This window comes from Coregonus lavaretus (genome assembly GCF_964263955.1).
Source record: "Coregonus lavaretus genome assembly, chromosome: 12".
Lineage (NCBI taxonomy): Eukaryota > Metazoa > Chordata > Actinopteri > Salmoniformes > Salmonidae > Coregonus > Coregonus lavaretus.
The window spans coordinates 801,403-873,491 of record NC_139999.1 but is presented as its reverse complement, the minus strand read 5'-3'; the positions used below and the strand labels follow the sequence as shown (position 1 = coordinate 873,491).

General features: G+C 44.8%; 1 protein-coding gene across 1 annotated transcript; it reads left to right on the top strand.

Moving 5' to 3' along the window:
- Positions 1 to 16,791: 16,791 nt before the first annotated feature.
- On the top strand, positions 16,792 to 59,243 carry nuf2 (UF2 component of NDC80 kinetochore complex). Its single transcript, XM_084172781.1, has 13 exons — positions 16,792 to 16,867; positions 17,170 to 17,297; positions 17,816 to 17,890; positions 23,050 to 23,126; positions 26,188 to 26,249; positions 32,152 to 32,249; positions 42,797 to 42,870; positions 43,012 to 43,105; positions 43,226 to 43,288; positions 43,381 to 43,659; positions 47,358 to 47,533; positions 48,679 to 48,814; positions 57,917 to 59,243. The coding sequence occupies exons 2-13, from the start codon at positions 17,175 to 17,177 to the stop codon at positions 58,022 to 58,024; spliced, it is 1,365 nt and encodes a 454-aa protein (XP_084028907.1). The 5' UTR covers positions 16,792 to 16,867; positions 17,170 to 17,174; the 3' UTR covers positions 58,025 to 59,243.
- Positions 59,244 to 72,089: the final 12,846 nt, after the last annotated feature.

Sequence of the window (72,089 nt, the reverse complement as noted above, 5' to 3'; positions counted from 1 at the left end):
CCCTTGTCAACAGTGTGGTACCAACCCAGCTGCCGTGTGCTGTAGAGACTGCCTTCCATATCCCTTGTCAACAGTGTGGTACCAACCCAGCTGCCGTGTGCTGTAGAGACTGCCTTCCATATCCCTTGTCAACGGTGTGGTACCAACCCAGCTGCCGTGTGCTGTAGAGACTGCCTTCCATGTCCCTTGTCAACAGTGTGGTACCAACCCAGCTGCCGTGTGCTGTAGAGACTGCCTTCCATATCCCTTGTCAACGGTGTGGTACCAACCCAGCTGCCGTGTGCTGTAGAGACTGCCTTCCATATCTCTTGTCAACGGTGTGGTACCAACCCAGCTGCCGTGTGCTGTAGAGACTGCCTTCCATATCCCTTGTCAACGGTGTGGTACCAACCTAGCTGCCGTGTGCTGTAGAGACTGCCTTCCATGTCCCTTGTCAACGGTGTGGTACCAACCCAGCTGCCGTGTGCTGTAGAGACTGCCTTCCATATCTCTTGTCAACGGTGTGGTACCAACCCAGCTGCCGTGTGCTGTAGAGACTGCCTTCCATATCCCTTGTCAACGGTGTGGTACCAACCCAGCTGCCGTGTGCTGTAGAGACTGCCTTCCATATCCCTTGTCAACGGTGTGGTACCAACCCAGCTGCCGTGTGCTGTAGAGACTGCCTTCCATATCTCTTGTCAACGGTGTGGTACCAACCCAGCTGCCGTGTGCTGTAGAGACTGCCTTCCATGTCCCTTGTCAACAGTGTGGTACCAACCCAGCTGCCGTGTGCTGTAGAGACTGCCTTCCATATCCCTTGTCAACGGTGTGGTACCAACCCAGCTGCCGTGTGCTGTAGAGACTGCCTTCCATGTCCCTTGTCAACAGTGTGGTACCAACCCAGCTGCTGTGTGCTGTAGAGACTGCCTTCCATATCCCTTGTCAACGGTGTGGTACCAACCCAGCTGCCGTGTGCTGTAGAGACTGCCTTCCATATCCCTTGTCAACAGTGTGGTACCAACCCAGCTGCCGTGTGCTGTAGAGACTGCCTTCCATATCCCTTGTCAACAGTGTGGTACCAACCCAGCTGGATAAGGTATTGGTGTTGAACAGCAGAGTGTAAGAGGAGGGGAAACTACCAGGCAGTTGGAAGGAGGCAGTAGTGGTACAATCCGGAAGCCCGGGAAGGATCCAACGAAGCCAACACGCTATCGGCCAATAGCTTTAACATCACATGTATGTAAGATTATGGAACGCATGATTACGGAGAGGCTAACTCACTTCCTGGAGAGCAGAGGGCTAGTAACGCCACATCAGAGTGGGTTCAGGAAGGGTAGGGGAACTATGGATCCAGTGCTCTGCTTAGAAGCAGCGGTCAGGAAGGGTAGGGGAACTATGGATCCAGTGCTCTGCTTAGAAGCAGCGGTCAGGAAGGGTAGGGGAACTATGGATCCAGTGCTCTGCTTAGAAGCAGCGGTCAGGAAGGGTAGGGGAACAAGGAGACTGTTGTAGCTGTCTTTTTTGATGTGGAGAAGGCGTATGATATGATGTGGAAGGAGGGGTTAATCAAGCTTGATATTATGGGGGTAGGAGGAAGAACGTACAACTGGATAAAGGACTTCCTGTTTGGAAGGTCTATCCAGGTGAGGGTGGGGAAGTCTTTATCAGGCAGCTACTTGGTGGATAATGGAACACCGCAGGGGAGCGTGATTAGTCCTCTGTTGTTCGCAATCATGATCAATGATGTTTACTCTCAGGTACGGCCGTATATAGGGAGGTGGTTATTTGCAGATGATGGGGCCTTATGGAAGAGGGGAAGAAATGTGCCATACATAGTCAGGAAGGTACAGGAAGCAATTGATGAGGTAGAGCGGTGGGCATTAATGTGGGGATTCAGGTTCTCTGTAGAGAAAACTCAAACAGTGTTCTTTACCAGGAGGAAGGTGGGAGATGAGGTATGCTTTTAGGGAGATTTTTTAGTGGACTATGAGATAAAACTGTGTTAATCACGAACATATAGTTAGAATTCTTTGTTGCTAGGCAAGAACTTAATTGGGTCATTTCACTGTGTGTGTGGGTGAAGTGGGAATCTGATCTAGGGTCGAATTGCTCGCTCTTACTTAAATCCATGGCTGTCCTACCTTTTCAGAGACTGAAACCAGACTGTGGCCTAATGCATCTCTCCTCAAACAAAGGTTCTGAGAGCGGAGCCAAAGTTGAACAGCATTTAGACTAGCCATGAGTAATTACAGTATGGTGGGAGGGGAAGAGGAGTAGGTTTGGGTGTGTTTGAAAGATTAAGTGTGAACCTGTCATGTCCAACAATCAATCTTCAGGTCAAGCTCAGGAGAGCTGGGGTTGAACAGAGTTTAAACTAAACATGAGTGTTTTTAAAGATAAGGGATTGATTGTAGGTAGAAAACTATATGTTTTACAGCCCTCTAACCAATTTTACTATTATGTGTGTTTTTCCGCGTTATTTGTAATTTATTTTGTACATAATGTTTCTGCCATCGTCTCTTATAACCAAAAAGAGCTTCTGGATATCAGGACAGCGATTACTCACCTCGTATTGGACGAAGATTTTTTCTTCAACGAGGCGGCCGCGAAGGATATCCTACAGACACCCAACAAAGCCCAAATCCCCGTCATTCTCATGAGGAAGAGACGGAGATATCGTGGACGTAGGTCGGGGTGCCTTGTAAGGATCCGACGGCGAGCGAGTAAACTGCCTCTTCCATCAATCCTATTAGCCAATGTTCAATCATTGGAGAACAAATTGGATGACCTAAGATTACGGTTATCCTACCAACGGGACATTAAAAACTGTAATATCTTATGTTTCACCGAGTCGCGGCTGAACGACGACATGGATAACATACAGCTAGCGGGCTATACGCTACATCGGCAGGATAGAACGGCTGACTCCGGTAAGACAAGGGGTGGCGGTCTGTGTATATTTGTAAACAACAGCTGGTGCACAAAATCAAATACTAAGGAAGTCTCGAGGTTTTGCTCGCCTGAGGTAGAGTATCTTATGATAAGCTGTAGACCACACTATTTACCAAGAGAGTTTTCATCTATATTTTTCATAGCTGTCTATTTACCACCACAAAACAATGCTGGCATTAAGAATGCACTGAATGAGCTGTATAAGGCCATAAGTCAACAGGAAAACGCTCATCCAGATGCAGCGCTCCTAGTGGCCGGGGACTTTAATGCAGGGAAACTTAAATCCGTTCTACCTAATTTCTACCAGCATGTTAAATGTGCAACCAGAGGAAAAAAAACTCTAGACCACCTTTACTTCACACACAGAGACGCATACAAAGCTCTCCCTCGCCCTCCATTTGGCAAATCTGACCATAATTATATCCTCCTGATTCCTGCTTATAAGCAAAAACTGAAGCAGGAAGCACCAGTGACTCGGTTAATAAAAAAGTGGTCAGATGACGCAGATGCTAAGCTACAGGACTGTTTTGCTAGCACAGACTGGAACATGTTCCAGGATTCTTCAGATAGCATTGAGGAGTACACCACATCAGTCACTGGCTTCATCAATAAGTGCATCGATGATGTCGTCCCCACAGTGACTGTACGTACATACCCCAACCAGAAGCCATGGATTACAGGAAACATGCGCACTCTAACCCGGACGCTTATAAGAAATCCCGCTATACCCTCCGACGAACCATCAAACAGGCAAAGAGTCAATACAGGACTAAGATTGAATCGTACTACACTGGCTCTGACGCTCGTCGGATGTGGCAGGGCTTGAAAACTATTACAGACTACAAAGGGAAGCACAGCCGCGAGCTGCCCAGTGACACAAGACTTCCAGACGAGCTAAACCACTTCTATGCTCGCTTCGAGGCAAGCAACACTGAAGCATGCATGAGAGCACCAGCTGTTCCGGATGACTATGTGATCACGCTCTCCGTAGCCGATGTGAGTAAGACCTTTAAACAGGTCAACATTCACAAGGCCGCAGGGCCAGACGGATTACCAGAACGTGTACTCAGAGCATGTGCTGACCAACTGGCAAGTGTCTTCACTGACATTTTCAACATGCCCCTGACTGAGTCTGTAATACCAACATGTTTCAAGCAGACCACCATAGTCACCGTGGCCAAGGACTCTAAGATAACCTGCCTAAATGACTACCGGCCCGTAGCACTGACGTCTGTAGCCATGAAGTGCTTTGAAAGGCTGGTCATGGCTCACATCAACAGTATTATCCCAGAAACCCTAGACCCACTCCAATTTGCATACCGCCCCAACAGATCCACAGATGATGCAATCTCTATTGCACTCCACACTGCCCTTTCCCACCTGGACAAGAGGTGCAGCTGCACCATCGAGAGCATCCTGACTGGTTGCATCACCGCCTGGTATGGCAACTGCTTGGCCTCCGACCACAAGGCACTACAGAGGGTAGTGCGTACGGCCCAGTACATCACTGGGGCCAAGCTTCCTGCCATCCAGGACCTCTATACCAGGCGGTGTCAGAGGAAGGCCCTCAACATTGTCAAAGACTCCAGCCACCCTAGTCATAGACCAGGGGTATTCAACAAAATTTAAAAAAGGTCCAGTTAGAGAAAATGTTTTGAAGCAAAGGTCCAGAAGATCATAATGTCTAACAATTTAGTGGTATATATATTTAAGTAGCCTAGTAGTTCTGAATGTAATCAATAACTGACCGTCTAATCAAATTAATTCAGTACAATTCAAAAACTTGTTGACAATATTTATTATCACGAAACATAGAACTGAACATTAGGGTTGTCCTCGACTAAAGAAATTCTTAGTCGACTAACACTTATATGAGTTTGTCGACTAATCGATTAGTTGATTTAATCGACAGAGCTGTGCAAGACTAGAAAAGCGCAATATAAATGTAGTTAATTAACCATCTGTAAAACTGAGTTTCTCCGAAATTAATCCTGCAAAAGCACCACTTTAAATCTCGTGTTCACCAGAAATGTTCTCATAAGTTACTTGGAAATGAGTAATTAAGCATGAATAAGCATAAAAAATGACTTATCGACTAAAGAAATCTTAGTCGACTAAGACCAAAATGACCGATTAGTCGACTAATCGACTAAGAGGGGCAGCCCTACTGAACATATATGTATGACTGTAGATATGTACAATGTGCTCTCATTAATTAACTAAATAAAACTAGGGCTGCATGTCAAAATAAGAGAAAATAAATAAAATGTGAAAATTGTGCATTTTCAAAAAAAGTGCTTAACTTCAGAAAAATAATATAAAGGGAGGAAAAGTTTGAATTTCCCCTTTTCTGTTTCACATCTTGACTCAACAGTCTCAACCAATTTTACAAATAATAAATCTCAACAGATCTTAACAATTGAACAGTTTTAGAGTATCACTTTCTTCCCCTCATATCCCACTCCACCATGTTTTTGCTCAGTGAGAGAATTGAGCTTTAGCCTGTCTTGCCAGAATTTTAAACCTGGGCTTGAATGGAGTCAGGGCCATTCTCATACACATGTGAAGGTGCTCATTGGTGAGCCTGGAACGATATTTAGTTTTAATTATGTTCATTGTGGAGAAAGCTGCCTCGCAGTTGTATGTGGAGCCAAACATGGTCAAGATGTATGGGGCTACTTTCCTCAGACCCGGGAAAGCAGTCTCAGGGACCATTTGGAACCAGAAAGTGGAAGGGTCAGTTCTTACAAACTGCTCTTTCAGGGCCACATCTGCTTGGAGATCAACCAATTGCATCTGGAGAGACCCAGCATTTACCCATTTAAAGTGCTGTGTGACTTCCTTTGAGAACCCCCTGACATCTGTGATCAGAAATGGGTTCTGAATGAACATGGTGAGCTGCTCTCCAAAGCTGAAGCTGTCAAAACGGTTGCTGAAGTTTACAATCAGCTTATCAATAAAATCAACAAAAGAAGACAAATCTCTCTGTCCCTGAACCTGTTCCTGCACTGCTGGGAAGTGTACACAGTCTCCCTGCAGGTCTTCCTTGAACACTTCAAGTTTCCTCTGAAAGGAGCGAACAGCTGTCATCAGTTCACAAATTGAATTGTCCTTGCCCTGTAGCCTCAAATTCAGTTCATTCAGATGTGACGTGATGTCAACCAAAAAGGCCACATTATCCATCCATTTCTCATTTTCTAAAAAGAGAGAAAACTGTGTTGCCTTCTGACTGCTTAGCTCTGCCAAAAAAGATGCTAATTCCCTCCTGATGGACCAAAAGCGCTCTAGCACCCTGCCTTTGCTGAGCCATCTCACATTGTTGTGCAGCAAAAGATCATCAGCATTGGCATCAACTTCTCTGAGGAATTCCCTAAGCATGCGATGCTGGTAGGAAGAGGATGCCCTGAGAAAATTTATCATTTTCATCATTGTATTCATCACCTCAGCATGCTCATCTGACAGGGAGGCACAGAGGACAGATTGATGAATGATGCAATGGTAAGATAAAAGCTCAGGATTGTCCCCTTTCAGTCTTGCTACAGCTCCTTTTTCTTTCCCTATCATAGAAGGGGCTCCATCTGTGGTTATTGAAACCACTTGTTTTGGCTCTATTCCTCTTTTTGTTAACATCTCCTTAATGGCCAGGTAGATATCCTCTCCTCTTGTACTGGTCTGAAGGGGAGTGACACCTAACATGTCTTCACAGAATGTTTTCTGGGCTGTGTTGAAAAACCTGGCAAACACTAACAGCTGAGCATTGTCACATATGTCAGTGGACTCATCCACAGCTAAGCCTACACATGGTGCCTTATGCATGGCTTCATCTAGCTGGGTTAGCACATCCTGAGTTAATATTTCACTTTTCTTTGTGGCAGATGATGCTGACATGGGAATTTGCTTTATTTTATCACAAAGCTCATTTTTTTGTTTTCCCTCAAGTAGTGTTTCAGCTACTGCACTCATGCATTCTTTGACAACCCCTCCATCTGTAAATGGCTTTTTGTGTTTACCCAAAATCCAAGAAACTCTGAGGGAACACTCAAGAGCACGTTGTTGGGCAGTGAATGTGTTGCTCAGGATCCTGGTGGACTGGTCATATTGGGCTCTGAGACTACTTACTTTCTGTGATCTCAATTCAGATTTGAGTGGGTACGTTTGTTCAAAACCTTTATGTTTTGTCTCATCATGGCGTTTCACATTGCCACTTTTAATAAGTGCCACGGTTTCTGCACATATGAGACACACTGGTTTAGTGCTCCCATTGGGAAGTATGAACAGAAATGAGTCTGTCCATTCTGGATTAAATGCTCTGTTTTCATTGTCCACTTTTCTTTTTTTGGAGAGTGCCATTTGTTCCTTATTTTCTCTAACTGTTACCCTTTTTCTGCCTCTGTCACGTTCGTCGAGGAGTGAAGGAGACCAAGGCGCAGCGAGTGAAAAGAACATGTTGACTTTATTACTTAAAGCAACCAAAAACAACAAACCAAAGCGACGAATGTGAAGTCCAATAGTGACAATGACTAAACAGGAACAAAAACCCACAAAACCAAGGAGAAACCACACAGTTTAAATATGGCTCCCAATCAGAGATAACGAGCCGACAGCTGACACTCGTTACCTCCGATTGGGAGTCATATGACTAATCAAGAACAATCACCAAACATAGAAATGAACAACTAGAATCCCCAACATAGAAATACACCCAAACAATGAAAATGAACAACCCTGGCTCAATAATCAAAGTCCATGGAGCCAGAGTGTCACAGTACCCCCCCCCTAAAGGTGCGAACTCCGGGCGCACCAGCATACAGTCTAGGGGAGGGTCTGGGTGGGCGTCTGTCCATGGTGGCGGCTCTGGCCCAGGTCGTGGTCCCCACCCAGTGGCGGTTTTACACGGAGGCCGGGGGAGGCCCGTGCCTCCCTGTAAATGTCCCTGGCCACCCCTGTGGCCCCCCCGTGCTGACCAAATAAAAAATTATGAATTTATAACTATTTTACACGCGAGCGCCAAAAGCGGAACTAATGCAACGCTCTACACGGCAACGTTCTACACGGGTAAATTAGAGTGGCGCACCCGAAGGTCGAAGGTAAGCAAAACGATTTAATATCATAAGTGACTTGTTGTTCTTGCACATAGCCTACATGTTCCTTTTGTTCCTCACACATAAATCAAATCAAGTTTTTAAATGTCTGGTCTCGATTTGTTTAGAAATGTAATCATATCTAAGCAAACTCATCGAAGCAGAAGCAAATATCCAAATGTTAGTAGGCTATCCTTGCTAGGTCTACACAATGTTGTGATGTTAACCACGTAACTTCATCCGTCTTGGCTGTTGCATCGCGATAACAAATACATTTTTAGTAAAGTAATCAACAGGTTATCTGCCAGTGTTAAGTAGGGAGGGATGGTTAGGTAACAAAATGTAATGCATGCCCCTACGTTTTTTCTTCTTCTAATAGTTATCATGAAACGAGGAAGGGACATAAAGTCATTTTTTGCCCCAGCAAACAAAAAAGTTAGATAGAGTTTATGATTTTATTCTTTTGAATTATCTCTGCCAAACATCTATGTACTACAAATCTTCAAGCTCCACAGATGTTTTATGGCATCCACTAAACCTCTTTAGATATTTGTAAATTATACAGTGTGATACCTTTCAACGAAAGTTTATTTTATTTTTTACCAACTATGATTTTTCCTTTTGAAAACAAGCAAAGCAAGAAAAAAAAGAAACAAAATCACTCCAATCATTGCACACTTGTGTCGTTCAGACTTTGCAGGTCCAGCTTTGACATGATGATCTAACTAACACTAATATTGTAACTAATATTGTAACTGAAATATGTATGATCCTATGATGAGCGATTGCTTACTTCCCTTTCACTCTTAAAAAATTACTGAAAAAAAATTTGTATAAAAAGGTATATGTAGTATATGTTTGTTTAGTGAGCATTCATGCTGTCATTTTTTCCTAATGTGAACTATGGTGGAAATGTGCTGTCCTAAATGGACTTGCCCATATATGTTGTAAAGCCTTTTTTTGTACACCTGCTCATCAACTGACAGTGAAGTACACAAAGACACAGACACACACACACACACACACAGACACCTGTAATATTCTTGTTTTCATGTTGTTGCTGATATCCATCAGTGTTGTTCATATTGCTACATTGTGTTGACATGATTGTTGCTTTTAAACGAATGTTAACTTAATGTTTATTGTCTGCATCCTATTGGACTACTGGATGTTAATGTGTAACACGTTTCCCTGTTTATGTGCTTTAGCAATACTGTATGTCAATATGGTCATGCTAGTAAAGCCTCTTTGAATTGAATTTCTTTTCTGATTTGGTTTATTTTACCTAAATGGATACAGGGTAGTGTGTTTTGTTTATAAATCACTCAGAAAGTTTTCTTTCTTAAAACAAAATGTGGAATCAACTGTCCACAGTAGTGGGGCTTCCATAAATAGGAAATGGCACATTGTTGTACCCTTTGTTGTATCCTGGAGTTTTGTTCACATTGAATATGAACCCTGTATTTGTACCCTGTACTTTTTATTTTATTTATTTTTTTATTTTATTTTTCATTTTTATGGCACTATCTCTCTTGCATCTGCACTCTTGTACAAAATACGTGTTATAATAAATGTCATATGATTGATTTTAAAGTAAAATAAAGTTTATAATCTTTGAATATCATGTGTTGCCAGTTTTTTTATGTGTGCCCCCCTGATTAAACACTGGCCCCTCCTTGGCCCCCCTAGTAAAATGTGTCTAGAACCGCCACTGTCCCCACCCCACCTTAGTCACTATCCGCTTCCGTAGCCCCCTCCACCTGACCACCCCCCAACTAAACCCCACTGGATTAAGGGGCGGCACCGGACTAAGGGACAGTACCTGACTAAGGGGCAGCACCGGCCTGAGGGGCAGCACCGGACTGAATGGCGGATCCTGGCTGGCTGGCTCTGGCGGATCCTGGCTGGACGGCTCTGGCGGATCCTGGCTGGCCGGCTCTGGCGGATCCTGGCTGGCGGAAGGCTCTGGCTGATCCTGTCTGGCAGAAGGCTCTGGCTGATCCTGTCTGGCGGAAGGCTCTGGCTGATCCTGTCTGGCGGAAGGCTCTGGCTGATCCTGTCTGGCGGAAGGCTCTGGCTGCTCCTGTCTGGCGGAAGGCTCTGGCTGATCCTGTCTGGCGGAAGGCTCTGGCTGCTCCTGTCTGGCGGAGAGCTCTAGCGGCTCCGGTCTGGCGGACGGCTCTGAAGGCTCATGGCAGACGGGCGGCTTTGCAGGCTCAGTACAGACGGGCAGTTCCTGCGGCGCTTGGCAGACGGACAGTTCAGACGGCGTTGGGCAGACGGGCAGTTCAGGTGCCGGTGGGCAGACGGGCAGTTCAGACGGCGTTGGGCAGACGGACAGTTCAGGCCCCGTTGGGCAGACGGCAGACTCTGGCCGTCTGAGGCGCATCGTAGGCCTGGTGCGTGGTGCCGGAACAGGAGGTACCGGGCTGAGGACACGCATCTCAGGGCTAGTGCGGGAAGCAGCAACAGGGCATGCTTGGCCCTGGGGACGCACCGTAGGCCTGATGCGTGGTGCCGGAACTGGAGGTACCGGGCTGAGGACACGCATCTCAGGGCTAGTGCGGGGAGAAGCAACAGGGCATGCTGGACCCTGGGGACGCACATAAGGCCTAGTGCGGAGAGCAGCAACAGGGCATGCTGGACCCTGGGGACGCACATAAGGCCTAGTGCGGAGAGCAACAACAGGACGCACAGGACTCTGGGGACACACAGGAGGCTTGGTGCGTGGTGTAGGCACTGGTGGGAAAGGGCTGGCGACGCGCACCGTTTCCCTGGTGCGAGTGGCCGGAACAGGCCGGGCCGGGCTGGCGACGCGCACCGTATCCCTGGTGCGAGTGGCCGGAACAGGCCGGGCCGGGCTGGCGACGCGCACCGTATCCCTGGTGCGAGTGGCTGGAACAGGCCGGGCCGGGCTGGCGACGCGCACCGTATCCCTGGTGCGAGTGGCCGGAACAGGCCGGGCCGGGCTGGAGACGCGCACCGTACACTTGGTGCGAGGGGTCGTAACAGGCCGGACCCTACTGGAGGCACACACCACTGGCTCTACCCCGGGAACTGGAACGGGCCGGACCGGACTGGTAATACACCCCAGTACCACTCGCCGTGCCTCTACATCTCCTTTCCCTACTTTGCCCAGTGACCCCCGTAACCTGGTTGCCCTCTGAATATGCCCCTTCTCTGCCTCCGTCAGCCCTGTGGTAGCCTCCTGCTGCCCAGCCGCCCAAGCCATGTGCCCCCCCCCAAAAACTTTTTGGGGTTGCCTCTCGACCTTCCGACGATGGCCCTGCTGACGCCGTTGCTCCTCTCGCCGTCGCCTCTCCACCGTTTCGCTCCATGGACGGCGATCCATCCCATCCAGGATCTCCTCCCAAGTCCAGGACCCCTTTCCGTCCAAAATCTCCTCCCATGTCCAGGAAGCCTTTGGAGCTGGGTCCTGTTGCCGCTTGACACGCTGCTTGGTCCTTTGATGGTGGGTTTTTCTGTCACGTTCGTCGAGGAGTGAAGGAGACCAAGGCGCAGCGAGTGAAAAGAACATGTTGACTTTATTACTTAAAGCAACCAAAAACAACAAACCAAAGCGACGAATGTGAAGTCCAATAGTGACAATGACTAAACAGGAACAAAAACCCACAAAACCAAGGAGAAACCACACAGTTTAAATATGGCTCCCAATCAGAGATAACGAGCCGACAGCTGACACTCGTTACCTCCGATTGGGAGTCATATGACTAATCAAGAACAATCACCAAACATAGAAATGAACAACTAGAATACCCAACATAGAAATACACCCAAACAATGAAAATGAACAACCCTGGCTCAATAATCAAAGTCCATGGAGCCAGAGTGTCACAGCCTCACTCGTCTGTTTCGCTCCCTTTCTCCGTCTCACTCATATTTTCGTCAACTTTCTCCGTCTCACTCGTATTTTCCTCAGCTTTCTCCGGCACACTCGTCTGTATCTCTCCCTTTCTCCGTCTCATTCGTCTGTTTCTCACTCGTCTGTTTCGTTCCCTTTCTCCGTCTCATTCGTCTGTTTTCGCTCCCTTTGTTTTCTACATATATCGCTATCTTTTTAATCCGACTTTCTTTTCCTTGGTAACTTGCCTCTAAAACTCTCATCTGTCTGCACTGTAGAGTCCCAATGTTTACCGCCAGGAATGCAAAGACTTCATTGGCTGAGTGGTATCACGTGGGATCGCTTAACTCACATGCAATTGGTCGGTGAGTTTCCTCATTCACAAAACGAGTACCGTAAAGACTACAAAAGCTGTGCATATTAAAATAGAAGCGCCCCGTCAGGTTTTAATTCATAATCTTTTGTTTTGGTCCGGGTCCGTATGGGACGGCTTCTGGGTCCGGATCCGGACCGCGGTCCGCCTGTTAGTGACCTATGTCATAGACTGTTCTCTCTGCTACCGCACGGCAAGCGGTACCGGAGTGCCAAGTCTAGGTCCAAAAGACTTCTCAACAGCTTCTACCCCCAAGCCATAAGACTCCTGAACAGCTAATCATGGCTACCCGGACTATTTGCACTGCCCCCCCACCCCATCCTTTTACGCTGCTGCTACTCTGTTAATTATTTATGCATAGTCAGTTTAACTCTACCCACATGTACATATTACTTCAACTACCTCAACTAGCCGGTGCCCCCGCACATTGACTCTGCACCGGTACCCCCCTGTATATATAGCCTCCCTACTGTTATTTTATTTTACTTCTGCTCTTTTTTTCTCAACACTTTTTTTGTTGTTGTTTCATTTTTACTTTTTTGTTAAAAATAAATGCACTGTTGGTTATGGGCTGTAAGTAAGCATTTCACTGTAATGTCTGCACCTGTTGTATTCGGCGCATGTGGCCAATAACATTTGATTTTATTTGATTGTATTACTATTGATTCTGAACTGAATAAAAGTTGAATTTAGCCGCAATCATAGACAAAGGAAGTGGGCGGAGCGATAGAGAGTGGGAAACTGAAGAGGGAGGGATTTTAAGCTAGGATGTGTGTGAATGAGACTATATAGAGGGGGAGCAGAGAGAGAGAAAATGGGCTACTCTGCAGATTAGCCTTGCTTTGTTGAAATTGTAATAAAGTCAAATCTTGATTCTACAAAAACTCTGGAAGAACTTTGATTTTAATAAAGTATAGTGATTATTTTCCACAACAGCTTGAGGTTATATGGGAGAAACTTGGAGAGGGTAGGGGCCTTCAGGTTCCTTGGGGTATAATTTGACACCAGATTGACCTGGGCAGAACACATTGAGAGAGTGGTGGGAAAGTGTAAGAAGGTGCTAAATGTGATGCGCTGTCTGACGGGGAAGGAGTGGGGGGCTGGGCGTTCCTCATTGAAGACCATGTATGTTGCATTGATCTGATCTGTAATAGACTATGGCAGTATAGCATATGGTTCGGCAGCCCGGACCTCACTGGAAAGGCTAGATGTCATACAGGGGCAAGGACTCAGAATATGTAGTGGGACGTTTCGGACTGGAAAGGTGTCACGAGAATTTTGTTATCTCAATGGTTGAAGTCAACTACCTCTTAAATCTTTGAATATTTCCCAAGAGGTTGTAAGTCTCTTAGTTTAAATAAAATAAGCAAAGACCCAATTCTGCAATGGTCAGCCTTTATTCATTGAGAGCTCTCCAATGGTCAGCCTTTATTCATTGAGAGCTCTCCAATGGTCAGCCTTTATTCACTGAGAGCTCTCCAATGGTCAGCCTTTATTCATTGAGAGCTCTCCAATGGTCAGCCTTTATTCATTGAGAGCTCTCCAATGGTCAGCCTTTATTCACTGAGAGCTCTCCAATGGTCAGCCTTTATTCACTGAGAGCTCTCCAATGGTCAGCCTTTATTCATTGAGAGCTCTCCAATGGTCAGCCTTTATTCACTGAGAGCTCTCCAATGGTCAGCCTTTATTCATTGAGAGCTCTCCAATGGTCAGCCTTTATTCATTGAGAGCTCTCCAATGGTCAGCCTTTATTCACTGAGAGCTCTCCAATGGTCAGCCTTTATTCACTGAGAGCTCTCCAATGGTCAGCCTTTATTCACTGAGAGCTCTCCAATGGTCAGCCTTTATTCACTGAGAGCTCTCCAATGGTCAGCCTTTATTCACTGAGAGCTCTCCAATGGTCAGCCTTTATTCACTGAGAGCTCTCCAATGGTCAGCCTTTATTCACTGAGAGCTCTCCAATGGTCAGCCTTTATTCACTGAGAGCTCTCCAATGGTCAGCCTTTATTCACTGAGAGCTCTCCAATGGTCAGCCTTTATTCACTGAGAGCTCTCCAATGGTCAGCCTTTATTCACTGAGAGCTCTCCAATGGTCAGCCTTTATTCACTGAGAGCTCTCCAATGGTCAGCCTTTATTCACTGAGAGCTCTCCAATGGTCAGCCTTTATTCACTGAGAGCTCTCCAATGGTCAGCCTTTATTCACTGAGAGCTCTCCAATGGTCAACCTTTATTCATTGAGAGCTCTCCAATGGTCAGCCTTTATTCATTGAGAGCTCTCCAATGGTCAGCCTTTATTCACTGAGAGCTCTCCAATGGTCAGCCTTTATTCATTGAGAGCTCTCCAATGGTCAGCCTTTATTCATTGAGAGCTCTCCAATGGTCAGCCTTTATTCACTGAGAGCTCTCCAATGGTCAGCCTTTATTCACTGAGAGCTCTCCAATGGTCAGCCTTTATTCATCTGAAAATCACACACAACGTTTTTTATACCTTTACTACGTCCCTAAATGGGCCAATGAAAAAGCTCCTAGCCCATATTTAGGCAACTATCACATTTCTCTATAAGCTTGAAGAAGCTCTAACCCCTAACCCTAACCCTAACCCTAACCCTAACCTAGTCGTCTTTTCCTGGGTCTATTTCACACTTATTTTTTTAAGACCCAAATAGTCTGTTGCTGAGCAAACATGCATCCTACACAGACACCTAAGATGGGGACATGTTCTTCAGTGTCTAGTTTCACATCCTGTTTCCTGCTAGCATAGATATGAAAATAAGCCAAAGCCCTCGTTTTTCTTCTAACTAAACTTATTGTAGTTTTATGATTTTATCACATTCCTATAATTTTCAGGGTGTAATACTTTTAGTCACATTAACAAATTCCTTTATCAAAAGGCTAGATGTCATACAGGGGCAAGGACTCAGAATATGTAGTGGGGGCGTTTCGGACGTCCCCAGTGGCTGCATTACAGGTGGAGATGGGGGATATGCCGTTGGAGATTAGGAGACAGCAGCTGGCAATGAATTATTGGGTCAACCTACAAGGACATGGGGTGTCTCATCCTGTGAAAGGGATTTTACAGGCATGCTGGGAACATGAGCGAAGACAGAACACGAGCTTTGGGTGGGTGGATAATACCCAGGCGAAGGAGATGGGACTGGATGGAAGGGAGTTTAGTCCAACGGTAGTTATTCCTGTAAATCCACCATGGCTACTCCCGCCTCCAGTAGTTGATCTAGAAGTGTTGGAGAGACTACAGAAAGATAGGGAGGGGGTTGATCCAGCTGATTTCTTTAAGAGACGTCTGGAAACTGTGTATCAGGATTTTGTGGCCATTTACACAGATGGTTCAAAAGATCCAAGGACAGGACGTACTGGGTCAGCATTTGTAGTGCAGGAATGTGGGGTGGAAGTCAGGAAACGTATTACAGATCATCTGGCTGTATATACGGCGGAGCTGATGGCCTTGCAGTGGGTGGAGGAAGTTAAGCCAGACAGAATAGTTATTTGCTCTGATTCATGTGCAGTGTTAATGAGCCTCCAGTCCTTTAGCTCACGTAGCAGACAATACCTGCTTTATGAGGTGCTACAAACCCATGGCAGGATTAAACAGATGGGTCTTCAGATAAGATTTACTTGGGTCCCAGCCCATGTTGGGGTGGAGGGGAACGAGGCAGTAGATGAACAGGCTAAACAAGCACTTAGTAGTGGGGATGTTGATGTTGAAGTGTCAATGAGCAAGGCAGAGGCAAAAAGACTGATATATACAGTGATGGTGCAGAGATGGCAGGAGCAGTGGAATAGAGATAATAAGGGAAGGCATTTATTTCAAGTACAGAGGAAAGTTGGGGAGGGGAGGACGGCAGGAAGGGACAGAAGAGAGGAGGCTATTTTTACAAGATTAAGGGTGGGACACAGCCAGTTGAATAAGACATTAAACGTGATCGGAAAGCATTATATTATATTATTATATTATAAAGCATCCATCAGGAAAGTGTGATTATTGTCAGGGGCCGGCAGGTAGCTTAGTGGTTAAGAGCGTTGTGCCAGTAACTGAAAGGTCGCTGGTTCTAATCCCCGAGCCGACTAGGTGAAAAATCTGTCGATGTGCCCTTGAGCAAGGCACTTAACCCTAATTGCTCCTGTAAGTCGCTCTGGATAAGAGCGTCTGCTAAATGACTAAAATGTAAATGTCAGGAAATAGATACTGTGGAGCATGTATTGCTACAGTGTGGGCCGTATCAGAGGGAAAGAGAGAGGATGAGATTTAGTATGAGGGAGGAAATTAGTTTAAAGAGTATATTGAGCAGAACGTCATTAGATATAGTCTCAAATATTTTGTTACCTTTTTTAAGAGAAACGGGGTTGGCAGCTAGGATTTAGTTTCTCCCCGTCTCTGGCCCACATTCCAGTACGTTAGGTGGCGGTAATGCACCATAATGTTGGATGCCAACCGCCGATAAACCCCACTGAAGAAGAACCATGCGGTGGCACTGTCGCTCACCAATAATCAACAGAAGAAGAAGAAAAACACGGAAGTGACCTCGAAGGCGCCAAAAATCAAAATACCAGACGTGAAATTGTTAGCTACCGTAGACAACTAGTCTATAACACAATATCAGGTAATCAAACTACTCTTTGCAAAGTCGTTATAATAATAATTACTGTTTGAAACATCTAGCTTTAAACATTTATATCGACTATGTGTCAGACAAAGCAAGCGAGCTAGCCAAGTTAGCTATCTGGGCTAACGTTAGCTAACGTTAAATAGTGAATAGTTAGCTAGTTAACGTTAGAGCAGATAACAAGTTCAAATGAACTGATATGAATAATGGTAGTGTACCGTAGCCAACTACCCAAGTAAAAACATTGATCTGAATTCGAATTGCTTGTTAATTCAGGTTTTTTGTTTGTAATTTCATAGGAACAATGACGGAGAACACTTTCCCAGTGTATAAAGTGGACGCCATCGTAACTTTCTTCCGCACTGAGGTCCTTACCGGGCAGGAGGCAAAACATTTCACTAAGAACGACCTTGCACCGAGCCCAAAGGTAAAACACCTTTTTAAAAGAGCATGAATATGACCTCATGAGATCTCCAATAACATACATACAGAGGTTGTACTGTATGAATGACTCCTATCCCATATACATTTTAGTCATTTAGCAGACGCTCTTATCCAGAGCGACTTACAGTTAGTGAATACATATATATATATATTTTTTGAAATATATACTGGCCCCCGTGGGAATCAAACCCACAACCCTGTTGGGAATCAAACCCACAACCCTGGCGTTGCAAACGCCATGCTCTATCAACTGAGCTACATCCCTGCCGGCCATTCCCTCCCCTACCCTGGACGACGCTGGGCCAAGCCCATGAGTCTCCCGGTTGCGGCCGGCTGCGACAGAGCCTGGATTCGAACCAGGATCTCTAGTGGCACAGTTAGCACTGCAAAGCAGTGCCTTAGACCACTGCGCCACTCAGGAGCTACATATAAAAGTGATAATTTATTTGCAGCTGACAGTGTTGGTAGTATAATACAATGTTGTTGTTGTCCCCATTGTAGCCAGATGCAGTCCAGAGACTGTACATGAGAATACTGCAACTCCTGTACCGCTTCAAGCCTGAGTGTCATTACATGGTATGTACACTTACACTACAAATCACATTTAATTGGTCACATACACATATTTAGCAGATGTTATTGTGGGTGTAGCGAAATGCTTGTACATATATATGATTCTATAGCTTTAAACACACACATTACTTTTAATCAATACAATATATATAATATATATATCCAGAACGTGAAACAGGCCAGTATCTCCTGACAACACTGAGGCTCATTTCAGTATATATGCATTTTATATATGTACAGTGGGGGTCTGAAATTATTGACATCCTTGATAAAGATGAGCAAAAATGACTATAAAATAAATAATTCAAATACTGAGTTATATTGTATGCTCCAAAAAATTGGGAAATTATATTATTTTATACTAATACAATTGCTCAGAGAATATGCTTGGGGTTATTGTCTTGCTGGAAGTTCCAGCCTCCTGGCAGAGGCAACTAGGTTTTGGCTAAAATGTCCTGGTACTGGTTAAAGTTCATGATGGCGTTGACCTTAAAGGCCCAGTGCAGTCAAAACCGCGATTTTATCAATGCCCCCCTAGTAAAAAATAGTTTCAGAATACTCTAAAATCTCAGTATTTAAAATGAATGTGGGAAGAAAAAAAGAAATTTGCAATAAGAAAAATAACTCTACAGCAATCTTTTAAGTGGACCACAAAAAATATAAAATACTTAGGATGCATAATAAGTGACAACAAATATATAAAGATAACTTTGTCCCATTATTCAACAATATCAAAGCAGATCTAATTAAATGGAACAATCTTCCCATTAATCTTACTGGCAGAATAAGCCTCTTCAGAATGGCATGGCTCCCAAAGTTCTAATATTTATTCTAGGTATTACCAATTACCCCACCGAAGACATTCTTTACAAAAATATACTCTGTCATAATAGACTTTATATGGGCAAACACATTTTTTCCATCTTCCTAAATCTGAGGGTGGTTTTAAACTTCCAGACTTGGAATTGTATCAACTCAACACCCAAGGCTTTTACTTGCGACATACAGTGGGAAAAAAAAGTATTTAGTCAGCCACCAATTGTGCAAGTTCTCCCACTTAAAAAGATGAGAGAGGCCTGTAATTTTCATCATAGGTACACGTCAACTATGACAGACAAATTGAGAGAAAAAAATCCGGAAAATTACATTGTAGGATTTTTAATGAATTTATTTGCAAATAATGGTGGAAAATAAGTATTTGGTCACCTACAAACAAGCAAGATTCCTGGCTCTCACAGACTTGTAACTTCTTCTTTAAGAGGCTCCTCTGTCCTCCACTCGTTACCTGTATTAATGGCACCTGTTTGAACTTGTTATCAGTATAAAAGACACCTGTCCACAACCTCAAACAGTCACACTCCAAACTCCACTATGGCCAAGACCAAAGAGCTGTCAAAGGACACCAGAAACAAAATTGTAGACCTGCACCAGGCTGGGAAGATTGAATCTGCAATAGGTAAGCAGCTTGGTTTGAAGAAATCAACTGTGGGAGCAATTATTAGGAAATGGAAGACATACAAGACCACTGATAATCTCCCTCGATCTGGGGCTCCACGCAAGATCTCACCCCGTGGGGTCAAAATTATCACAAGAACGGTGAGCAAAAATCCCAGAACCACACGGGGGGACCTAGTGAATGACCTGCAGAGAGCTGGGACCAAAGTAACAAAGCCTACCATCAGTAACGCACTACGCAGTGCCAGACGTGTCCCCCTGCTTAAGCCAGTACATGTCCAGGCCCGTCTGAAGTTTGCTAGAGTGCATTTGGATGATCCAGAAGAGGATTGGGAGAATGTCATATGGTCAGATGAAACCGAAAGAGAACTTTTTGGTAAAAACTCAACTCGTCGTGTTTGGAGGACAAAGAATGCTGAGTTGCATCCAAAGAACACCATACCTACTGTGAAGCATGGGGGTGGAAACATCATGCTTTGGGGCTGTTTTTCTGCAAAGGGACCAGGACGACTGATCCGTGTAAAGGAAAGAATGAATGGGGCCATGTATCGTGAGATTTTGAGTGAAAACCTCCTTCCATCAGCAAGGGCATTGAAGATGAAACGTGGCTGGGTCTTTCAGCATGACAATGATCCCAAACACACCGCCCGGGCAACGAAGGGGTGGCTTCGTAAGAAGCATTTCAAGGTCCTGGAGTGGCCTAGCCAGTCTCCAGATCTCAACCCCATAGAAAATCTTTGGAGGGAGTTGAAAGTGTGTGTTGCCCAGCGACAGCCCCAAAACATCACTGCAGTGTGTGAAAACCTTGTGAAGACTTACAGAAAACGTTTGACCTGTGTCATTGCAAACAAAGGGTATATAACAAAGTATTGAGAAACTTTTGTTATTGACCAAATACTTATTTTCCACCATAATTTGCAAATAAATTCATAAAAAATACTACAATGTGATTTTCTGGATTTTTTTCCCCCATTTTGTCTGTCATAGTTGACGTGTACCTATGATGAAAATTACAGGCCTCTCTCATCTTTTTAAGTGGGAGAACTTGCACAATTGGTGGCTGACTAAATACTTTTTTCCCCCACTGTATATATACACTGCTCAAAAAAATAAAGGGAACAAGTATTTATCCCAGGTATTTAAGGAATACCTGGGATAGGATAAAGTTATCCTTCTACCCCCCCCCAAAAAAACAACAACAACAACAGTGTAAAGTGGTTATCCCACTGGCTATAGGGTGAATGCACCTATTTGTAAGTCGCTCTGGATAAGACATAAATGTAAAATGTAAATGGAACACTTAGACAACACAATGTAACTGTCCACTTAGGAAGCAACACTGATTGACAATACATTTCACATGCTGTTGTGCAAATGGAATAGACAACAGGTGGAAATTATAGGCAATTAGCAAGACACCCCCAATAAAGGACTGGTTTTGCAGGTGGTGACCACAGACCACTTCTCAGTTCCTATGCTTCCTGGCTGATGTTTTTGTCACTTTTGAATGCTGGCGGTGCTTTCACTCTAGTGGTAGCATGAGACGGAGTCTACAACCCACACAAGTGGCTCAGGTAGTGCAGCTCATCCAGGATGGCACATCAATGTGAGCTGTGGCAAGAAGGTTTGCTGTGTCTGTCAGCGTAGTGTCCAGAGCATGGAGGCGCTACCAGGAGACAGGCCAGTACATCAGGAGACGTGGAGGAGGCCGTAGGAGGGCAACAACCCAGCAGCAGGATTGCTACCTCTGCCTTTGTGCAAGGAGAAGCAGGAGGAGCACTGCCAGAGCCCTGCAAAATGACCTCCAGCAGGCCACAAATGTGCATGTGTCTGCTCAAACGGTCAGAAACAGACTCCATGAGGGTGGTATGAGGGCCCGACGTCCACAGGTGGGGGTTGTGCTTACAGCCCAACACCGTGCAGGACGTTTGGCATTTGCCAGAGAACACCAAGATTGGCAAATTCGCCACTGGCGCCCTGTGCTCTTCACAGATGAAAGCAGGTTCACACTGAGCACACTGTGACAGACATGACAGAGTCTGGAGATGCCGTGGAGAACGTTCTGCTGCCTGCAACATCCTCCAGCATGACCGGTTTGGCGGTGGGTCAGTCATGGTGTGAGGGGGCATTTCTTTGGGGGGCCGCACAGCCCTCCATGTGCTCGCCAGAGGTAGCCTGACTGCCATTAGGTACCGAGATGAGATCCTCAGACCCCTTGTGAGACCATATGCTGGTGCGGTTGGCCCTGGGTTCCTCCTAATGCAAGACAATGCTAGACCTCATGTGGCTGGAGTGTGTCAGCAGTTCCTGCAAGAGGAAGGCATTGATGCTATGGACTGGCCCGCCCGTTCCCCAGACCTGAATCCAATTGAGCACATCTGGGAAGTTCAAAAGCGACGTTCTGTCTGCTTCCTTCATGGTCGTCAATGACAACCAGAAGTGTCGTTCCGCGACCACCGAAGTGGCCATGGACCTCCCCGCGCAGACAGCCGAAGCCTGAGTTCTGGACGCCTCCTCCACCTCCTCCCGGTCCAGCTCGGTCCAACCCGTGGTTAGACGGGACAGAGCGACCGCTAGGAGGGCAATATTATTAGCTGCTGCTACAGCTTGGGCTCCCAACGTAAAAGACTTCTCTACCAGCTGCGCTGTGAGATGATCCTTCTGCGTCGGCAAGGTGGCTTTCTTAGAAGAGGGCCAGGGACTCGAACCCGGTACGAGATACGCAGCCATGGCGCTCTCTAACCTGGGGATTCCCTTAGTGAGGCCCTGGTATCTTCCTTCCACTCATCATGGTGAATGGGAGGTACGACTTGGCCGGCGAACGCGCCGCCAGAGGTGCCTCCCATGAGCCCTCGACGTATTTTGCCAGTGAGGGCATTGCTGGAGCCAATGGCTCTGCCACTCTCCTTGGCCGGGAATAAGGGCCGCCCTCCATCATATCCACTTCCGGTGCGGAGGGAATAGGGGGCAGCGCTATTTCCAAACGTTGAGCAGCCCTCTCAATGAGTCCGGGAAAATCCGAACGCAGAGAGGCTGCAGCGAAGGACAGGGCTACTGATCTCTCAGAGCCCGTGTCGTCATCGCCTAGGGAACTGCAAGCCCTCTCACTCTCCAAGGGAAAGGGGGGCTTGAACGTGTGGGTCAGAGGGTCGGATTGTTCCATCGGAATATCCGTCTCCTCCCCAATTATCCCCGTCATCTCCTGAGTCGGCGCCATCCGATGATGCCTCTGAAGCAGAGGCTAGCACTGACAACACGTCCTCTAGAGGAATATCCTCCCTAAAAAACGCCCAGCGCTGCTTCCTCTCCTTTAAAGAGACCTTACAGATAATTGTATGTGTGGGATACAGAGATGAGGTAGTCATTCAAAAAATAATTTTAAACACTATTGTTGCACACAGAGTGAGTCCACTCAACTTTATATGACTTGTTAAGCACATGTTTTACTCCTGAACTTATTTAGGGGTTGAATACCTATTCACTCAAGATATTTCAGCTTTTCATTTTTAATTAATTTGTAACAATTTCTAAAAACATTTTTGGGTTTTGTGTGTAGGCCAGTGACACAAATTCAGGCTGTATCACAAATGTAGAAAAGTCGAGGCCTGTGAATACTTTCTGAAGGCACCGTATGTACTGTATATATGTATCTGATGAATCCTACCCTGTTATTGCTATCTGATGTCATGTGATGTGTTCCCCTACAGGTCCCATTCTCTGAGAACATCCAGCACCCCCAGCTCCATGAGTGGCCCACTGCTGTCATGAGTGTCTACCTGAGGATGTGAGTAGTTGTTGATGTTGTCTACCTGAGGATGTGAGTAGTTGTTGATGATGTCTACCTGAGGATGTGAGTTGATGTTGTCTACCTGAGGATGTGAGTAGTTGTTGATGTTGTCTACCTGAGGATGTGAGTAGTTGTTGATGTTATCTACCTGAGGATGTGAGTAGTTGTTGATGTTATCTACCTGAGGATGTGAGTTGATGTTGTCTACCTGAGGATGTGAGTAGTTGTTGATGTTGTCTACCTGAGGATGTGAGTAGTTGTTGATGTTATCTACCTGAGGATGTGAGTAGTTGTTGATGTTATCTACCTGAGGATGTGAGTTGATGTTGTCTACCTGAGGATGTGAGTAGTTGTTGATGTTGTCTACCTGAGGATGTGAGTAGTTGTTGATGTTGTCTACCTGAGGATGTGAGTAGTTGTTGATGTTGTCTACCTGAGGATGTGAGTAGTTGTTGATGTTATCTACCTGAGGATGTGAGTAGTTGTTGATGTTATCTACCTGAGGATGTGAGTAGTTGTTGATGTTATCTACCTGAGGATGTGAGTAGTTGTTGATGTTGTCTACCTGAGGATGTGAGTAGTTGTTGATGTTGTCTACCTGAGGATGTGAGTAGTTGTTGATGTTGTCTACCTGAGGATGTGAGTAGTTGTTGATGTTGTCTACCTGAGGATGTGAGTAGTTGTTGATGTTGTCTACCTGAGGATGTGAGTAGTTGTTGATGTTGTCTACCTGAGGATGTGAGTTGATGTTGGTAATGTGAGTTGTTGTTGTTCTTGATGGTGTTTTCTACCTGAGGATGTGAGTTGATGTTGGCTACCTGAGGATGTGAGTTGTTCTTGATGGTGTTTTCTACCTGAGGATGTGAGTTGTTCTTGATGGTGTTTTCTACCTGAGGATGTGAGTTGTTGTTGATGATGTCTACCTGAGGATGTGAGTTGATGTTGATGGTGTTTTCTACCTGAGGATGTGAGTTGATGTTGGCTACCTGAGGATGTGAGTTGATGTTGGTGTTTTCTACCTGAGGATGTGAGTTGTTGTTAATGATGTCTACCTGAAGATGTGAGTTGATGTTGGCTACCTGAGGATGTGAGTTGTTCTTGATGGTGTTTTCTACCTGAGGATGTGAGTTGTTGTTGATGATGTCTACCTGAGGATGTGAGTTGATGTTGATGGTGTTTTCTACCTGAGGATGTGAGTTGATGTTGATGGTGTTTTCTACCTGAGGATGTGAGTTGTTGTTGATGATGTCTACCTGAGGATGTGAGTTGATGTTGATGGTGTTTTCTACCTGAGGATGTGAGTTGATGTTGGTGTTTTCTACCTGAGGATGTGAGTTGATGTTGATGGTGTTTTCTACCTGAGGATGTGAGTTGATGTTGATGGTGTTTTCTACCTGAGGATGTGAGTTGTTGTTGATGGTGTTTTCTACCTGAGGATGTGAGTTGTTGTTGATGGTGATATGTCTACCTGAGGATGTGAGTTGTCTACCTGAAGATGTGAATTGTTATCTACCTGAGGATGTGAGTGGTTGTTGATTATGTCTACCTGAGGATGTGAGTTGTCTACCTGATGGGAGTTGTTGTTGTTGAAATGTCTACCGGAGGATGTGAATTGTTGTCTACCTGAGGATGTGAATTGTTGTCTACCTGAGGATGTGAATTGTTGTCTACCTGAGGATGTGAGTGGTTGTTGATTATGTCTACCTGAGGATGTGAGTGGTTGTTGATTATGTCTACCTGAGGATGTGAGTTGTCTACCTGATGGGAGTTGTTGTTGTTGAAATGTCTACCTGAGGATGTGAATTGTTATCTACCTGAGGATGTGAGTTGTCTACCTGAGGATGTGAATTGTTGTCTACCTGAGGATGTGAGTTGTTGTTGATTATGTCTACCTGAGGATGTGAGTTGTTGTTGATTATGTCTACCTGAGGATGTGAGTTGTTGTTGATTATGTCTACCTGAGGATGTGAGTTGTTGTTGATTATGTCTACCTGAGGATGTGAGTTGTTGTTGATTATGTCTACCTGAGGATGAGTTGTCTACCTGAGGATGTGAATTGTTGTTGTCATCCTTGGTATGACTATCTTAAAACAATTCCATATGTTAGCTCAGAACCCCCCCCGGGCTTCTAGAGGGTTAAAGTAGTTGGCAATGTCAGTGGGTTTTGTGATGAATGAGAGCCATCTGATTCAATTAATGATGGAGCTGAGTTTGCCTTTTTGCCAAACATTTGATTTAAGGTGCTCCAAAGTTTTTTACTATCATTCTTTATGTCATTTAGCTTTGTTTCATAGTTTAGTTTCTTCTTCTTTTAATTCAGTTTAGTCACATGATTTCTAAATTTTCAGTACGTTTGCCAATCGGTTGTGCAGCCAGACTTATTGTGCAGCCAGACTTATGATTATTAGTAACTGGAATAAGCAATTTCATAAATGTGTCAAGTGCAGCGTCTGGTTGCTCCTCATTACACACCACAGACCAGGAAATATTATTTACATCAACAACATAAGAATCACTACAAAACGTATTGTATGACCTCTTATACACTATATTAGGCCCAGCCTTTGGATCTCTGGTTTTCCTAGATATGGCTACTATATTGTGATCACTACAGCCAATGGATTTGGACACTGCTTTAGAGCAGATTTCTGCAGCATTAGTAAAGATGTGATCAATACATGTTGATGATTTAATTCCTGTACTGTTTGTAACTACCCTGGTAGGTTGACTGATAACCTGAACCAGGTTGCCGGCACTGGTTACAGTTTGAAGCTTTCTCTTGAGAAGGCAGCTTGATGAAAGTCTGGCAATATTTAGGTCACCACTGTGTATTGCTACCACTGTATCAGCAAAGGTATTATCCAACTGAGTTTCAGAGATTGAATATGAATGTCATCTTAATGTGGGCTATTTTTAGCACATTTCTGGGATGCTTGATTGTTTTGATTGTTTTTTGTTTTAAATAACTATATTGTTGTCACAGTGTGAATCAATTATATTGTTTTAACAGTGTGGAGTCGGTTATACTGTTTCATCTTTGATGTCTCTTCTGTTCCAGGCGTCAGTTCCTGCGGATGTGCTACGTGTATGACTTCTCACTGAACGACCTGCTGGCTCCCAGTGAGTATGAACTGACTTCTCACTGAACGACCTGCTGGCTCCCAGTGAGTATGAACTGACTTCTCACTGAACGACCTGCTGGCTCCCAGTGAGTATGAACTGACTTCTCACTGAACGACTTGCTGGCTCCCAGTGAGTATGAACTGACTTCTCACTGAACGACTTGCTGGCTCCCAGTGAGTATGAACTGACTTCTCACTGAACGACTTGCTGGCTCCCAGTGAGTATGAACTGACTTCTCACTGAAAGACCTGCTGGCTCCCAGTGAGTATGAACTGACTTCTCACTGAACGACCTGCTGGCTCCCAGTGAGTATGAGCTGACTTCTCACTGAACGACTTGCTGGCTCCCAGTGAGTATGAACTGACTTCTCACTGAACGACCTGCTGGCTCCCAGTGAGTATGAACTGACTTCTCACTGAACGACCTGCTGGCTCCCAGTGAGTATGAACTGACTTCTCATTGAACGACCTGCTGGCTCCCAGTGAGTATGAACTGACTTCTCACTGAACGACCTGCTGGCTCCCAGTGAGTATGAACTGACTTCTCACTGAACGACCTGCTGGCTCCCAGTGAGTATGAACTGACTTCTCACTGAACGACCTGCTGGCTCCCAGTGAGTATGAACTGACTTCTCATTGAACGACCTGCTGGCTCCCAGTGAGTATGAGCTGACTTCTCACTGAACGACCTGCTGGCTCCCAGTGAGTATGAACTGACTTCTCACTGAACGACCTGCTGGCTCCCAGTGAGTATGAACTGACTTCTCACTGAACGACCTGCTGGCTCCCAGTGAGTATGAACTGACTTCTCACTGAACGACCTGCTGGCTCCCAGTGAGTATGAACTGACTTCTCACTGAACGACCTGCTGGCTCCCAGTGAGTATGAGCTGACTTCTCACTGAACGACCTGCTGGCTCCCAGTGAGTATGAGCTGACTTCTCACTGAACGACCTGCTGGCTCCCAGTGAGTATGAGCTGTCTGAAAGAGGATGACATCCACAGTATTTCTGTCTTCTTTAGTTGACTGGTGCCAAGATATTGCAGTGAAAGGGTTATTTTCACACACCATATGACTCCTTCCAAATGCTGTAGTTACTGACCTAGCAGATCTTTAGTGTCTCACAGTGATGTCACCTGGCTGCTGTAGGAAACTGAACGTCCATCTTGGTCGAGTTCCTCCCCAACTACATTGAAAATTATCAATTAGGGATGTAACGATTCATTAATATGCATCGGTCCCCAGTTCAAATGTTTAAGATATGAGCACATCGGTCCGCGGGACCCCAAACGATCCAAATGTAGCATGCGTCGGTCAGAAAATCAATTTGAATGTTACGAATCGCCGGTTTACTAAAATGTTTTGCTCAAATTACTTTCTTTCTACCTTCCGGAAAATACCCCTGCGTCCTCTCCTTCAGTGTCGAACTAAGCATGTAAGTATGTTGACAGTCATTGATCTACAAGTCATTTTGCATACCGAACAACCCCAGGCAATATCAATAGCCTAGTCAAACTGTGCTCAGCTTCGAGCGCTGACCAACGAGTGGTAGGCCTATTCCTGATCTGGCACATCTGCGGGTCACCTTCAACATTCAAATGTTTTGTAAAATGGCTTGCGCAATATTAGGCTTTATTAGTTTGGTGACAACCAAAGTAATTTGCTAGGTTATTTTTATCAAATGCGCTGTTGAAAATTGTGTTGTACCTGAATAAAAGTATCCTTAGCTACCGCCGGAGGCACAACTCTCATCTGGCTATAGGTAAGCTACATTCTGATCGGGGCTACATTAGAATTCATTTAAATTGTTCAGGTTCACCATCAGCAATACTTTTGGAAGTTTTGCTTGAAACAATCAGTATACATGGTAATTTTTTTATTTTTTTTTGTAGATGAGCTTTAATATTGCAGATAGATTGTAGTTTCCATCAATGTAATTGTCTGCATAATTTCCAATCCCCTATATATATATATATACCCCCCCCCCCAGTGGTTATCCCACTGGCTATAGGGTGAATGCACCAATTTGTGAGTCGCTCTGGATAAGAGCGTCTGCTAAATGACGTAAATGTGCCCTTGAGCAAGGCACTTAACCCTAATTGCTCCTGTAAGTCGCTCTGGATAAGAGCGTCTGCTAAATGACTAAAATGTAAATGTAAATATATATATACACATACATACATACATACATACATACATACAGTTGAAGTCGGAAGTTTACATACACTTAGGTTGGAGACATTAAAAATCGTTTTTCAACCACTCCACAAATTTCCTGTTAACAAACTATAGTTTTGGCAAGTCGGTTAGGACATCTACTGTGTGCATGACACAAGTAATTTGTCCAACAATTGTTTACAGACAGATTATTTCACTTATAATTCACTGTATCACAATTCCAGTGGGTCAGAAGTTTACATACACTAAGTTGACTGTGCCTTTAAACAGCTTGGAAAATTCTAGAAAATGATGTCATGGCTTTAGAAGCTGATAGGCTAATTGACATCATTTGAGTCAATTGGAGGTGTACCTGTGGATGTATTTCAAGGCCTACAGTGGGGGGAAAAAAGTATTTAGTCAGCCACCAATTGTGCAAGTTCTCCCACTTAAAAAGATGAGAGGCCTGTAATTTTCATCATAGGTACACGTCAACTATGACAGACAAATTGAGAAATAAAAATCCAGAAAATCACATTGTAGGATTTTTTATGAATTTATTTGCTAATTATGGTAAAAAATAAGTATTTGGTCACCTACAAACAAGCAAGATTTCTGGCTCTCACAGACCTGTAACTTCTTCTTTAATAGGCTCCTCTGTCCTCCACTCGTTACCTGTATTAATGGCACCTGTTTGAACTTGTTATCAGTATAAAAGACACCTGTCCACAACCTCAAACAGTCACACTCCAAACTCCACTATGGCCAAGACCAAAGAGCTGTCAAAGGGCACCAGAAACAAAATTGTAGACCTGCACCAGGCTGGGAAGACTGAATTTGCAATAGGTAAGCAGCTTGGTTTGAAGAAATCAACTGTGGGAGCAATTATTAGGAAATGGAAGACATACAAGACCACTGATAATCTCCCTCGATCTGGGGCTCCACGCAAGATCTCACCCCGTGGGGTCAAAATGATCACAAGAACGGTGAGCAAAAATCCCAGAACCACACGGGGGGACCTAGTGAATGACCTGCAGAGAGCTGGGACCAAAGTAACAAAGCCTACCATCAGTAACACATTATGCCGCCAGGGACTCAAATCTTGCAGTGCCAGACGTGTCCCCCTGCTTAAGCCAGTACATGTCCAGGCCCGTCTGAAGTTTGCTAGAGTGCATTTGGATGATCCAGAAGAGGATTGGGAGAATGTCATATGGTCAGATGAAACCAAATATAACTTTTTGGTAAAACCTCAACTCGTCGTGTTTGGAGGACAAAGAATGCTGAGTTGCATCCAAAGAACACCATACCTACTGTGAAGCATGGGGGTGGAAACATCATGCTTTGGGGCTGTTTTTCTGCAAAGGGACCAGGACGACTGATCCGTGTAAAGGAAAGAATGAATGGGGCCATGTATCGTGAGATTTTGAGTGAAAACCTCCTTCCATCAGCAAGGGCATTGAAGATGAAATGTGGCTGGGTCTTTCAGCATGACAATGATCCCAAACTCACCGCCCGGGCAACGAAGGAGTGGCTTCGTAAGAAGCATTTCAAGGTCCTGGAGTGGCCTAGCCAGTCTCCAGATCGCAACCCCATAGAAAATCTTTGGAGGGAGTTGAAAGTCCGTGTTGCCCAGCGACAGCCCCAAAACATCACTGCTCTAGAGGAGATCTGCATGGAGGAATGGGCCAAAATACCAGCAACAGTGTGTGAAAACCTTGTGAAGACTTACAGAAAACGTTTGACCTGTGTCATTGCCAAAAAAGGGTATATAACAAAGTATTGAGAAACTTTTGTTATTGACCAAATACTTATTTTCCACCATAATTTGCAAATAAATTCATTAAAAATCCTACAATGTGATTTTCCGAATTTTTTCCCCTCATTTTGTCTGTCATAGTTGACGTGAACCTATGATGAAAATTACAGGCCTCTCTCATCTTTTTAAGTGGGAGAACTTGCACAATTGGTGGCTGACTAAATACTTTTTTCCCCCACTGTACCTTCAAACTCAGTGCCTCTTTGCTTGACATCATGGGAAAATCAAAAGAAATCAGCAAAGACCTCAGGAAAAAAATGGTAGACCTCCACAAGTCTGGTTCATCCTTGGGAGCGATTTCCAAACGCCTGAAGGTACCACGTTCATCTGTACAAACAATAGTACGCAAGTATAAACACCATGGGACCACGCAGCTGTCATACCGCTCAGGAAGAAGACGCGTTCTGTCTCCTAGAGATGAACGTACTTTGGTGCAAAAAGTGCAAATCAATCCCAGAACAACAGCAAAAGATCTTGTGAAGATGCTGGAGGAAACAGGTACAAAGGTATCTATATCCACAGTAAAACGAGTCATATATCGATATAACCTGAAAGACCGCTCAGCAAGGAAGAAGCCACTGCTCCAAAACCGCCATAAAAAAAGCCAGACTACGGTTTGCAACTGCACATGGGGACAAAGATCGTACTTTTTGGAGAAATGTCCTCTGGTCTGATGAAACAAAAATAGAACTGTTTGGCCATAATGACCATCGTTATGTTTGGAGGAAAAGGGGGGTTCTTGCAAGCCGAAGAATACCATCCCAACCGTGAAGCACGGGGTGGCAGCGTCATGCTGTGGGGGTGCTTTGCTGCAGGAGGGATTGGTGCACTTCACAAAATAGATGGCATCATGAGGAAGGAAAATGATGTGGATATATTGAAGCAGCATCTCAAGACATCAGTCAGGAAGTTAAAGCTTGGTCGCAAATGGGTCTTCCAAATGGACAATGACCCCAAGCATACTTCCAAAGTTGTGGCAAAATGGCTTAAGGACAACAAAGTCAAGGTATTTGAGTGGCCATCACAAAGCCCTGACCTCAATCCTATAGAAAATCTGTGGGCAGAACTGAAAAGGCGTGTGCGAGCAAGGAGGCCTATAAACCTGACTCAGTTAAATCAGCTCTGTCAGGAGGAATGGGCCAAAATTCACTCAACTTATTGTGGGAAGTGTGTGGAAGGCTCCCGAAATGTTTGACCCAAGTTAAACAATTTCAAGGCAATGCTACCGAATACTAATTGAGTGTATGTAAACTTCTGACCCACTGGGAATGTGATGAAAGAAACAAAAGCTGAAATAAATCATTCTCTCTAATATTATTCTGACATTTCACATTCTTAAAATAAAGTGGTGATCCTAACTGACCTAAGACAGGGAATTTTTACTAGAATTAAATGTCAGGAATTGTGAAAAACTGAGTTTAAATGTATTTGGCTAAGGTGTATGTAAACTTCTGACTTCAACTGTAAATGAGGGTCGAATGTGACAGCTCACATAAATGAGGGTCGAAGGTGACAGCACACATAAATGAGGGTCGAAGGTGACAGAGCACATAAATGAGGGTCAAAGGTGACAGAGCACATAAATGAGGGTCGAAGGTGACAGCACACATAAATGAGGGTCGAAGGTGACAGAGCACATGAATGAGGGTCGAAGGTGACAGAGCACATAAATGAGGGTCGAAGGTGACAGAGCACATACAGTGGGGAAAAAAAGTATTTAGTCAGCCACGTGTATCGAGATACGTATCGGATCGTCTTGGAAATGAAAGATGCACATCCCTAGCGTCAATCAATGGTTGTGTGCCATGTCATCGGCTGTGTAGTCTGGCCCCAGATTGCTAATTCATATAATGTGGTTAGCTGATATGTAAAAGTGGTATCCAGGCCCATCACCCTTAGATAACCTTCCTATTTGTCTGTCTGTCAGAGGTGAAGAGGACTGTGACCATCCTGAGTGGCATCATGAACTATCTTCACTTCAGGAAGCAGAGGCTGGATATGACTATGGGACACCAGGAGAGATTTGTAAGTCTGACTGAGATACATTATCCCTTACTGCTCAGTTACCACTGAGATACATTATCTCCTACTGCTCGGTTACCACTGAGATACATTATCCCCTACTGCTCAGTTACCACTGAGATACATTATCCCCTACTGCTCAGTTACCACTGAGATACATTATCTCCTACTGCTCAGTTACCGCTGCGATACATTATCTCCTACTGATCAGTTACCACTGAGACACATTATCTCCTACTGCTCAGTTACCACTGAGATACATTATCTCCTACTGGTCAGTTACCACTGAGATACATTATCTCCTACTGCTCAGTTACCACAGCGATACATTATCTCCTACTGCTCAGTTACCACTGAGATACATTATCTCCTACTGCTCAGTTACCACTGCGATACATTATCTCCTACTGATCAGTTACCACTGAGACACATTATCTCCTACTGCTCAGTTACCACTGAGATACATTATCTCCTACTGGTCAGTTACCACTGAGATACATTATCTCCTACTGCTCAATTACCACAGCGATACATTATCTCCTACTGCTCAGTTACCACTGAGACACATTATCTCCTACTGCTCAGTTACCACTGAGACACATTATCTCCTACTGCTCAGTTACCACTGAGATACATTATCTCCTACTGGTCAGTTACCACTGAGACACATTATCTCCTACTGCTCAGTTACCACTGAGATACATTATCCCTTACTGGTCAGTTACCACTGAGATACATTATCCCCTACTGATCAGTTACCACTGAGACACATTATCTCCTACTGCTCAGTTACCACTGAGATACATTATCCCTTACTGGTCAGTTACCACTGAGATACATTATCCCCTACTGGTCAGTTACCACTGAGACACATTATCTCCTACTGCTCAGTTACCACTGAGATACATTATCCCTTACTGGTCAGTTAGCACTGAGATACATTATCCCCTACTGATCAGTTACCACTGAGACACATTATCTCCTACTGATCAGTTACCACTGAGACACATTATCCCTTACTGCTCAGTTACCACTGAGACACATTATCTCCTACTGCTCGGTTACCACAGAGATACATTATCCCTTACTGGTCAGTTACCACTGAGATACATTATCCCCTACTGATCAGTTACCACTGAGACACATTATCTCCTACTGATCAGTTACCACTGAGACACATTATCCCTTACTGCTCAGTTACCACTGAGACACATTATCTCCTACTGCTCGGTTACCACTGCAGAGCATGTTGTCAGTGCTGTGAGGGTAGGCTAGATGGGGTAACAGAATGTTGTACCAGACTAGCTGCATTGTGTTCTAAGATGGTAGTGTTCAATCGGCTATGTTTCTCATCGTGTGTTTCATTAGTATGGTGCTGTAACAGTAGTGTCTGTACTTTGTGATTAGTATGGAACGGTAGTGTGATTAGGATGGTACGGTAGTGTGGTTAGTATGGTACGGTAGTGTGATTAGGATGGTACGGTAGTGTGATTAGTATGGTACGGTAGTGTGGTTAGTATGGTACGGTAGTGTGGTTAGTATGGTACGGTAGTGTGATTAGTATGGTACGGTAGTGTGGTTAGTATGGTAGTATGGTACGGTAGTGTGATTAGTATGGTACGGTAGTGTGGTTAGTATGGTACGGTAGTGTGGTTAGTATGGTACGGTAGTGTGGTTAGTATGGTACGGTAGTGTGGTTAGTATGGTACGGTAGAGTGATTAGTATGGTACGGTAGTGTGGTTAGTATGGTACGGTAGTGTGGTTAGTATGGTACGGTAGAGTGATTAGTATGGTACGGTAGTGTGGTTAGTATGGTACGGTAGTGTGATTAGTATGGTAGTATGGTACGGTAGTGTGGTTAGTATGGTACGGTAGTATGGTTAGTATGGTACGGTAGTGTGGTTAGTATGGTAGTATGGTACGGTAGTGTGGTTAGTATGGTACGGTAGAGTGGTTAGTATGGTAGTATGGTACGGTAGTGTGGTTAGTATGGTACGGTAGTGTGATTAGTATGGTACGGTAGTGTGGTTAGTATGGTACGGTAGTGTGGTTAGTATGGTACGGTAGAGTGGTTAGTATGGTAGTATGGTACGGTAGTGTGGTTAGTATGGTACGGTAGTGTGATTAGTATGGTACGGTAGTGTGGTTAGTATGGTACGGTAGTGTGGTTAGTATGGTACGGTAGAGTGGTTAGTATGGTAGTATGGTACGGTAGTGTGGTTAGTATGGTACGGTAGTGTGATTAGTATGGTACGGTAGTGTGGTTAGTATGGTACGGTAGTGTGGTTAGTATGGTACGGTAGAGTGGTTAGTATGGTACGGTAGAGTGGTTAGTATGGTACGGTAGTGTGGTTAGTATGGTACGGTAGTGTGGTTAGTATGGTACGGTAGTGTGATTAGTATGGTACGGTAGTGTGGTTAGTATGGTACGGTAGAGTGGTTAGTATGGTACGGTAGAGTGGTTAGTATGGTACGGTAGTGTGGTTAGTATGGTACGGTAGTGTGGTTAGTATGGTACGGTAGTGTGGTTAGTATGGTACGGTAGTGTGATTAGTATGGAACGGTAGTGTGATTAGTATGGAACGGTAGTGTGGTTAGTATGGTACGGTAGTGTGATTAGTATGGAACGGTAGTGTGGTTAGTATGGTACGGTAGTGTGGTTAGTATGGTACGGTAGTGTGATTAGTATGGAACGGTAGTGTGATTAGTATGGAACGGTAGTGTGATTAGTATGGTAGTATGGTATGGTAGTGTGGTTAGTACGGTAGTGTGGTTAGTATGGTACGGTAGTATGGTACGGTAGTGTGGTTAGTATGGTACGGTAGTGTGGTTAGTATGGTACGGTAGTGTGGTTAGTATGGTACGGTAGTGTGATTAGTATGGTACGGTAGTGTGGTTAGTATGGTACGGTAGTGTGGTTAGTATGGTACGGTAGTGTGGTTAGTATGGTACGGTAGTGTGGTTAGTATGGTACGGTAGTGTGGTTAGTATGGTACGGTAGTGTGGTTAGTATGGTACGGTAGTGTGATTAGTATGGAACGGTAGTGTGATTAGTATGGTACGGTAGTGTGGTTAGTATGGTACGGTAGTGTGGTTAGTATGGTAGTATGGTACGGTAGTGTGGTTAGTATGGTAGTATGGTACGGTAGTGTGATTAGTATGGTACGGTAGTGTGGTTAGTATGGTACGGTAGTGTGGTTAGTATGGTACGGTAGTGTGGTTAGTATGGTACGGTGGTGTGATTAGTATGGTACGGTAGTGTGGTTAGTATGGTACGGTAGTGTGGTTAGTATGGTACGGTAGTGTGGTTAGTGTGGTTAGTACGGTAGTGTGATTAGTATGGAACGGTGGTGTGATTAGTATGGTACGGTAGTGTGGTTAGTATGGTACGGTAGTGTGGTTAGTATGGTACGGTAGTGTGGTTAGTATGGTACGGTAGTGTGGTTAGTATGGTACGGTATTGTGGTTAGTATGGTACGGTAGTGTGATTAGTATGGTACGGTAGTGTGGTTAGTATGGTACGGTAGTGTGGTTAGTATGGTAGTATGGTACGGTAGTGTGGTTAGTGTGGTTAGTACGGTAGTGTGGTTAGTATGGTACGGTAGTGTGATTAGTATGGTACGGTAGTGTGGTTAGTATGGTAGTATGGTACGGTAGTGTGATTAGTATGGTACGGTAGTGTGGTTAGTATGGTACGGTAGTGTGATTAGTATGGTACGGTAGTGTGATTAGTATGGTACGGTAGTGTGGTTAGTATGGTACGGTAGTATGGTACGGTAGTGTGGTTAGTATGGTACGGTAGTGTGATTAGTATGGTACGGTAGTGTGATTAGTATGGTACGGTAGTGTGGTTAGTATGGTACGGTAGTGTGGTTAGTATGGTACGGTAGTGTGATTAGTATGGTACGGTAGTGTGATTAGTATGGTGCGGTAGTGTGATTAGTATGGTACGGTAGTGTGGTTAGTATGGTACGGTAGTGTGGTTAGTATGGTACGGTAGTGTGGTTAGTATGGTACGGTAGTGTGGTTAGTATGGTACGGTAGTGTGGTTAGTATGGTACGGTAGTGTGGTTAGTATGGTACGGTAGTGTGATTAGTATGGTACGGTAGTGTGATTAGTATGGTACGGTAGTGTGGTTAGTATGGTAGTATGGTACGGTAGTGTGATTAGTATGGTACGGTAGTGTGGTTAGTATGGTACGGTAGTGTGATTAGTATGGTACGGTAGTGTGATTAGTATGGTACGGTAGTGTGGTTAGTATGGTACGGTAGTATGGTACGGTATTGTGGTTAGTATGGTACGGTAGTGTGATTAGTATGGTACGGTAGTGTGGTTAGTATGGTACGGTAGTGTGATTAGTATGGTACGGTAGTGTGGTTAGTATGGTACGGTAGTGTGGTTAGTATGGTACGGTAGTGTGGTTAGTATGGTACGGTAGTGTGATTAGTATGGTACGGTAGTGTGATTAGTATGGTACGGTAGTGTGGTTAGTATGGTACGGTAGTGTGGTTAGTATGGTACGGTAGTGTGATTAGTATGGTACGGTAGTGTGATTAGTATGGTACGGTAGTGTGATTAGTATGGTTCGGTAGTGTGGTTAGTATGGTACGGTAGTGTGGTTAGTATGGTACGGTAGTGTGGTTAGTATGGTACGGTAGTGTGGTTAGTATGGTACGGTAGTGTGATTAGTATGGTACGGTAGTGTGGTTAGTATGGTACGGTAGTGTGGTTAGTATGGTACGGTAGTGTGGTTAGTATGGTACGGTAGTGTGGTTAGTATGGTACAGTAGTGTGGTTAGTATGGTACGGTAGTGTGGTTAGTATGGTACGGTAGTGTGGTTAGTATGGTACGGTAGTGTGGTTAGTATGGTACGGTAGTGTGGTTAGTATGGTATGGTAGTGTGGTTAGTATGGTACGGTAGTGTGGTTAGTATGGTACGGTAGAGTGGTTAGTATGGTAGTATGGTACGGTAGTGTGGTTAGTATGGTACGGTAGTGTGGTTAGTATGGTACGGTAGTGTGATTAGTATGGTACGGTAGTGTGGTTAGTATGGTAGTATGGTACGGTAGTGTGGTTAGTATGGTACGGTAGTGTGATTAGTATGGTACGGTAGTGTGGTTAGTATGGTACGGTGGTGTGGTTAGTATGGTACGGTAGTGTGGTTAGTATGGTACGGTAGTGTGGTTAGTATGGTACTGTAGTGTGGTTAGTATGGTATGGTAGTGTGGTTAGTATGGTACGGTAGTGTGGTTAGTATGGTACGGTAGAGTGGTTAGTATGGTAGTATGGTACGGTAGTGTGGTTAGTATGGTACGGTAGTGTGGTTAGTATGGTACGGTAGTGTGATTAGTATGGTACGGTAGTGTGGTTAGTATGGTAGTATGGTACGGTAGTGTGGTTAGTATGGTACGGTAGTGTGATTAGTATGGTACGGTAGTGTGGTTAGTATAGTACGGTAGTGTGGTTAGTATGGTACGGTTGTGTGGTTAGTATGGTACGGTAGTGTGGTTAGTATGGTACGGTAGTGTGATCAGTATGGTACGGTAGTGTGGTTAGTATGGTACGGTAGTGTGGTTAGTATGGTACTGTAGTGTGGTTAGTATGGTACGGTAGTGTGGTTAGTATGGTTCGGTAGTGTGGTTAGTATGGTACGGTAGTGTGGTTAGTATGGTACGGTAGTGTGATTAGTATGGTACGGTAGTGTGGTTAGTATGGTACGGTAGTGTGATTAGTATGGAACGGTAGTGTGGTTAGTATGGTACGGTAGTGTGGTTAGTATGGTACGGTAGTGTGATTAGTATGGAACGGTAGTGTGGTTAGTATGGTACGGTAGTGTGGTTAGTATGGAACGGTAGTGTGATTAGTATGGTACGGTAGTGTGATTAGTATGGTACGGTAGTGTGGTTAGTATGGTACGGTAGTGTGATTAGTATGGAACGGTAGTGTGATTAGTATGGTAGTATGGTATGGTAGTGTGGTTAGTGTGGTTAGTACGGTAGTGTGGTTAGTATGGTACGGTAGTGTGATTAGTATGGAACGGTAGTGTGATTAGTATGGTACGGTAGTGTGGTTAGTATGGTACGGTAGTGTGGTTAGTATGGTACGGTAGTTTGGTACGGTAGTGTGGTTAGTATGGTACGGTAGTGTGGTACGGTAGTGTGATTAGTATGGTACGGTAGTGTGGTTAGTATGGTACGGTAGTGGGGTTAGTATGGTACGGTAGTGTGGTTAGTATGGTACGGTAGTGTGGTTAGTATGGTAGTATGGTACGGTAGTGTGGTTAGTATGGTACGGTAGTGTGGTTAGTATGGTACGGTAGTGTGGTTAGTATGGTACGGTAGTGTGGTTAGTATGGTACGGTAGTGTGGTTAGTATGGTACGGTAGTGTGGTTAGTATGGTACGGTAGTGTGGTTAGTATGGTACTGTAGTGTGGTTAGTATGGTACTGTAGTGTGGTTAGTATGGTACGGTAGTGTGGTTAGTATGGTACGGTAGAGTGGTTAGTATGGTAGTATGGTACGGTAGTGTGGTTAGTATGGTACGGTAGTGTGGTTAGTATGGTACGGTAGTGTGATTAGTATGGTACGGTAGTGTGGTTAGTATGGTAGTATGGTACGGTAGTGTGGTTAGTATGGTACGGTAGTGTGATTAGAATGGTACGGTAGTGTGGTTAGTATAGTACGGTAGTGTGGTTAGTATGGTACGGTAGTGTGGTTAGTATGGTACGGTAGTGTGGTTAGTATGGTACGGTAGTGTGATCAGTATGGTACGGTAGTGTGGTTAGTATGGTACGGTAGTGTGGTTAGTATGGTACGGTAGTGTGGTTAGTATGGTACGGTAGTGTGGTTAGTATGGTTCGGTAGTGTGGTTAGTATGGTACGGTAGTGTGGTTAGTATGGTACGGTAGTGTGATTAGTATGGTACGGTAGTGTGATTAGTATGGTACGGTAGTGTGGTTAGTATGGTACGGTAGTGTGATTAGTATGGTACGGTAGTGTGGTTAGTATGGTACGGTAGTGTGATTAGTATGGTAGTATGGTACGGTAGTGTGGTTAGTATGGTATGGTAGTGTGGTTAGTATGGTACGGTAGTGTGATTAGTATGGTACGGTAGTGTGGTTAGTGTGGTTAGTACGGTAGTGTGATTAGTATGGTACGGTAGTGTGGTTAGTATGGTACGGTAGTGTGGTTAGTATGGTACGGTAGTGTGATTAGTATGGTACGGTAGTGTGGTTAGTGTGGTTAGTACGGTAGTGTGATTAGTATGGTACGGTAGTGTGGTTAGTATGGTACGGTAGTGTGGTTAGTATGGTACGGTAGTGTGGTTAGTATGGTACGGTAGTGTGGTTAGTATGGTATGGTAGTGTGGTTAGTATGGTACGGTAGTGTGATTAGTATGGTACGGTAGTGTGGTTAGTATGGTACGGTAGTGTGGTTAGTATGGTACGGTAGTGTGATTAGTATGGTACGGTAGTGTGGTTAGTATGGTACGGTAGAGTGGTTAGTATGGTAGTATGGTACGGTAGTGTGATTAGTATGGTACGGTAGTGTGATTAGTATGGTACGGTAGTGTGGTTAGTATGGTACGGTAGTGTGGTTAGTATGGTAGTATGGTACGGTAGTGTGATTAGTATGGTTCGGTAGTGTGATTAGTATGGTACGGTAGTGTGGTTAGTATGGTACGGTAGTGTGGTTAGTATGGTACGGTAGTGTGGTTAGTATGGTACGGTAGTGTGGTTAGTATGGTACGGTAGTGTGGTTAGTATGGTACGGTAGTGTGATTAGTATGGTACGGTAGTGTGGTTAGTATGGTTCGGTAGTGTGGTTAGTATGGTACGGTAGTGTGGTTAGTATGGTTCGGGACTGTGGTTAGTATGGCACGGTAGTGTGGTTAGTATGGTACGGTAGTGTGATTAGTATGGTACGGTAGTGTGGTTAGTATGGTACGGTAGTGTGGTTAGTATGGTACGGTAGAGTGGTTAGTATGGTAGTATGGTACGGTAGTGTGGTTAGTATGGTACGGTAGAGTGGTTAGTATGGTACGGTAGTGTGGTTAGTATGGTACGGTAGTGTGATTAGTATGGTACGGTAGTGTGGTTAGTATGGTACGGTAGTGTGGTTAGTATGGTACGGTAGTGTGATTAGTATGGTACGGTAGTGTGGTTAGTATGGTAGTATGGTACGGTAGTGTGGTTAGTATGGTACGGTAGTGTGGTTAGTATGGTACGGTAGTGTGGTTAGTATGGTACGGTAGTGTGGTTAGTATGGTACGGTAGAGTGGTTAGTATGGTAGTATGGTACGGTAGTGTGGTTAGCATGGTACGGTAGTGTGGTTAGCATGGTACGGTAGTGTGGTTAGTATGGTACGGTACTGTGGTTAGTATGGCATGGTAGTGTGGTTAGTATGGTACGGTAGTGTGATTAGTATGGTACGGTAGTGTGGTTAGTATGGTACGGTAGAGTGGTTAGTATGGTAGTATGGTACGGTAGTGTGGTTAGTATGGTACGGTAGAGTGGTTAGTATGGTACGGTAGTATGGTTAGTATGGTACGGTAGTGTGATTAGTATGGTACGGTAGTGTGGTTAGTATGGTACGGTAGTGTGGTTAGTATGGTACGGTAGTGTGATTAGTATGGTACGGTAGTGTGGTTAGTATGGTAGTATGGTACGGTAGTGTGGTTAGTATGGTACGGTAGTGTGGTTAGTATGGTACGTTAGTGTGGTTAGTATGGTACGGTAGTGTGGTTAGTATGGTACGGTAGAGTGGTTAGTATGGTAGTATGGTACGGTAGTGTGGTTAGCATGGTACGGTAGTGTGGTTAGCATGGTACGGTAGTGTGGTTAGTATGGTACGGTACTGTGGTTAGTATGGCACGGTAGTGTGGTTAGTATGGTACGGTAGTGTGATTAGTATGGTACGGTAGTGTGGTTAGTATGGTACGGTAGTGTGGTTAGTATGGTACGGTAGAGTGGTTAGTATGGTAGTATGGTACGGTAGTGTGGTTAGTATGGTACGGTAGTGTGGTTAGTATGGTACGGTAGTGTGGTTAGTATGGTACGGTAGTGTGATTAGTATGGTAGTATGGTACGGTAGTGTGGTTAGTATGGTACGGTAGTGTGATTAGTATGGTACGGTAGTGTGGTTAGTATGGTACGGTAGTGTGGTTAGTATGGTACGGTAGTGTGGTTAGTATGGTACGGTAGTGTGGTTAGTATGGTACGGTAGTGTGGTTTACATTTACATTTACATTTTAGTCATTTAGCAGACGCTCTTATCCAGAGCGACTTACAGGAGCAATTAGGGTTAAGTGCCTTGCTCAAGGGCACATTTACGTCATTTAGCAGACGCTCTTATCCAGAGCGACTCACCAATTGGTGCGTTCACCCTATAGCCAGTGGGATGACCACTTTACAATTTTGGGGGGGGGGGGGTAGAAGGATTACTTTATCCTATCCCAGGTATTCCTTAAAGAGGTGGGGTTTCAAATGTCTCCGGAAGGTGGTGAGCGACTCCGCTGTGTGTGTGGGGGGTAGAAGGATTACTTTATCCTATCCCAGGTATTCCTTAAAGAGGTGGGGTTTCAAATGTCACCGGAAGGTGGTGAGCGACTCCGCTGTGTGTGTGGGGGGGGTAGAAGGATTGCTTCTATGTCTAGTATGGTACGGTAGTGTGGTTAGTATGGTACGGTAGTGTGGTTAGTATGGTACGGTAGTGTGGTTAGTATGGTACGGTAGTGTGGTTAGTATGGTACGGTAGTGTGGTTAGTATGGTACGGTAGTGTGGTTAGTATGGTACGGTAGTGTGATTAGTATGGTACGGTAGTGTGGTTAGTATGGTACGGTAGTGTGGTTAGTATGGTACGGTAGTGTGGTTAGTATGGTACGGTAGTGTGATTAGTATGGTACGGTAGTATGGTTAGTATGGTACGGTAGTGTGGTTAGTATGGTACGGTAGTGTGGTTAGTATGGTACGGTAGTGTGGTTAGTATGGTACGGTAGTGTGGTTAGTATGGTACGGTAGTGTGGTTAGTATGGTACGGTAGTATGGTTAGTATGGTACGGTAGTATGGTTAGTATGGTACGGTAGTGTGGTTAGTATGGTACGGTAGTGTGGTTAGCATGGTACGGTAGTGTGGTTAGTATGGTACGGTAGTGTGGTTAGTATGGTACGGTAGTGTGGTTAGTATGGTACGGTAGTGTGGTTAGTATGGTACGGTAGTGTGGTTAGTATGGTAGTATGGTACGGTAGTGTGATTAGTATGGTACGGTAGTGTGGTTAGTATGGTACGGTAGTGTGGTTAGTATGGTACGGTAGTGTGATTAGTATGGTACGGTAGTGTGGTTAGTATGGTACGGTAGTGTGGTTAGTATGGTAGTATGGTACGGTAGTGTGATTAGTATGGTACGGTAGTGTGGTTAGTATGGTACGGTAGTGTGGTTAGTATGGTACGGTAGTGTGGTTAGTATGGTACGGTAGTGTGGTTAGTATGGTACGGTAGAGTGGTTAGTATGGTACGGTAACAGTAGTCTGTTCTCTTGTTGTTTCAGAGAGAAGACATGGACAAGCTTCAGGCCTACTCACGAGGAACTAAAGACGCACAGAAGAAAATGGACAAGCTGACGTAAGAATGAGAGGATGAGATGTAGCCCTGGAAGCTGAACAGATCTGTACAGCATTAGACTTTTGAGATGTAGCCCTGGAAGCTGAACAGATCTGTAGTACAGTGAGTCCTGACCTTTGACTCCTCTCCTCCTCTCTCCAGTACCATCCCTCCAGAGCAGCAGGCTGAAGCGAGGGAATTGGACTCTGCTCTCTCTGACCTGCAGACCAACACCATGCACCAGTACCAGGAAGTGGTAGGTACTGTACAGTACTCCACCAGGTCATATTCATTAGGTACCAAATGGAACAAAAGACTGAAACAGGGAGGGACTACCTGGACTTGTTCAAGAAGAAACGTTTATGTTTTGTTTCAGAATGCAATCAATGAGAATATTGCAGAGTGGAAAACTGAGATGGCAGAGAAGTCCCAAAAACTGGTAAGTTATGATCAAGCTGAAGAATGCTTTGAAATGTTGAAGTGATAATCCTGCGTACATGTTATCATGCAAGACGACTCTGTGTTTGTCAGACCCAGTTGAAGGTCGACGTGGCCACTCTAAAGGAGAACATTGGTAAGCTAAAGTCTCAGATCGTTGAGTCTCCTGAAGAGATGAAGATTCAGATGGAGAAGATGAAGGAGAACGTGAAGAACATCAAGCTGGCCATCGAGACGGCAGACGAGCGCCTGGTGGGGCTGCAGGGTAATGTCCAGGGTGTGACTCACAGCGAGGCAGAGATCCAGCTGATGTTTAAATTACTGCAGGACCTCCAGAGCTCCATGAACAAGACCCAACAACACCAGGAAGAGGTTAGTACTGCTGCTGTTAGACCCAACAACAACAGGAAGAGGTTAGTATTGTTGTTGTTGTTGTTAGACCCAACAACACCAGGAAGAGGTTAGTGCTGTTGTTGTTGTTAGACCCAACAGCACCAGGAAGAGGTTAGTACTGCTGTTGTTAGACCCAACAGCACCAGGAAGAGGTTAGTGCTGTTGTTGTTAGACCCAACAGCACCAGGAAGAGGTTAGTGCTGTTGTTGTTAGACCCAACAGCACCAGGAAGAGGTTAGTGCTGTTGTTGTTAGACCCAACAGCACCAGGAAGAGGTTATTGCTGTTGTTGTTAGACCCAACAGCACCAGGAAGAGGTTAGTGCTGTTGTTGTTAGACCCAACAGCACCAGGAAGAGGTTAGTGCTGTTGTTGTTAGACCCAACAGCACCAGGAAGAGGTTAGTATTGTTGTTGTTGTTAGACCCAACAGCACCAGGAAGAGGTTAGTGCTGTTGTTGTTGTTAGACCCAACAGCACCAGGAAGAGGTTAGTAGTGCTGTTGTTGTTGTTAGACCCAACAGCACCAGGAAGAGGTTAGTATTGTTGTTGTTGTTAGACCCAACAGCACCAGGAAGAGGTTAGTGCTGTTGTTGTTGTTAGACCCAACAGCACCAGGAAGAGGTTAGTATTGTTGTTGTTGTTAGACCCAACAGCACCAGGAAGAGGTTAGTGCTGTTGTTGTTGTTAGACCCAACAGCACCAGGAAGAGGTTAGTGCTGTTGTTGTTGATAGACCCAACAGCACCAGGAAGAGGTTAGTAGTGCTGTTGTTGTTGTTAGACCCAACAGCACCAGGAAGAGGTTAGTGCTGTTGTTGTTGTTAGACCCAACAGCACCAGGAAGAGGTTAGTAGTGCTGTTGTTGTTGTTAGACCCAACAGCACCAGGAAGAGGTTAGTAGTGCTGTTGTTGTTGTTAGACCCAACAGCACCAGGAAGAGGTTAGTGCTGTTGTTGTTGTTAGACCCAACAGCACCAGGAAGAGGTTAGTGCTGTTGTTGTTGTTAGACCCAACAGCACCAGGAAGAGGTTAGTGCTGTTGTTGTTAGACCCAACAGCACCAGGAAGAGGTTAGTATTGTTGTTGTTGTTAGGCCCAACAGCACCAGGAAGAGGTTAGTATTGCTGTTGTTAGACCCAACAGCACCAGGAAGAGGTTAGTGCTGTTGTTGTTGTTAGACCCAACAGCACCAGGAAGAGGTTAGTGCTGTTGTTGTTAGACCCAACAGCACCAGGAAGAGGTTAGTGCTGTTGTTGTTAGACCCAACAGCACCAGGAAGAGGTTAGTATTGTTGTTGTTGTTAGACCCAACAGCACCAGGAAGAGGTTAGTGCTGTTGTTGTTGTTAGACCCAACAGCACCAGGAAGAGGTTAGTAGTGCTGTTGTTGTTGTTAGACCCAACAGCACCAGGAAGAGGTTAGTATTGTTGTTGTTGTTAGACCCAACAGCACCAGGAAGAGGTTAGTGCTGTTGTTGTTGTTAGACCCAACAGCACCAGGAAGAGGTTAGTATTGTTGTTGTTGTTAGACCCAACAGCACCAGGAAGAGGTTAGTGCTGTTGTTGTTGTTAGACCCAACAGCACCAGGAAGAGGTTAGTGCTGTTGTTGTTGATAGACCCAACAGCACCAGGAAGAGGTTAGTAGTGCTGTTGTTGTTGTTAGACCCAACAGCACCAGGAAGAGGTTAGTGCTGTTGTTGTTGTTAGACCCAACAGCACCAGGAAGAGGTTAGTAGTGCTGTTGTTGTTGTTAGACCCAACAGCACCAGGAAGAGGTTAGTAGTGCTGTTGTTGTTGTTAGACCCAACAGCACCAGGAAGAGGTTAGTGCTGTTGTTGTTGTTAGACCCAACAGCACCAGGAAGAGGTTAGTGCTGTTGTTGTTGTTAGACCCAACAGCACCAGGAAGAGGTTAGTGCTGTTGTTGTTAGACCCAACAGCACCAGGAAGAGGTTAGTATTGTTGTTGTTGTTAGGCCCAACAGCACCAGGAAGAGGTTAGTATTGCTGTTGTTAGACCCAACAGCACCAGGAAGAGGTTAGTGCTGTTGTTGTTGTTAGACCCAACAGCACCAGGAAGAGGTTAGTGCTGTTGTTAGACCCAACAGCACCAGGAAGAGGTTAGTATTGCTGTTGTTAGACCCAACAGCACCAGGAAGAGGTTAGTGCTGTTGTTGTTGTTGTTGTTGTTAGACCCAACAGCACCAGGAAGAGGTTTGTGCTGCTGTTGTTAGACCCAACAGCACCAGGAAGAGGTTAGTGCTGTTGTTGTTGTTGTTAGACCCAACAGCACCAAGAAGAGGCTTTAGGACAGTTGTGTCCTGTCCTGCTGTGTACTGTCCTGCTGTGTACTGTCCTGCTGTGTACTGTCCTGCTGTGTACTGTCCTACTGTGTACTGTCCTACTGTGTCCTGTCCTACTGTGTACTGTCCTGCTGTGTCCTGTCCTGCTGTGTACTGTCCTACTGTGTACTGTCCTGCTGTGTCCTGTCCTGCTGTGTCCTGTCCTACTGTGTACTGTCCTACTGTGTACTGTCCTGCTGTGTCCTGTCCTACTGTGTACTGTCCTGCTGTGTCCTGTCCTGCTGTGTCCTGTCCTGCTGTGTCCTGTCCTGCTGTGTCCTGTCCTGCTGTATACTGTCCTGCTGTATACTGTCCTGCTGTATACTGTCCTGCTGTGTACTGTCCTGCTGTGTACTGTGTCCTGTCCTGCTGTATACTGTCCTGCTGTGTCCTGTCCTGCTGTGTACTGTCCTGTTGTGTCCTGTCCTACTGTGTCCTGTCCTGCTGTGTGCTGTCCTGCTGTATATTGTCCTGCTGTGTGCTGTGTCCTGTCCTGCTGTATACTGTCCTGCTGTGTACTGTCCTACTGTGTACTGTCCTACTGTGTACTGTCCTGCTGTGTACTGTCCTGCTGTGTACTGTCCTACTGTGTACTGTCCTGCTGTGTCCTGTCCTGCTGTGTCCTGTCCTGCTGTGTCCTGTCCTGCTGTGTCCTGTCCTGCTGTATACTGTCCTGCTGTGTACTGTCCTGCTGTGTACTGTCCTGCTGTGTCCTGTCCTGCTGTGTCCTGTCCTGCTGTGTCCTGTCCTGCTGTATACTGTCCTGCTGTGTACTGTCCTGCTGTGTACTGTGTCCTGTCCTGCTGTGTCCTGTCCTGCTGTATATTGTCCTGCTGTGTACTGTGTCCTGTCCTGCTGTGTACTGTCCTGCTGTGTGCTGTGTCCTGTCCTGCTGTGTCCTGTCCTGCTGTGTCCTGTCCTGCTGTGTATACTGATAGATAGGCCTAGTGTACGGTTCTGTCTGTCTGTCTGGTGGCTGACCTGCCTATACTGATAGATAGGCCTAGTGTACGGTTCTGACTGTCTGTCTGGTGGCTGACCTGCCTATACTGATAGATAGGCCTAGTGTACGGTTCTGACTGTCTGTCTGGTGGCTGACCTGCCTATACTGATAGATAGGCCTAGTGTACATTTTATGAATTTTTCTTATTGTTTTAACGGAAAAGAGATAAAATTGCAGTTTAAATGTCCATTTGACACATCCCTACCTACAACAAGTTCACCAACAATCACACTAACAAGAGCCCACATGAAGCATTCATTAAATGTTATTAAACTTGGACCTCAAATGTGATGCTTTTGCCGGCTAAGGTGTGTGTGTGTGTGTGTGTGTGTGTCTAGGTCCAGAAGCTGGTCTGTGTGTATGAGACACAGCAGAAGGAACTGAAGAACCTTGGTGTGATGGGGGGTCAGCTGAAGAGAGCTTTAGGGATGAAGATGGACAAGGAGTCCAAACAACAGATACGACGACAGAAGAAGAAGGAGATGAAGGATCAACACGTTCAGGATGTACTGGGGTAGGAGGAGAGGAGAGGGGGTAGGAGGAGAGGAGAGGGGGTAGGAGGAGAGGAGAGGGGGTGGGGTAGGAGGAGATGAGAGGGTAGGAGGAGAGGAGAGGGGGTAGGGGAGAGGAGAGGGGGTAGGGGAGAGGAGAGGGGGTAGGGGAAAAGGGGTAGGAGGAGAGGAAAGGGGGTAGGGGAGAGGGGGTGGGGAGAGGAGAGGGGGTAGGGGGAGAGGAGAGGGGGAGAGGAAGGAGGAGAGGAGAGGGGGTAGGAGGAGAGTAGAGGGGGTGGGGTAGGAGGAGAGGAGAGGGGGTAGGAGGAGAGGAGAGGGGGTGGGGTAGGAGGAGAGGAGAGGGGGTGGGGTAGGAGGAGAGGAGAGGGGGTAGGGGAGAGGAGAGGGGGTAGGGTAGGAGGAGAGGAGAGGGGGTAGGAGGAGAGGGGGTAGGGGAGAGGAGAGGAGAGGGGGTGGGGTAGGAGGAGAGGAGAGGGGGTAGGGGAGAGGGTGGGGGAGAGGAGAGAGGGTAGGGTGGGGGAGAGGAGAGAGGGTGGGGGAGAGGAGAGAGGGTGGGGTGGGGGAGAGGAGAGAGGGTGGGGGAGAGGAGAGGGGGTAGGAGGAGAGGAGAGGGGGTAGGGGAGAGGAGAGGGGGTAGGAGGGGGTGGGGTAGGAGGAGAGGAGAGGGGGTAGGAGGAGAGGGGGTAGGGGAGAGGAGAGAGGGTAGGGTGGGGGAGAGGAGAGAGGGTAGGGTGGGGGAGAGGAGAGAGGGTAGGGTGGGGGAGAGGAGAGAGGGTGGGGGAGAGGAGAGAGGGTGGGGTGGGGGAGAGGAGAGAGGGTGGGGGAGAGAGGGTGGGGTGGGGGAGAGGAGAGAGGGTGGGGTGGGGGAGAGGAGAGAGGGTGGGGTGGGGGAGAGGAGAGCGGGTGGGGGCGGGGGGGAGAAGACAGGCTGAGAGGAGAGGAGAGGACCAGGTAGCTTAGTGGTTAAGAGCGTTGTGCCAGTAATCGAAAGGTCGCTGGTTCTAATCCCCGAGCCGACTAGGTGAAAAATCTGCCGATGTGCCCTTGAGCAAGGCACTTAACCCTAATTGCTCCTGTAAGTCGCTCTGGATAAGAGCGTCTGCTAAATGACGTAAATGTAAATGTAAATATATGTGTGCCTTTATAGTCAGTGTGACCATGTTCACCAGAAGAGGGAGCAGATAGCGGACCAGATCCAGGAGATAGACAGAGAGACTCAACACCACCGCAGTCAGGTGACCACCCTGAGGGACGCCTGCAGCCAGGAGACTGAGAAAGCACAGGTAACACACCATGTCTAGTAGCTATAGTAACCGGTAACACACCATGTCTAGTAGCTATAGTAACCGGTAACACACCATGTCTAGTAGCTATAGTAACAGGTAACACACCATTTCTAGTAGCTATAGTAACAGGTAACACACCATGTCTAGTAGCTATAGTAACAGGTAACACACCATGTCTAGTAGCTATAGTAACAGGTAACACACCATGTCTAGTAGCTATAGTAACAGGTAACACACCATGTCTAGTAGCTATAGTAACCGGTAACACACCATGTCTAGTAGCTATAGTAACAGGTAACACACCATGTCTAGTAGCTATAGTAACAGGTAACACGCCATGTCTAGTAGCTATAGTAACAGGTAACACACCATGTCTAGTAGCTATAGTAACAGGTAACACACCATGTCTAGTAGCTATAGTAACAGGTAACACACCATGTCTAGTAGCTATAGTAACAGGTAACACACCATGTCTAGTAGCTATAGTAACAGGTAACACGCCATGTCTAGTAGCTATAGTAACAGGTAACACACCATGTCTAGTAGCTATAGTAACAGGTAACACACCATGTCTAGTAGCTATAGTAACCGGTAACACACCATGTCTAGTAGCTATAGTAACCGGTAACACACCATGTCTAGTAGCTATAGTAACAGGTAACACACCGTGTCTAGTAGCTATAGTAACAGGTAACACACCATGTCTAGTAGCTATAGTAACAGGTAACACACCATGTCTAGTAGCTATAGTAACAGGTAACACACCATGTCTAGTAGCTATAGTAACAGGTAACACACCATGTCTAATAGCTATAGTAACCGGTAACACACCATGTCTAGTAGTTATAGTAACAGGTAACACACCATGTCTAGTAGCTATAGTAACAGGTAACACACCATGTCTAGTAGCTATAGTAACAGGTAACACACCATGTCTAGTAGCTATAGTAACAGGTAACACACCATGTCTAGTAGCTATAGTAACAGGTAACACACCATGTCTAGTAGCTATAGTAACAGGTAACACGCCATGTCTAGTAGCTATAGTAACAGGTAACACGCCATGTCTAGTAGCTATAGTAACAGGTAACACACCATGTCTAGTAGCTATAGTAACAGGTAACACACCATGTCTAGTAGCTATAGTAACCGGTAACACACCATGTCTAGTAGCTATAGTAACCGGTAACACACCATGTCTAGTAGCTATAGTAACAGGTAACACACCATGTCTAGTAGCTATAGTAACAGGTAACACACCATGTCTAGTAGCTATAGTAACAGGTAACACACCATGTCTAGTAGCTATAGTAACAGGTAACACACCATGTCTAGTAGCTATAGTAACAGGTAACACACCATGTCTAGTAGCTATAGTAACAGGTAACACACCATGTCTAGTAGCTATAGTAACCGGTAACACACCATGTCTAGTAGCTATAGTAACCGGTAACACACCATGTCTAGTAGCTATAGTAACAGGTAACACACCATGTCTAGTAGCTATAGTAACAGGTAACACACCATGTCTAGTAGCTATAGTAACAGGTAACACACCATGTCTAGTAGCTATAGTAACAGGTAACACACCATGTCTAGTAGCTATAGTAACAGGTAACACACCATGTCTAGTAGCTATAGTAACAGGTAACACACCATGTCTAGTAGCTATAGTAACAGGTAACACGCCATGTCTAGTAGCTATAGTAACAGGTAACACGCCATGTCTAGTAGCTATAGTAACAGGTAACACGCCATGTCTAGTAGCTATAGTAACAGGTAACACACCATGTCTAGTAGCTATAGTAACAGGTAACACGCCATGTCTAGTAGCTATAGTAACAGGTAACACACCATGTCTAGTAGCTATAGTAACAGGTAACACGCCATGTCTAGTAGCTATAGTAACAGGTAACACGCCATGTCTAGTAGCTATAGTAACAGGTAACACGCCATGTCTAGTAGCTATAGTAACAGGTAACACACCATGTCTAGTAGCTATAGTAACAGGTAACACACCATGTCTAGTAGCTATAGTAACAGGTAACACACCATGTCTAGTAGCTATAGTAACCGGTAACACACCATGTCTAGTAGCTATAGTAACAGGTAACACACCATGTCTAGTAGCTATAGTAACAGGTAACACACCATGTCTAGTAGCTATAGTAACCGGTAACACGCCATGTCTAGTAGCTATAGTAACAGGTAACACGCCATGTCTAGTAGCTATAGTAACAGGTAACACACCATGTCTAGTAGCTATAGTAACAGGTAACACGCCATGTCTAGTAGCTATAGTAACAGGTAACACGCCATGTCTAGTAGCTATAGTAACAGGTAACACACCATGTCTAGTAGCTATAGTAACAGGTAACACACCATGTCTAGTAGCTATAGTAACCGGTAACACACCATGTCTAGTAGCTATAGTAACCGGTAACACACCATGTCTAGTAGCTATAGTAACAGGTAACACACCATGTCTAGTAGCTATAGTAACAGGTAACACACCATGTCTAGTAGCTATAGTAACAGGTAACACACCATGTCTAGTAGCTATAGTAACAGGTAACACACCATGTCTAGTAGCTATAGTAACAGGTAACACACCATGTCTAGTAGCTATAGTAACAGGTAACACACCATGTCTAATAGCTATAGTAACCGGTAACACACCATGTCTAGTAGCTATAGTAACCGGTAACACACCATGTCTAGTAGCTATAGTAACAGGTAACACACCATGTCTAGTAGCTATAGTAACAGGTAACACACCATGTCTAGTAGCTATAGTAACAGGTAACACACCATGTCTAGTAGCTATAGTAACAGGTAACACACCATGTCTAGTAGCTATAGTAACAGGTAACACACCATGTCTAGTAGCTATAGTAACAGGTAACACACCATGTCTAGTAGCTATAGTAACAGGTAACACGCCATGTCTAGTAGCTATAGTAACAGGTAACACGCCATGTCTAGTAGCTATAGTAACAGGTAACACACCATGTCTAGTAGCTATAGTAACAGGTAACACACCATGTCTAGTAGCTATAGTAACAGGTAACACACCATGTCTAATAGCTATAGTAACCGGTAACACACCATGTCTAGTAGCTATAGTAACCGGTAACACACCATGTCTAGTAGCTATAGTAACAGGTAACACACCATGTCTAGTAGCTATAGTAACAGGTAACACACCATGTCTAGTAGCTATAGTAACAGGTAACACACCATGTCTAGTAGCTATAGTAACAGGTAACACACCATGTCTAGTAGCTATAGTAACAGGTAACACACCATGTCTAGTAGCTATAGTAACAGGTAACACACCATGTCTAGTAGCTATAGTAACAGGTAACACGCCATGTCTAGTAGCTATAGTAACAGGTAACACGCCATGTCTAGTAGCTATAGTAACAGGTAACACGCCATGTCTAGTAGCTATAGTAACAGGTAACACACCATGTCTAGTAGCTATAGTAACAGGTAACACGCCATGTCTAGTAGCTATAGTAACAGGTAACACACCATGTCTAGTAGCTATAGTAACAGGTAACACGCCATGTCTAGTAGCTATAGTAACAGGTAACACGCCATGTCTAGTAGCTATAGTAACAGGTAACACGCCATGTCTAGTAGCTATAGTAACAGGTAACACACCATGTCTAGTAGCTATAGTAACAGGTAACACACCATGTCTAGTAGCTATAGTAACAGGTAACACACCATGTCTAGTAGCTATAGTAACCGGTAACACACCATGTCTAGTAGCTATAGTAACAGGTAACACACCATGTCTAGTAGCTATAGTAACAGGTAACACACCATGTCTAGTAGCTATAGTAACCGGTAACACGCCATGTCTAGTAGCTATAGTAACAGGTAACACGCCATGTCTAGTAGCTATAGTAACAGGTAACACACCATGTCTAGTAGCTATAGTAACAGGTAACACACCATGTCTAGTAGCTATAGTAACAGGTAACACGCCATGTCTAGTAGCTATAGTAACAGGTAACACGCCATGTCTAGTAGCTATAGTAACAGGTTACACGCCATGTCTAGTAGCTATAGTAACAGGTAACACACCATGTCTAGTAGCTATAGTAACAGGTAACACACCATGTCTAGTAGCTATAGTAACAGGTAACACACCATGTCTAGTAGCTATAGTAACAGGTAACACACCATGTCTAATAGCTATAGTAACCGGTAACACACCATGTCTAGTAGTTATAGTAACAGGTAACACACCATGTCTAGTAGCTATAGTAACAGGTAACACACCATGTCTAGTAGCTATAGTAACAGGTAACACGCCATGTCTAGTAGCTATAGTAACAGGTAACACGCCATGTCTAGTAGCTATAGTAACAGGTAACACACCATGTCTAGTAGCTATAGTAACAGGTAACACACCATGTCTAGTAGCTATAGTAACAGGTAACACACCATGTCTAATAGCTATAGTAACCGGTAACACACCATGTCTAGTAGTTATAGTAACAGGTAACACGCCATGTCTAGTAGCTATAGTAACAGGTAACACGCCATGTCTAGTAGCTATAGTAACAGGTAACACGCCATGTCTAGTAGCTATAGTAACAGGTAACACACCATGTCTAGTAGCTATAGTAACCGGTAACACACCATGTCTAGTAGCTATAGTAACAGGTAACACACCATGTCTAATAGCTATAGTAACCGGTAACACACCATGTCTAGTAGTTATAGTAACAGGTAACACACCATGTCTAGTAGCTATAGTAACAGGTAACACACCATGTCTAGTAGTTATAGTAACAGGTAACACGCCATGTCTAGTAGCTATAGTAACAGGTAACACACCATGTCTAGTAGTTATAGTAACAGGTAACACACCATGTCTAGTAGCTATAGTAACCGGTAACACACCATGTCTAGTAGCTATAGTAACAGGTAACACACCATGTCTAGTAGCTATAGTAACCGGTAACACACCATGTCTAGTAGCTATAGTAACCGGTAACACACCATGTCTAGTAGCTATAGTAACAGGTAACACACCATGTCTAGTAGCTATAGTAACAGGTAACACGCCATGTCTAGTAGCTATAGTAACAGGTAACACGCCATGTCTAGTAGCTATAGTAACAGGTAACACGCCATGTCTAGTAGCTATAGTAACAGGTAACACACCATGTCTAGTAGCTATAGTAACAGGTAACACACCATGTCTAGTAGCTATAGTAACAGGTAACACACCATGTCTAGTAGCTATAGTAACCGGTAACACACCATGTCTAGTAGCTATAGTAACAGGTAACACACCATGTCTAGTAGCTATAGTAACAGGTAACACACCATAAATGTCTAGTATGTCTATAGTGTATGGTGTGTAGATATACAGTATGTCTATGGTGTATGGTGTGGAGATATACAGTACGTCTATGGTGTATGGTGTGTAGATATACAGTACGTCTATAGTGTATGGTGTGTAGATATACAGTACGTCTATAGTGTATGGTGTGTAGATATACAGTACGTCTATAGTGTATGGTGTGTAGATATACAGTACGTCTATAGTGTATGGTGTGTAGATATACAGTACGTCTATAGTGTATGGTGTGTAGATATACAGTACGTCTATGGTGTGTAGATATACAGTACGTCTATAGTGTATGGTGTGTAGATATACAGTACGTCTATAGTGTATGGTGTGTAGATATACAGTACGTCTATGGTGTATGGTGTGTAGATATACAGTACGTCTATGGTGTATGGTGTGGAGATATACAGTACGTCTATAGTGTATGGTGTGTAGATATACAGTACGTCTATAGTGTATGGTGTGTAGATATACAGTACGTCTATAGTGTATGGTGTGTAGATATACAGTACGTCTATAGTGTATGGTGTGTAGATATACAGTATGTCTATAGTGTGTAGATATACAGTACGTCTATGGTGTATGGTGTGTAGATATACAGTACGTCTATAGTGTATGGTGTGTAGATATACAGTACGTCTATGGTGTATGGTGTGTAGATATACAGTACGTCTATGGTGTATGGTGTGTAGATATACAGTACGTCTATAGTGTATGGTGTGTAGATATACAGTACGTCTATAGTGTATGGTGTGTAGATATACAGTACGTCTATAGTGTATGGTGTGTAGATATACAGTACGTCTATGGTGTGTAGATATACAGTACGTCTATGGTGTGTAGATATACAGTACGTCTATAGTGTATGGTGTGGAGATATACAGTATGTCTATGGTGTATGGTGTGTAGATATACAGTACGTCTATAGTGTATGGTGTGGAGATATACAGTATGTCTATGGTGTATGGTGTGGAGATATACAGTACGTCTATAGTGTATGGTGTGTAGATATACAGTACGTCTATAGTGTATGGTGTGTAGATATACAGTACGTCTATAGTGTATGGTGTGTAGATATACAGTATGTCTATGGTGTATGGTGTGTAGATATACAGTACGTCTATAGTGTATGGTGTGGAGATATACAGTATGTCTATAGTGTATGGTGTGTAGATATACAGTACGTCTATAGTGTGTAGATATACAGTACGTCTATAGTGTATGGTGTGGAGATATACAGTATGTCTATAGTGTGTAGATATACAGTACGTCTATAGTGTATGGTGTGTAGATATACAGTACGTCTATAGTGTATGGTGTGTAGATATACAGTATGTCTATGGTGTATGGTGTGTAGATATACAGTACGTCTATAGTGTATGGTGTGTAGATATACAGTACGTCTATAGTGTATGGTGTGTAGATATACAGTATGTCTATGGTGTATGGTGTGGAGATATACAGTACGTCTATAGTGTATGGTGTGTAGATATACAGTACGTCTATAGTGTATGGTGTGTAGATATACAGTACGTCTATAGTGTATGGTGTGTAGATATACAGTACGTCTATAGTGTATGGTGTGTAGATATACAGTATGTCTATAGTGTATGGTGTGTAGATATACAGTACGTCTATACTGTATGGTGTGTAGATATACAGTACGTCTATAGTGTATGGTGTGGAGATATACAGTATGTCTATGGTGTATGGTGTGTAGATATACAGTATGTCTATAGTGTATGGTGTGTAGATATACAGTACGTCTATAGTGTATGGTGTGTAGATATACAGTACGTCTATAGTGTGTAGATATTATACAGTACGTCTATAGTGTATGGTGTGTAGATATACAGTACGTCTATAGTGTATGGTGTGTAGATATACAGTACGTCTATAGTGTATGGTGTGTAGATATACAGTACGTCTATAGTGTATGGTGTGTAGATATACAGTACGTCTATAGTGTGTAGATATTATACAGTACGTCTATAGTGTATGGTGTGGAGATATACAGTACGTCTATAGTGTATGGTGTGTAGATATACAGTACGTCTATAGTGTATGGTGTGTAGATATACAGTACGTCTATAGTGTATGGTGTGTAGATATACAGTACGTCTATAGTGTGTAGATATTATACAGTACGTCTATAGTGTATGGTGTGGAGATATACAGTACGTCTATAGTGTATGGTGTGTAGATATACAGTATGTCTATAGTGTATGGTGTGTAGATATACAGTATGTCTATGGTGTATGGTGTGGAGATATACAGTACGTCTATGGTGTATGGTGTGTAGATATACAGTACGTCTATAGTGTATGGTGTGTAGATATACAGTACGTCTATAGTGTATGGTGTGTAGATATACAGTACGTCTATAGTGTATGGTGTGGAGATATACAGTATGTCTATAGTGTGTAGATATACAGTACGTCTATAGTGTATGGTGTGTAGATATACAGTACGTCTATAGTGTATGGTGTGTAGATATACAGTACGTCTATAGTGTATGGTGTGTAGATATACAGTACGTCTATGGTGTGTAGATATACAGTACGTCTATAGTGTATGGTGTGTAGATATACAGTATGTCTATGGTGTATGGTGTGGAGATATACAGTACGTCTATAGTGTATGGTGTGTAGATATACAGTACGTCTATAGTGTATGGTGTGGAGATATACAGTACGTCTATAGTGTATGGTGTGTAGATATACAGTACGTCTATAGTGTATAGTGTGTAGATATACAGTATGTCTATAGTGTATGGTGTGTAGATATACAGTACGTCTATAGTGTATGGTGTGTAGATATACAGTACGTCTATAGTGTATGGTGTGGAGATATACAGTATGTCTATAGTGTATGGTGTGTAGATATACAGTACGTCTATAGTGTGTAGATATACAGTACGTCTATAGTGTATGGTGTGTAGATATACAGTATGTCTATGGTGTATGGTGTGGAGATATACAGTACGTCTATAGTGTATGGTGTGTAGATATACAGTACGTCTATAGTGTATGGTGTGGAGATATACAGTACGTCTATGGTGTATGGTGTGGAGATATACAGTATGTCTATAGTGTATGGTGTGGAGATATACAGTACGTCTATAGTGTATGGTGTGTAGATATACAGTACGTCTATAGTGTATGGTGTGGAGATATACAGTACGTCTATAGTGTATGGTGTGTAGATATACAGTACGTCTATAGTGTATGGTGTGTAGATATACAGTACGTCTATAGTGTATGGTGTGTAGATATACAGTACGTCTATAGTGTATGGTGTGTAGATATACAGTACGTCTATAGTGTATGGTGTGTAGATATACAGTACGTCTATAGTGTATGGTGTGTAGATATACAGTATGTCTATAGTGTATGGTGTGTAGATATACAGTACGTCTATAGTGTATGGTGTGTAGATATACAGTACGTCTATGGTGTATGGTGTGTAGATATACAGTACGTCTATAGTGTATGGTGTGTAGATATACAGTACGTCTATAGTGTATGGTGTGTAGATATACAGTACGTCTATAGTGTATGGTGTGTAGATATTATACTCTATATCTCGTGTATCTACACACCTTACATATTCAGACCTGACAACCTGTACGCATTTTGCATACACGCTACACAATTTGAGGTCAAAGTCCACTGGTGCAATATCAACCTTGATACTGAACTTGTCCTATCATCTTTTTATAGGACCTGTTTGATCGTCTACTGGCGGCTCTGGAGCATTTCCATAAGCGCATACAGAACCACATCGTCGAGGGCAACAACGACATCGTCAAGATGACAGCTAACTTCTAACCCAGTGGAGTTGACTCCTCTCCACAACCCAGTCATAGTTTAGCTCTGCTAACTTCTAACCCAGTGGAGTTGACTCCTCTCCATAACCCAGTCCTTAGTTTAGCTCTGCTAACTTCTAACCCAGTGGAGTTGACTCCTCTCCATAACCCAGTCCTTAGTTTAGCTCTGCTAACTTCTAACCCAGTGGAGTTGACTCCTCTCCACAACCCAGTCATAGTTTAGCTCTGCTAACTTCTAACCCAGTGGAGTTGACTCCTCTCCATAACCCAGTCCTTAGTTTAGCTCTGCTAAATTCTAACCCAGTGGAGTTGACTCCTCTCCACAACCCAGTCCTTAGTTTAGCTCTGCTAACTTCTAACCCAGTGGAGTTGACTCCTCTCCATAACCCAGTCCTTAGTTTAGCTCTGCTAACTTCTAACCCAGTGGAGTTGACTCCTCTCCATAACCCAGTCCTTAGTTTAGCTCTGCTAACTTCTAACCCAGTGGAGTTGACTCCTCTCCATAACCCAGTCCTTAGTTTAGCTCTGCTAACTTCTAACCCAGTGGAGTTGACTCCTCTCCACAACCCAGTCCTTAGTTTAGCTCTGCTAACTTCTAACCCAGTGGAGTTGACTCCTCTCCACAACCCAGTCATAGTTTAGCTCTGCTAACTTCTAACCCAGTGGAGTTGACTCCTCTCCACAACCCAGTCATAGTTTAGCTCTGCTAACTTCTAACCCAGTGGAGTTGACTCCTCTCCATAACCCAGTCCTTAGTTTAGCTCTGCTAAATTCTAACCCAGTGGAGTTGACTCCTCTCCATAACCCAGTCCTTAGTTTAGCTCTGCTAACTTCTAACCCAGTGGAGTTGACTCCTCTCCATAACCCAGTCCTTAGTTTAGCTCTGCTAACTTCTAACCCAGTGGAGTTGACTCCTCTCCATAACCCAGTCCTTAGTTTAGCTCTGCTAACTTCTAACCCAGTGGAGTTGACTCCTCTCCATAACCCAGTCCTTAGTTTAGCTCTATCACTAGTCGTGTATTTTATGTGTTTCCACTGTGTGATGTTGTGATTTACACACAGTTGTCTTATTTTGGTAACATACAAACATACTACTTTTATTTGTGAATTAAAATAGCTCTCCTCACACTGTGGTGTCACCATCTCTTAATGTTACCACTTTTCAATCTTGTATATTAGACAAAACAATTGAATAGCATGAATAAATCCTTCTAACATACGTTAGTCCCACATGGTTTCTTTGTCACTAGCTTGTACTGCACACACTAATTGGTATTTTGGCCAATCACATCAGATCTTTTCACGTGTTGTTTCAGAACTCATCTGATTGGTCAAAAGACCAATTAGTGAAAAAAAGATCAGAATTGAGCTTCCTGTATAAACGCAGCCAGTGTGGATATCCCTCCTAGAGCTAGGTTAAATACGCAGCGCAGAAGAACCCATGTTATAGCACCACTGAAATGTAATTTCCGATTGAGCCTACAAGCAGCATTTACCGTGAATGCAGTCTCCGCAAACACAGGAACATTGCCTTTTAATTTAAATATAGCGCGGATCTTCCGAGGTACAGATTTAATCTAAGGGCTGGATTCTGTAGCGCTGAAGATCTGCGTTATGGTGTGATTGAAATGTAAAGGCAATGTTTCTGCGTTCAGAGACTGCATTCACGGTAAACGCTGCGTAAAGGGGTCTACGCAGAATACGCTGCGTAAAGGGGTCTACGCAGAATACGCTGCGTAAAGGGGTCTACGCAGAATACGCTGCGTAAAGGGGTCTACGCAGAATACGCTGCGTAAAGGGGTCTACGCAGAATACGCTGCGTAAAGGGGTCTACGCAGAATACGCTGCGTAAAGGGGTCTACGCAGAATACGCAAACGGGGCCGAGTGCAGTGCAGTCTTGCAATGTCGTTTTTTGTCACAAAAGGGGTGGCTCCTTTTAAGACGCTCTGTCATTCTACAGTTTTTCTTCTACCTGGAAATTGAGACCCAACGTATCATTCCTTGCGAAGACGGGCAGAGTTTTTCTATGGAAGTCCCGCCCCTGTCTACACATATTTTCCGGTATCCTTTCTTGTATGCACACCGAAGAGATGGACGTTCTGCTACTTCGCCTCTACTACTTGCAGGTGTTTTGTGCTTTTATTTTGAGATTTGCTACCCGCAATTATGTCTTTGTCCAGTTTTGAGGAGCGTCTGTGCAAACTGGTCAGACATGAGAACACCTTTACAACCCTTCGATGAGGTCATATTGGGACAAGCAGCACCAAAAGGACAGCAGCTGGAGGGATGTCACAGATCTCACGAAATCTGAACACTGATATCTAAGAAACATGGAGATACAGTGAGGGAAAAAAGTATTTGATCCCCTGCTGATTTTGTACGTTTGCCCCTGCTGATTTTGTACGTTTGCCCACTGACAAAGACATGATCAGTCTAATTTTAATGGTAGGTTTATTTGAACAGTGACAGACAGAATAACAACAACAAAATCCAGAAAAACGCATGTCAAAAATGTTATAAATTGATTTGCATTTTAATGAGGGAAATAAGTATTTGACCCCTCTGCAAAACATGACTTAGTACTTGGTGGCAAAACCCTTGTTGGCAATCACAGAGGTCAGACGTTTCTTGTAGTTGGCCACCAGGTTTGCACACATCTCAGGAGGGATTTTGTCCCACTCCTCTTTGCAGATCTTCTCCAAGTCATTAAGGTTTCGAGGCTGACGTTTGGCAACTCGAACCTTCAGCTCCCTCCACAGATTTTCTATGGGATTAAGGTCTGGAGACTGGCTAGGCCACTCCAGGACCTTAATGTGCTTCTTCTTGAGCCATTCCTTTGTTGCCTTGGCCGTGTGTTTTGGGTCATTGTCATGCTGGAATATCCATCCACGACCCATTTTCAATGCCCTGGCTGAGGGAAGGAGGTTCTCACCCAAGATTTGATGGTACATGGCCCCGTCCATCGTCCCTTTGATGCGGTGAAGTTGTCCTGTCCCCTTAGCAGAAATACACCCCCAAAGCATAATGTTTCCACCTCCATGTTTGACGGTGGGGATGGTGTTCTTGGGGTCATAGGCAGCATTCCTCCTCCTCCAAACACGTTGAGTTGATACCAAAGAGCTCGATTTTGGTCTCATCTGACCACAACACTTTCACCCAGTTCTCCTCTGAATCATTCAGATGTTCATTGGCAAACTTCAGACGGGCCTGTATATGTGCTTTCTTGAGCAGGGGGACCTTGCGGGCGCTGCAGGATTTCAGTCCTTCACAGCGTAGTGTGTTACCAATTGTTTTCTTGGTGACTATGGTCCCAGCTGCCTTGAGATCATTGACAAGAACCTCCCGTGTAGTTCTGGGCTGATTCCTCACCGTTCTCTTGATCATTGCAACTCCACATGGTGAGATATTGCATGGAGCCCCAGGCCGAGGGAGATTGACAGTTATTTTGTGTTTCTTCCATTTGCGAATAATCGCACCAACTGTTGTCAACTTCTCACCAAGCTGCTTGGCGATGGTCTTGTAGCCCATTCCAGCCTTGTGTAGGTCTACAATCTTGTCCCTGACATCCTTGGAGAGTTATTTGGTCTTGGCCATGGTGGAGAGTTTGGAATCTGATTAATTGATTGCTTCTGTGGACAGGTGTCTTTTATACAGGTAACAAACTGAGATTAGGAGCACTCCCTTTAAGAGTGTGCTCCTAATCTCAGATCGTTACCTGTATAAAAGACACCTGGGACCCATAAATCTTTCTGATTGAGAGGGGGTCAAATACTTATTTCCCTCATTAAAATGCAAATCAATTTATAACATTTTTGACATGTGTTTTTCTGGATTTTTTTGTTGTTATTCTCTCTCACTGTTCAAATAAACCTACCATTAAAATTATAGACTGATCATGTCTTTGTCAGTGGGCAAACGTACAAAATCAGCAGGGGATCAAATCCTTTTTTCCCTCTCTGTAGATTGGGGACTGGTATGTTCTCAATGTGAAGGAGATGAGGGGGGCTGCTGCTGGTGGCTTGCCGAATGTCTGACAACTGGATTGGCTTCGTGTTCACATGAAACATTGTCAGACACCAATATGCCAGATACGGTCTGTACTAGACACCAATATGCCAGATACGGTCTGTACTAGACACCAATATGCCAGATACGGTCTGGACTAGACACCAATATGCCAGATACGGTCTGTACTAGACACCAATATGCCAGATACGGTCTGGACTAGACACCAATATGCCAGATACGGTCTGGACTAGACACCAATATGCCAGATACGGTCTGTACTAGACACCAATATGCCAGATACGGTCTGTACTAGACACCAATATGCCAGATACGGTCTGTACTAGACACCAATATGCCAGATACGGTCTGTACTAGACACCAATATGCCAGATACGGTCTGTACTAGACACCAATATGACAGATACGGTCTGTACTAGACACCAATATGCCAGATACGGTCTGTACTAGACACCAATATGCCAGATACGGTCTGTACTAGACCAATATGCCAGATGCGGTCTGTACTAGACACCAATATGCCAGATACGGTCTGTACTAGACACCAATATGCCAGATGCGGTCTGTACTAGACACCAATATGCCAGATACGGTCTGTACTAGACACCAATATGCCAGATACGGTCTGGACTAGACACCAATATGCCAGATACGGTCTGTACTAGACACCAATATGCCAGATACGGTCTGGACTAGACACCAATATGCCAGATACGGTCTGTACTAGACACCAATATGCCAGATACGGTCTGTACTAGACACCAATATGCCAGATGCGGTCTGTACTAGACACCAATATGCCAGATGCGGTCTGGACTAGACACCAATATGCCAGATACGGTCTGTACTAGACACCAATATGCCAGATACGGTCTGTACTAGACACCAATATGCCAGATACGGTCTGTACTAGACACCAATATGCCAGATACGGTCTGGACTAGACACCAATATGCCAGATACGGTCTGGACTAGACACCAATATGCCAGATAAGGGTCTGGACTAGACACCAATATGCCAGATACGGTCTGGACTAGACACCAATATGCCAGATACGGTCTGGACTAGACACCAATATGCCAGATACGGTCTGGACTAGACACCAATATGCCAGATACGGTCTGTACTAGACACCAATATGCCAGATACGGTCTGGACTAGACACCAATATGCCAGATACGGTCTGGACTAGACACCAATATGCCAGATACGGTCTGGACTAGACACCAATATGCCAGATACGGTCTGTACTAGACACCAATATGCCAGATACGGTCTGGACTAGACACCAATATGCCAGATACGGTCTGTACTAGACACCAATATGCCAGATGCGGTCTGGACTAGACACCAATATGCCAGATACGGTCTGGACTAGACACCAATATGCCAGATGCGGTCTGGACTAGACACCAATATGCCAGATACGGTCTGGACTAGACACCAATATGCCAGATACGGTCTGTACTAGACACCAATATGCCAGATGCGGTCTGTACTAGACACCAATATGCCAGATACGGTCTGTACTAGACACCAATATGCCAGATACGGTCTGTACTAGACACCAATATGCCAGATACGGTCTGTACTAGACACCAATATGCCAGATACGGTCTGTACTAGACACCAATATGCCAGATACGGTCTGGACTAGACACCAATATGCCAGATACGGTCTGGACTAGACACCAATATGCCAGATACGGTCTGGACTAGACACCAATATGCCAGATACGGTCTGGACTAGACACCAATATGCCAGATACGGTCTGTACTAGACACCAATATGCCAGATACGGTCTGTACTAGACACCAATATGCCAGATACGGTCTGTACTAGACACCAATATGCCAGATACGGTCTGTACTAGACACCAATATGCCAGATACGGTCTGTACTAGACACCAATATGCCAGATACGGTCTGTACTAGACACCAATATGCCAGATACGGTCTGTACTAGACACCAATATGCCAGATACGGTCTGTACTAGACACCAATATGCCAGATGCGGTCTGGACTAGACACCAATATGCCAGATACGGTCTGTACTAGACACCAATATGCCAGATACGGTCTGTACTAGACACCAATATGCCAGATACGGTCTGGACTAGACACCAATATGTCAGATGCGGTCTGGACTAGACACCAATATGCCAGATACGGTCTGGACTAGACACCAATATGCCAGATACGGTCTGGACTAGACACCAATATGCCAGATACGGTCTGTACTAGACCAATATGCCAGATACGGTCTGTACTAGACACCAATATGCCAGATACGGTCTGTACTAGACACCAATATGCCAGATGCGGTCTGTACTAGACACCAATATGCCAGATACGGTCTGTACTAGACACCAATATGCCAGATACGGTCTGGACTAGACACCAATATGCCAGATACGGTCTGTACTAGACACCAATATGCCAGATACGGTCTGGACTAGACACCAATATGCCAGATACGGTCTGGACTAGACACCAATATGCCAGATACGGTCTGTACTAGACACCAATATGCCAGATACGGTCTGTACTAGACACCAATATGCCAGATGCGGTCTGTACTAGACACCAATATGCCAGATGCGGTCTGGACTAGACACCAATATGCCAGATACGGTCTGTACTAGACACCAATATGCCAGATACGGTCTGTACTAGACACCAATATGCCAGATACGGTCTGTACTAGACACCAATATGCCAGATACGGTCTGTACTAGACACCAATATGCCAGATACGGTCTGGACTAGACACCAATATGCCAGATAAGGGTCTGGACTAGACACCAATATGCCAGATACGGTCTGGACTAGACACCAATATGCCAGATACGGTCTGGACTAGACACCAATATGCCAGATACGGTCTGGACTAGACACCAATATGCCAGATACGGTCTGTACTAGACACCAATATGCCAGATACGGTCTGGACTAGACACCAATATGCCAGATACGGTCTGGACTAGACACCAATATGCCAGATACGGTCTGTACTAGACACCAATATGCCAGATACGGTCTGTACTAGACACCAATATGCCAGATACGGTCTGTACTAGACACCAATATGCCAGATGCGGTCTGTACTAGACACCAATATGCCAGATGCGGTCTGTACTAGACACCAATATGCCAGATGCGGTCTGTACTAGACACCAATATGCCAGATGCGGTCTGGACTAGACACCAATATGCCAGATACGGTCTGTACTAGACACCAATATGCCAGATGCGGTCTGGACTAGACACCAATATGCCAGATACGGTCTGTACTAGACACCAATATGCCAGATACGGTCTGGACTAGACACCAATATGCCAGATACGGTCTGGACTAGACACCAATATGCCAGATACGGTCTGGACTAGACACCAATATGCCAGATACGGTCTGTACTAGACCAATATGCCAGATACGGTCTGTACTAGACACCAATATGCCAGATACGGTCTGTACTAGACACCAATATGCCAGATGCGGTCTGTACTAGACACCAATATGCCAGATACGGTCTGTACTAGACACCAATATGCCAGATACGGTCTGGACTAGACACCAATATGCCAGATACGGTCTGTACTAGACACCAATATGCCAGATACGGTCTGGACTAGACACCAATATGCCAGATACGGTCTGGACTAGACACCAATATGCCAGATACGGTCTGTACTAGACACCAATATGCCAGATACGGTCTGTACTAGACACCAATATGCCAGATGCGGTCTGTACTAGACACCAATATGCCAGATGCGGTCTGGACTAGACACCAATATGCCAGATACGGTCTGTACTAGACACCAATATGCCAGATACGGTCTGTACTAGACACCAATATGCCAGATACGGTCTGTACTAGACACCAATATGCCAGATACGGTCTGGACTAGACACCAATATGCCAGATACGGTCTGGACTAGACACCAATATGCCAGATAAGGGTCTGGACTAGACACCAATATGCCAGATACGGTCTGGACTAGACACCAATATGCCAGATACGGTCTGGACTAGACACCAATATGCCAGATACGGTCTGGACTAGACACCAATATGCCAGATACGGTCTGTACTAGACACCAATATGCCAGATACGGTCTGGACTAGACACCAATATGCCAGATACGGTCTGGACTAGACACCAATATGCCAGATACGGTCTGTACTAGACACCAATATGCCAGATACGGTCTGTACTAGACACCAATATGCCAGATACGGTCTGTACTAGACACCAATATGCCAGATGCGGTCTGGACTAGACACCAATATGCCAGATACGGTCTGGACTAGACACCAATATGCCAGATGCGGTCTGGACTAGACACCAATATGCCAGATACGGTCTGGACTAGACACCAATATGCCAGATACGGTCTGTACTAGACACCAATATGCCAGATGCGGTCTGTACTAGACACCAATATGCCAGATACGGTCTGTACTAGACACCAATATGCCAGATACGGTCTGTACTAGACACCAATATGCCAGATACGGTCTGTACTAGACACCAATATGCCAGATACGGTCTGTACTAGACACCAATATGCCAGATACGGTCTGTACTAGACACCAATATGCCAGATACGGTCTGTACTAGACACCAATATGCCAGATACGGTCTGGACTAGACACCAATATGCCAGATACGGTCTGGACTAGACACCAATATGCCAGATACGGTCTGTACTAGACACCAATATGCCAGATACGGTCTGTACTAGACACCAATATGCCAGATACGGTCTGTACTAGACACCAATATGCCAGATACGGTCTGTACTAGACACCAATATGCCAGATACGGTCTGTACTAGACACCAATATGCCAGATACGGTCTGTACTAGACACCAATATGCCAGATACGGTCTGTACTAGACACCAATATGCCAGATACGGTCTGTACTAGACACCAATATGCCAGATGCGGTCTGGACTAGACACCAATATGCCAGATACGGTCTGTACTAGACACCAATATGCCAGATACGGTCTGTACTAGACACCAATATGCCAGATACGGTCTGGACTAGACACCAATATGCCAGATGCGGTCTGGACTAGACACCAATATGCCAGATACGGTCTGGACTAGACACCAATATGCCAGATACGGTCTGGACTAGACACCAATATGCCAGATACGGTCTGTACTAGACCAATATGCCAGATACGGTCTGTACTAGACACCAATATGCCAGATACGGTCTGTACTAGACACCAATATGCCAGATGCGGTCTGTACTAGACACCAATATGCCAGATACGGTCTGTACTAGACACCAATATGCCAGATACGGTCTGGACTAGACACCAATATGCCAGATACGGTCTGTACTAGACACCAATATGCCAGATACGGTCTGGACTAGACACCAATATGCCAGATACGGTCTGGACTAGACACCAATATGCCAGATACGGTCTGTACTAGACACCAATATGCCAGATACGGTCTGTACTAGACACCAATATGCCAGATGCGGTCTGTACTAGACACCAATATGCCAGATGCGGTCTGGACTAGACACCAATATGCCAGATACGGTCTGTACTAGACACCAATATGCCAGATACGGTCTGTACTAGACACCAATATGCCAGATACGGTCTGTACTAGACACCAATATGCCAGATACGGTCTGTACTAGACACCAATATGCCAGATACGGTCTGGACTAGACACCAATATGCCAGATAAGGGTCTGGACTAGACACCAATATGCCAGATACGGTCTGGACTAGACACCAATATGCCAGATACGGTCTGGACTAGACACCAATATGCCAGATACGGTCTGGACTAGACACCAATATGCCAGATACGGTCTGTACTAGACACCAATATGCCAGATACGGTCTGTACTAGACACCAATATGCCAGATACGGTCTGGACTAGACACCAATATGCCAGATACGGTCTGTACTAGACACCAATATGCCAGATACGGTCTGGACTAGACACCAATATGCCAGATACGGTCTGTACTAGACACCAATATGCCAGATGCGGTCTGGACTAGACACCAATATGCCAGATACGGTCTGGACTAGACACCAATATGCCAGATGCGGTCTGGACTAGACACCAATATGCCAGATACGGTCTGGACTAGACACCAATATGCCAGATACGGTCTGTACTAGACACCAATATGCCAGATGCGGTCTGTACTAGACACCAATATGCCAGATACGGTCTGTACTAGACACCAATATGCCAGATGCGGTCTGTACTAGACACCAATATGCCAGATACGGTCTGTACTAGACACCAATATGCCAGATGCGGTCTGTACTAGACACCAATATGCCAGATGCGGTCTGTACTAGACACCAATATGCCAGATGCGGTCTGTACTAGACACCAATATGCCAGATGCGGTCTGGACTAGACACCAATATGCCAGATGCGGTCTGTACTAGACACCAATATGCCAGATGCGGTCTGGACTAGACACCAATATGCCAGATGCGGTCTGTACTAGACACCAATATGCCAGATGCGGTCTGGACTAGACACCAATATGCCAGATACGGTCTGGACTAGACACCAATATGCCAGATGCGGTCTGGACTAGACACCAATATGCCAGATACGGTCTGGACTAGACACCAATATACGGTCTGTACTAGACACCAATATGCCAGATACGGTCTGTACTAGACACCAATATGCCAGATACGGTCTGGACTAGACACCAATATGCCAGATACGGTCTGTACTAGACACCAATATGCCAGATACGGTCTGTACTAGACACCAATATGCCAGATACGGTCTGTACTAGACACCAATATGCCAGATACGGTCTGTACTAGACACCAATATGCCAGATACGGTCTGGACTAGACACCAATATGCCAGATACGGTCTGGACTAGACACCAATATGCCAGATGCGGTCTGGACTAGACACCAATATGCCAGATGCGGTCTGTACTAGACACCAATATGCCAGATACGGTCTGTACTAGACACCAATATGCCAGATGCGGTCTGGACTAGACACCAATATGCCAGATACGGTCTGTACTAGACACCAATATGCCAGATACGGTCTGGACTAGACACCAATATGCCAGATGCGGTCTGTACTAGACACCAATATGCCAGATACGGTCTGGACTAGACACCAATATGCCAGATGCGGTCTGGACTAGACACCAATATGCCAGATACGGTCTGTACTAGACACCAATATGCCAGATACGGTCTGGACTAGACACCAATATGCCAGATGCGGTCTGGACTAGACACCAATATGCCAGATACGGTCTGTACTAGACACCAATATGCCAGATGCGGTCTGTACTAGACACCAATATGCCAGATGCGGTCTGTACTAGACACCAATATGCCAGATGCGGTCTGTACTAGACACCAATATGCCAGATGCGGTCTGGACTAGACACCAATATGCCAGATGCGGTCTGTACTAGACACCAATATGCCAGATGCGGTCTGGACTAGACACCAATATGCCAGATGCGGTCTGTACTAGACACCAATATGCCAGATGCGGTCTGGACTAGACACCAATATGCCAGATACGGTCTGTACTAGACACCAATATGCCAGATGCGGTCTGGACTAGACACCAATATGCCAGATACGGTCTGTACTAGACACCAATATGCCAGATGCGGTCTGTACTAGACACCAATATGCCAGATACGGTCTGGACTAGACACCAATATGCCAGATACGGTCTGGACTAGACACCAATATGCCAGATACGGTCTGGACTAGACACCAATATGCCAGATACGGTCTGGACTAGACACCAATATGCCAGATACGGTCTGGACTAGACACCAATATGCCAGATACGGTCTGTACTAGACACCAATATGCCAGATACGGTCTGGACTAGACACCAATATGCCAGATACGGTCTGGACTAGACACCAATATGCCAGATACGGTCTGTACTAGACACCAATATGCCAGATGCGGTCTGGACTAGACACCAATATGCCAGATACGGTCTGTACTAGACACCAATATGCCAGATACGGTCTGTACTAGACACCAATATGCCAGATGCGGTCTGTACTAGACACCAATATGCCAGATACGGTCTGTACTAGACACCAATATGCCAGATGCGGTCTGTACTAGACACCAATATGCCAGATACGGTCTGTACTAGACACCAATATGCCAGATACGGTCTGGACTAGACACCAATATGCCAGATACGGTCTGGACTAGACACCAATATGCCAGATACGGTCTGGACTAGACACCAATATGCCAGATGCGGTCTGGACTAGACACCAATATGCCAGATACGGTCTGTACTAGACACCAATATGCCAGATGCGGTCTGTACTAGACACCAATATGCCAGATGCGGTCTGTACTAGACACCAATATGCCAGATACGGTCTGTACTAGACACCAATATGCCAGATACGGTCTGTACTAGACACCAATATGCCAGATGCGGTCTGGACTAGACACCAATATGCCAGATACGGTCTGGACTAGACACCAATATGCCAGATGCGGTCTGGACTAGACACCAATATGCCAGATACGGTCTGTACTAGACACCAATATGCCAGATGCGGTCTGGACTAGACACCAATATGCCAGATACGGTCTGTACTAGACACCAATATGCCAGATGCGGTCTGGACTAGACACCAATATGCCAGATACGGTCTGGACTAGACACCAATATGCCAGATACGGTCTGTACTAGACACCAATATGCCAGATACGGTCTGGACTAGACACCAATATGCCAGATACGGTCTGTACTAGACACCAATATGCCAGATACGGTCTGTACTAGACACCAATATGCCAGATACGGTCTGTACTAGACACCAATATGCCAGATACGGTCTGTACTAGACACCAATATGCCAGATACGGTCTGTACTAGACACCAATATGCCAGATGCGGTCTGGACTAGACACCAATATGCCAGATGCGGTCTGGACTAGACACCAATATGCCAGATACGGTCTGGACTAGACACCAATATGCCAGATACGGTCTGGACTAGACACCAATATGCCAGATACGGTCTGTACTAGACACCAATATGCCAGATACGGTCTGGACTAGACACCAATATGCCAGATACGGTCTGGACTAGACACCAATATGCCAGATACGGTCTGTACTAGACACCAATATGCCAGATACGGTCTGTACTAGACACCAATATGCCAGATACGGTCTGTACTAGACACCAATATGCCAGATACGGTCTGTACTAGACACCAATATGCCAGATACGGTCTGTACTAGACACCAATATGCCAGATACGGTCTGGACTAGACACCAATATGCCAGATACGGTCTGGACTAGACACCAATATGCCAGATACGGTCTGTACTAGACACCAATATGCCAGATACGGTCTGGACTAGACACCAATATGCCAGATACGGTCTGGACTAGACACCAATATGCCAGATACGGTCTGTACTAGACACCAATATGCCAGATACGGTCTGGACTAGACACCAATATGCCAGATACGGTCTGGACTAGACACCAATATGCCAGATACGGTCTGGACTAGACACCAATATGCCAGATACGGTCTGTACTAGACACCAATATGCCAGATGCGGTCTGTACTAGACACCAATATGCCAGATGCGGTCTGGACTAGACACCAATATGCCAGATACGGTCTGTACTAGACACCAATATGCCAGATGCGGTCTGGACTAGACACCAATATGCCAGATACGGTCTGTACTAGACACCAATATGCCAGATACGGTCTGTACTAGACACCAATATGCCAGATACGGTCTGGACTAGACACCAATATGCCAGATACGGTCTGTACTAGACACCAATATGCCAGATACGGTCTGTACTAGACACCAATATGCCAGATACGGTCTGTACTAGACACCAATATGCCAGATACGGTCTGGACTAGACACCAATATGCCAGATACGGTCTGTACTAGACACCAATATGCCAGATACGGTCTGTACTAGACACCAATATGCCAGATACGG

Excerpts from the sequence above, each read along its gene's own strand:
- nuf2 (XM_084172781.1), top strand. The coding sequence starts at position 17,175 with ATGACGGAGAACACTTTCCCAGTGTATAAAGTGGACGCCATCGTAACT. Across the intron at positions 42,871-43,011 it reads AAGAAAATGGACAAGCTGAC|TACCATCCCTCCAGAGCAGC; the intron begins GTAAGAATGAGA and ends TCCTCTCTCCAG. Across the intron at positions 47,534-48,678 it reads CACGTTCAGGATGTACTGGG|TCAGTGTGACCATGTTCACC; the intron begins GTAGGAGGAGAG and ends GTGCCTTTATAG.